The sequence below is a fragment of the Fukomys damarensis genome, unplaced genomic scaffold (genome assembly GCF_012274545.1).
Source record: "Fukomys damarensis isolate Sample0158 unplaced genomic scaffold, DMR_v1.0_HiC HiC_scaffold_6, whole genome shotgun sequence".
Lineage (NCBI taxonomy): Eukaryota > Metazoa > Chordata > Mammalia > Rodentia > Bathyergidae > Fukomys > Fukomys damarensis.
This window is the reverse complement of record NW_022900918.1, coordinates 2,676,111-2,738,160: the sequence shown is the minus strand read 5'-3', so window position 1 is coordinate 2,738,160 and position 62,050 is coordinate 2,676,111. Positions and strand designations below refer to the sequence as shown.

General features: G+C 33.0%; 1 pseudogene; it reads right to left on the bottom strand.

Moving 5' to 3' along the window:
- Positions 1–25,073: 25,073 nt before the first annotated feature.
- LOC104867724 lies at positions 25,074–26,111 on the bottom strand (annotated as a pseudogene).
- Positions 26,112–62,050: the final 35,939 nt, after the last annotated feature.

The window sequence follows — 62,050 nt, the reverse complement described above, 5'->3', positions numbered from 1 at the left end:
TTTTTTTTTTTTTTTTGTACCGGGGATTGAACTCTGATCCTTGCGCTTGCAAGGCAGACCACTGAACCGCTGAGCTAAATCCCCGGCAGCAGTTCATTTTTGATGTACAATAATAATTTCATTCAATACACAACTCATTGATTGTCCTTTTTCATTTTTTATTTTGGTTACTGGGGATGAAACTTGGGACCTTGTGATGGCAAAGCAGATGGCATCACTGAGTGAAATTCATGATCTTATGACCTTTTAAAGATGATACTACTCACTAAAAGTGATGGAATTCTTTAGCAGTTTTGAATATACACAGGAATTTAATCTTACTGAAGCAAAATGAGCACAAAAGAATATGTAGCTGAACATACACAAAGGGATGAAAAATCTATACTTTTTGCTCTTAGTAATTATTTTCATATCCAATTTATTTTTATTTTAGCTGAATACATCATTATTTAATAATCATTAGATTATCTCAGTAACATTAAAGAAGACTAAAATGTCAGTGAATGACAATAAGGTAGAAATTTAAGTTTCCAAGATTTTTCATATGTGAACTCTGACAATAGGAAAGTTCTTTGGTAGAAAATAAAATCATTCAGGGCTGGGCATCTTAAATATCAGTTTTATTTTCAGGCTGTCATAAGGTTTAGCAGAGTTGCTATGAATACCCATGTGAAATTTGAATAAAACAGCCGGAGAATGCTTTGCTACAATTAAAAATTAAAAATCACCTTAGAGATGTCTTTCACTGTCTATAGTTAAATTTCCAAATTCAATAGTTTTCTTCTTTCAAAAGATCTTCAATACACATGTACAAATTTCTAACTAAAGTGTAAAAAGTACTCTACCTATTGCTAGACTACTTCCATTTACATGGATGACATCATTTAATCCTTATAGCAATTTTCAGGTACTATTGTTTCCCTATTTTATGGGTGAAAAAATGTAATTAGAGAAGTTATGAATAATTTTTTCAAATTGTAACAATATGTGCTAGCACCATTTTATTTATACGACTATAGTTTTGACCATGATATCACTTCTTCTTTGCAGTCTTTATATACAAATTTGTGGAGAAAGTCATTAATTCTTTGTTTATTGGCTCTTCCATAACAGTTCATTGGGTTTATTGTTATTCATGAAATTTCAGTTTCATAGCCCTGGGATCTGGCTAATTGATAGGTTGAAGTTGATATGCAATTGTTGTTTAATTTCAATCACTTGAAAGGACTTTTAAAAATCCAAAATTCATAAGAAATCAAATTCTCTAATTCTCCTAAAAATTTAGAACCCCAAGCTTGCATCTAATCTATGCAAGGCACAAATTGGTTGAAGCTCAGTGTATTTGTCTCATTGAAAAAGATACACTACAGTCCAAATCTTTTCATTTATTTGTGTATGAACTAGGAGCAGTTTAGTTTACTATAACACTAGCAATGACTATAATTTAGGATATATTTTAGGAACATGGGGTGAGGTACATACTTTTGAGATATCAGAAAGGTCTGATCTGCCATAGATGAAAGACAAAAGAAGCAACACAATCTTTTGATAGTCTATTAAATCTAGAGCCAATGTCCTTTACTGATAATCCTACACTTTAATAAATTTTGAAAGTTAAATTGTTTCCATAGTCAATTGATACTAAAATTTATTGACAGGGAAAAATTATTGAAAGAAGAAAGATGTATCAAAGTAAAATAAATTTGAATTGCTAAACTCTACTACAATGTTTCCTGTTGTTTTATTCTTTTCCTTGGACAGCTAACAATATGGCACTGTGTTTTTCAGCTCTATCTGTGTTAAGGTATCTCCCATTAGCATGCAGAATAGAGCAGGGAAGTGTTCAGCTATGCATTTCTAAATTTCAAACCATATTAGTACTCAGTAGTCAAGCTTCAGGCAAAGTTTAAAGATCTGTTTAACAAACTAAACAGAATTTGTTCAGGTTCAAAGTTACATAATGAGAACAAAAAGTATGTGTATTTGTCTTGCTTAATATTCTATAAACATTTACTGTCAAAAGATTATTTATTATCTCTGATTGGCCAAAAAAGAATTTATAGATAGATCTGATTATTTGAATATAACTTGTACCCCAAGATCCTAGATTTGAAACTGGATTATGGTTGCTTGATAACTTAGAATGTTGCCTTTGGGAAAGAGAATGTGTGACTTTTATGGTTTTATGTCTCTACAATAGTAGTGTGCTATAGAGTGTGTAAATTCTTTAGAAGTATCTATAAGGAATTATCAAAAATATAATGAATATTTATTTTTTTTAATTACAATGAAACACATATTTCCATTAAACTCATTTAGATCAAATACACTTACCCCATCATTCTTGCCACATTCTGAAGCAGTGCTGGAAGTCCGCATTGAGTTTCATAAGATGTGATTAAAAAATGCATGGTGAATGCCACCATGGCTCAGTGCCACCTACTGGAAAGGCAGACTTTAAAAATACTATGGTATGTTCACATTCATCTTATTTACTGAATCAAGCACCAAGCAATTCCTGACTCTTCCCCAAAGTTAAAAATATCATTAAAGGTTAAAGTTTTAAGTGGATTCAGGACATCAAGGCATTTCTAGAACTGCTTCAGAAAGAAGGAACAATGATGAGATAAATGTATTCATAATGAGGGAGAGTAGATTGAGGGCGATAAATTACCATTGTGTCCTTTACTGTAATACATTTTAAATTAAATACTTATTGCAATTTTCTATCATATCTCATATACTACTTGTTTATGAAAACTGAAAAGATAATGTAATATACTGTAGACCTAAGTATTTCTATGCAATGATTTTAGTGATAAGCATTCATGGCATTTTGTTCAGCAATCATAAACTATATTCTTCTGATTATGATTGTATTTTCCATCTCAGGTCATAGTGAAAAAAACAGGCTTCTTAATTTTCTTCTGTCTATTGATTTATATATTTTGGGAATTAGAAAGTCTGTTTTTCTGAATTTTCTGGTTACTCTCAGTTTTGACATGTCAAGGAAATTGTAACCCAATAGAAATGTAACAACTATGCAAATGAACTAGAACTAAGAAGAAGTGAAGCAGGAAAAAAAGGAGGAAAAAGGAAGGATAAAGTATATAGATATTATTATTTAAACTTCTAGATTCACATACCTAAAACAAATATACCTCTGAAAATATCAATAATTATATAAATAGTATATTTTCAAAGAACACAGGTTAGAGGGAGGTTATGATTTTTATCTGGATGTTCTCCTAAGGCTTCATACATTCATAAATAGAGTTTTGACAGGTGATAGGGTCAAAGGTGACATTCTTCAGTGAATGAGTATACTGAGGAATTAGTAGGTAAAAGTGATGTTGGGAGGTGAAGTCTGATCAGAAGAGGTAATTCCTGGAGGCATGCTTTTGAAGGAAATATCTCTGTCTCTTCTCCCTTAATCTTTCTGTGTTTCCTATCACCGTGTCATGAGACCTTTCTCCTCTGCTTCCCTGCTTTGGTGCCAGCTGTCTATGGATTAAAACTATTACAAACTATGAGGGGGAAAAAAAAACTTTCTGCCTTATAATTGTGGGTGTCAAACATTGTGTCTCAGCAGTAAGAAAGTAACTAAGACACATTTCTGTACCAGGAGTGGGGGTCATTATGTGATGCCACCTGCCTATGTGGTTCAGAATCCTTTAGAACTGGCTCTTTGAAAGGTCTGGAGATGTCTGAAGCAGTCCTGGAATCCTGTAAGCTAAACTTAATGGAAGGTAATGGTCAGTGCTCAAAAGACCAGAACGCTGATAGTAACACAGCTTTAACTTCAGGTTTCAGTTGGGAACAAGGATACCATTGGCATTAGGAATCCAGACCATGTGTGTTATGCATGGGTAGAAAATTTGTCTACATTTTGCTCATGTTTTGAAAGTTTGGAGGAGACTGAGATCGAGGACAGTGGAGGAGACTGAGATCAAGTCAGCAGAGGAGACTTCAAGGTAACCACACATTCAGATTATGACTTGGACACTTTTGGGGGCTTGATCCTTTTGAGTTTGATCCTAAGAAAGCTGTGATAAAGTTGGAGCCTTCAAAGTTGAGGCAAAGAGGAATTTGGTTGCTAAAAATGTTTGTATGAAAAAGAAGTTAAGGGCCAAGGATTTAGCTCAGTGGTTCTGCTGCGTGCCTCATAAGTGCAAGGTCCTGAGTTCAATCCCCAGTACAAAAAAAAAAGTTAAGTTTTTTGGAACAGCACAGTAGAAAAATAAATGACTTACATTATGTGAAGAAACAAGGCTCCACCCTTTTCAGGTGCACAGGTGAAAGATTTTGCATGGAGAAGATATCTCCAGGATGCCACACCCTCAAGTAAATGCAGCCTAAGGAACTTGTTCCTCAGGTTTCAGTTTATAGCACTCAGCCATCCAGGCATCCAGGAACCTTTACAGCCATGTTATAAGAAAGCCTGGCTAACACTGCAGTTGGTGAGAGAACTTGTCATCATCCATCTGGTGCTGGTATTACATGCACACACACTATAGGAGTTGAAGAGTCAGGAAGGTTTTCACCCAAACCTCAGAAGCAGCTCTCAGAGACCAGGCAGTGTGCCCCTCAGAAGGAAGTTCAAGAGATATAAGGGTGAAGTCAAAAGTTCCGTGGATACCCCTAAGATTTGGAAAATCTAGGAACATGGATCATGTGAGGAAAGAAGAAAACAGTGAACAAAGCCATCCTGAGAGAGGTCATGAGGGTTACAAATATTGGCAGAGTCATAGGTTCGGGTCTACCCAAACAGTTTGGGGTTCACATCTTGACACAGCTTGCTCAATATGCTGAGCAAGGAACTACAGGATTTAATGTTTACCCTGCCAGCTTTAGAACTTGCTTTGTTCCCATCCTTTTCTATCCTCCTATTTCTCTCTTTTGGAATGGGATGGTATATCCTGTGCCACTGTGTTTTAGAAATGTTTAACTTTCTTTTTTTATTTTTATAGGAGCTCATAACTAAGAGTTGCCTTAAATCTCATAGCTAAATTTGTACTTGTACTCTTCAGAAATGCTGAAACTATTAAGACTGTTAGGACTGTTATGACATTTAATGATTGCCTAAATACATTTTTCATTTAGAGATTTTAATCTGTTGGTGGCCAGGAACGGAATGTTATTATTTATATCTAGGTATTTCTCCAAACCTCATGCGCTCATAGGTGGGCTTTTGAGAGGTAACTGGGTCATGGAGTCAGGATACTCATCAGTGGCCTAGAAGCATTTATTTCTCTGTATCTCCCCTGATCTTTCTCTGGTTTCAACCATCATGTCATGACCTGTTTATCCAGTGGCATTCTGCCTTGTCTTTAGCCAGCTGACTATGAATTGAAAATTTTAAACCATGAGACAAAAACAAAACAAAACATTCCTCCTTACCATTATGTCTGTTGAGTATTTTAACTCAGAATGAGAATGTGACTAAGACTGGGGAAATAAACTCAATAATACCACAAAACCATACAGTGGATGAGGATTAATAATATATTTCACTTTCAAAATGCAGATAATTGTCCAGGGAACATATATTATCTTTGACTGCTACTTAATAGCATTTTCCACTTAGCCTTACATCAATCAATATAGCTCATTAATTATGACAAGATAATTATATCTGAATTCATGTGGATAGCAAAATTATTGAAAGAAAATACAATGCAAGAATAGAACAATAGAACTTTCTGTTAAAAATAAACTCATAAAACAAACACAAAATGACCAATATGAAATGATCTTATAAATTACAAAAAGAAAGCCATTTGCTATCTACAGTCAAGTAAACATTACAACTGTAAGATGAATGGATACTTTAAACTGTATAGGAAAAAATATTTATGCAGAATATGCATTGCTTATAATGTTATTTTAAAACTATATTTATATTTTATTAAATGATATATAAAATGTCAGATCAGTAAAATAAATAAATTTAAGGACTTTTTTTGGAAAATAATATAAGAATTCATAATACAATGATAGAATTTAAAACTGACTCAGGTGTAGTAGAGAGAACAATCTTGCAAATAAATCACTTGTGATAGAAATGAGTAACTCACAAAATAAGTTTGAATTGTTTTCTGTAATTTATACAGAAATGATAAGAAAATAAAATGCTCAGAAAAATTGCATACACGAAGATCAGAGCCCAGGATAGTCTGAGCAAAAGAACAAGTCACAAAATTTGAAAGATACTTAAGAAACACTGCCCTCAAAACCAACAGCCAACATCACACTGAAAGGTCAAAAACTGAATTCCTTCATGTTGAAATCAGGTACAAGACAAGGATGTCCACTATTCAATATAGTTTTGGAAACATTAGCCACAGCAATTAGAAAGAGAAAGAAATATAAATAATAAAGAAAGGAAAGGAAGAAGCTAAACTCTCATTATTTGCTGATGATATGATGCTCTACATAAAAGACCCAAAAATTATACCAAAAGACTTCTATATTTAACTGACAGAATCAGTAAAGTAGCTGGATACAAGGTAAATGATTAAAAGATCAATAGCCTTCTTTTACACAAATAAAAAACTCACTGAGAGTGAAATTAGGGAAACAATCCCTTTCAAAACAGCATCCAAGAAAATATAGGAATCAATCTAACAAAGAAAACAAAATACCTCTACACTGAGTACTACAACACTCTGAAAAAAAAAGAGACTGAACAGGCTATAAGAAAATGGAAAAGTCATGCTTGTTCCTGGGTAGGAAGAGTCAATATAGTGAAAATGGAGATGCTTCCAAAACTGCTAAACCAATTCAATGCAATCCTATTGAAATCCCAATAGTATATTTCACTTATATAGAAAAAATGCTCAAACGTTCATTTGAAACCAGAAGAAATCTAGAATACCAAAAGCAATTCTAGGCATCAGAAACATGTGAGAGGATATCACAATCCTCAACTTGAAACTATACTACAAAACCAGTGTGATAAAAAAGCATGGTATAGGCAAAGAAATAGATCCAAGGATCGGTGGAATAGACTAGAATATGAAGAAACAACTCCAGACTTATTCAGCTGCTTCATCTTCAACAAAGGAGCCAGCTCTCCTCACTGGAGGAAAGATAGTCTCTTTAATAAGTGGAAAAACTGGATTTTAACTTACCAAAGATTAAAACTAGACCCCTATCTTTCACCATGCTCTAAACTAAAGTCCAAGTAGATACAGATCTAAATACTAAAACAGAAACACTAAACTTGCCAGCAGATAAATTAGGTAGAACTCTTCAAGATACTGGCATAGAAAAGACGTTATGAAAAAATCTTCAGTAGCAAAGGAACTAGCACAAAGAATCAACAATTGGGATCTCATCATTTTTAAAAGCTTCTGTACTGCCAGAAAAATCACCAGCAGAGCTAAGAGACAACGCACAATTTGGGAAAAAAAATTTAACAACTGTCCATCAGACAAAGATCGACTATCTAGAATATATAAAGAACTCAAGAAAATCAGAACCTCCAAAATAAAGAACCAATTCAAAAATGGGCATCCGAAATGAACAGACATTTCTCAGACAAAGAAGTAAAAGCAGCAAATAAACATATGAAAAAATGTTCAACATCAACATCATGGGTCATTCAAGAGATGCAGATGAGAACAACACTGAGATTCCACCTCACTCCACAAAGAATGGCTGCGATCAAGAAATCAACCAATAATAAATGCTGGTGGGGTTGTGGGTAGAAAGGAACCCTTCTCCATCGTTGGTGGGAGTGCAGACTGGTGCAATCACTGTGGAAATCAATATGGAAACACCTCAACCAACTAGGATTAGAAATCCCATTTAACCCAGCTATCTCGCTGTTGTATATCTTTCCAAAAGAACTAAAAGAATCATACTACAGCAATATTTGTTCACCAAAGTTTATATCAGCACAGTTTATAGTAGCTAAAATTTGGAAACAGCCCAATTGCCTATTAACTGGAGACTGAATAAAGAAAATGTGTTTTTTGTAATAAAATAGAGTACCACCCAGCCATAAAGAATGAAAACTACAGACATTTATACTTCAGTGGATTCACATTGAAGCCATAATCTTAAGTGAAATTACAAGACACCCATATGGAAATACTGAATAGTTTCTCTGGTTTGTAAAACTAAAAGTGTAAATAAGGATCAAAATGCATAATTGATACTGTGTAATAGGAAGAAAAGGTCAAAAAGAGTAGAGGAAGTGGGAGGTGTAGAGGAAAGGTAAAATGGAGGAAAAAAATATGTAAAAAGGAAAAACATGGAAACAATGTCTTTGTAAACAGGGAAAGAATGGAGAGATGCAAAGGAAGGCTGGGGAATGGGGAAAAATAAGAACCAAGATAAATCATGTAAAGGTACAAGATCCCAGTGATGATTATCACTGTATTGTATACCTATCTAAAATGTACCAGTAATCTTAATTTAAAAAGAGAAACCTTGCCCTCAGCATTGAAAAACATAATTTTGTGTTTTGTAGAGTCCTCATATTGATTTCCATCGTGGCTGAACAACTTTACTTTCCCACCAACAATGTAGAAGAGTTCCTTTTCCTCACAGTCTGGCCAGCATTTATTACTGATTTCTCTATGAATGTCTTCTTTCTGGATAACATGAAATTTCCATTTTTTTAATTTGCAGTTTTCTAGTGCCAGCGCTGTCAAATATTTTTTCATGTAATTATTGGCCATTTGCACTTCTCAGTAGTGTCTATCCACTTTAGTTGCTCATGTTCTGATTGTGTTTTTTTATTCAGAGGTCTAATTTTTTGTATTTCTTTATATATAATACATGCTTGTTCTCTGCCCAAAGTATTTTTGATAATTTTTTTTCCAGTCTGTGGGCTATATCCTCACTCTGTTGATGGTTTCCTTTGATGTGCAAAAAGGTTTTTTTAATTTTATGTAATCCTACTTGTTCATTCTTGATTGTTTTTCCTCTGTCATTTGGGGCTCTGTTCAGAATGACCTTGCCTATGCCTATGTCTTTGATAGTTTTATCCATTTTACCTTCTACCAGATTAAGTGTTTCTCTTTTAACATTCAGATCTTTGATCCATTTGAGTTTTAGTTCAGTACATAGAGAGATATTTGTATCTAAACCCAATCTTCTTCATTTGAATATAAAATCTTCCCAGAGCCATTTATTAATTAGGCTTTTTCCTCTAATGTATGCTTTTGTTTCCTTTGTCAAAGATCAAACAGCAGATGTGGCTGGGATTGTTTTTGCCTCTTCTTTCCTATTGTGTTAATAAACAGGTCATTTTTTGTGCTGGTACTATGCCGTTTTTATCTCCGTAACTTTGTTGTATAATATCCTATCTGGGATTGTGAAGCCTCTTGCTTTGCTTTTGTTACCCAGAACTATTTCTTTTCGTATTCTGAGTAGCTTCTGATTCCATATGAATTTTTGGATTGTTTTCTCTAGATCTATGCAAAACTTTGTTTTGATTTGCATTACATTATCTATATAGCAGTCTTTGAAGTGTACCCATTTTGAGTACATTAATTCTATCTCTCCAGGAGCATGGGTAACCTTTCCTTTTCATATCATCTCTGATCTCCTTTTAAAGATTTATGTTATTATCTTGTAGCAGTCTTTCACTTTTTTCTTTAGGATAATTTCTAAATATTTAAATTTTCTTGATGCTACTGTGAATGGTATTATTTTCTGATTTCTTTCTCAATGACTTCATTATATTGATGTATCAGAACATTTTTGATTCTGTGTGTTGAAATTATAAACAACAGCAGTAATAGCATTGACAAACACCAAGAAATGAGAAATGGACTATGAAAGAAATCTCAGTCTGCTGAGTTGCTGATATAAGGGAGTACAATAAAAAGAGAAGACTGAGACAGAAAATATTATTGAATATTTTAAAATACAAATAGTAGCATTGGTAGAGATAAAATCCAAATGTATTTTTTCAAATTCTTCTTGAGATGAAAAATAAAAGAATTTGCACATTCTAAATAATCTAAATAAAGCAGTAAAAAATAGGAATATAGTATGGAATTACTGAGGAAAATCCATTCAGTATTTCTTCCTAAGCTTCTGTCAATGAATATTTTTAGAGTCCTATTTTGGACAAATCTAGGGATAGATACTCAGCAAGAAGTACCAACATGTTGGAGGAGCCAGCTATAAATCAAGTAGTCACAGTTAATATGCAAAATTATAGGTATGAAAGTGCAATGATTTAAATATATCTCACAGGAGACGTGAATTTGTTGCTCAAGGAGGGTTTCCCTGATTAAGTGTTATTTGATCTAAGGGAGGAATATAAAAGAATGACAGAGTGTTAAAGGAAGGCTGATTATAGGGGCAAGAACACTGGTATTAGGATGAACATGCCACAACCAAGAAATGATATGTCCACAGTAGAGAAAGGAATTTTCATTGTATAACAAAGCTTATCCCACATGCATGGTCCTTTAAAAAGGTACAAGTGCAAGTCAAAACAAGGACTGTAAAATAAGGAAAAAATGTTACATTGGCCCAGTTTTGAATTTGGTTTAGCAGATTATTAATCTTCTCTGGCATAATAATTTTAATAGAGTTTAGAGAGGGTGTTGAAGAGAGAAGAGAATAGATTTGTCATGCACCATAGTTATCTATTTTTATAAAATAATAGAAATAGTATTACTCGGGGCTGTAATGCATCTTCACTCATCACATAGTCTTGCGCTGCTCCTGTAATGCTGCCTTCATGACCTTTGTACCGGTGACTCACTCTGTGTTAGACATTTCTTCTTTAGCTATTTATTGGGTCACTTTCTATCACAACTATATTTCTAATTAAATTATACATAAGAACTAGTTTTTCCATGATAACAACATTTGAAAAAGCAAATATTCCATTCCCCTTGACACTTACCTCCACTACTGTTTAATTTATTTATTGTCTGTTTCCTATTACTTGATTGTAATGTCTATAAGAGCAGGTTAATTAATGCTCATTTCAATAGTGAACAAGTCCCTAGAGTGTTATAGGTGTCTGGTAAATATCTGATAAATAAATGAGTAGAAATATAACTACAAGGAATGTTTATAATCTTTTAAAATACAGAAATATTAACCTTAGTAATTAATGTGAGGATTTTATAGTAGTAATCTGGCTTTACATTTAGTAAAATAAAAATTTTCTGAACTTTTCCTTGAACATTTCTCATCCCAAAAAATTCAGATTTTTCATATTCTTGACATTAAGGCTTAGCTGAACAGGACTTTACCATGGAAAAATATGAATGTGATGAATTGTACTCCAAAGCTAAAAATGATTTAGGATTTTCTTTTTGTTTTAATGCTACATACACCTTTTTCCACTCCAGTAGTGTGAATAATTGAGAATTGGATATATATTTAATCATTTTTTTCTCATGCTTTGCTGAATTGCACCAAATGGAATGTAGTGCAATTTCCATATATTGATATAAAGTTAATTCTGGAATTAACCACTACATATCTTTAAAAATATTAAAGTGTCTTATATTGTTGTGACTATTTTTTAATAAAAGTTTTACATTAAAATATTCATCTATTCAAAAGCATATATTTTCAGGAATGAAATAAGTCTTCCAATTTTTTAGGAAACAAAATGAAGATTGATTTACTGATACTATTATGACAACTACTTTATTTTTTTATCCTGGAGGAAATTTCCTTCTTAAATATAAGAACTCACTTAACTCAATTAACTTTAGGATCTTAATGTATAACACTTTCTTATTTTTCAAAGGTTCAAATTTTCTTTCTTTTAGTTAATATGAAAAGACAGATTAGACATCCTTAAGTATGTTAGACACAGACTATACTGAATATGTTGCATGTGTCACTCTACATATGTCTACTAAGTATTAATTAAAATTAGTCTTTTAATATGTAATACATAAATTGAATCAAATAATATCTAAATAAGTCTATATTTTCTTAGGACACAATAAATTAAAGTTAATGTTGGCAAATTTTTCAGAAATATATGATTTTTGTTTATGTTTGTTGATACTTAGACCAAGTGTTAGTTTTAAAAGGCAAGTGAGATGAAAATATAATATTTTAATTAGTACTATAGCTCTTTCTGCTTCTTGTTTTATTCACAGATCTTTAGACAAAAAGTTGTTCTAACAAATTGAGCTTCCATTTTCTCTGAAGTATATCATATCTGTAACATAACATAATGTAAATTCACCAATATAACTGTGAAAGGCTACAGGATATTCTTTTGCATATATTATTTATATATTTATAACATCATTTTAAACTAATTTTTCCTATGAAGTTACTTTGTGGAAGAGTAAGGATATTTTAAATAGGCTACATTTATGTGGAAAAACATTGAATTTAAAATAAATCTTAAGGCATTTAATTAGTTTATAACTTCCAAAATTATTTTTAACTTTCTTCTGGAAGTTTTGAGTTTATAATAATGTTTTCTCCACAGAATGGTACATCAATATTTGTCAATAAATATATAATTATTGGATCTATAACGATAGTGTAGCTGATTATCAACTTGTGCTTTTGGTATATTAAATTCCCTCAAACTGACTTTGGAAATTCTTCCAGTATTCAAGATTGAGTTCCTTGCTGTTTGGGTTTGTGCCTATATAGGCTTCATTGTAAACCCGTCTGATGTTCACCCTTTAAACAATGCCTAAAGGAAAAGCATATAAATTTTAAGTAGTAATTATTTAAATTCATGATGAACTGTCTCACAAAGTACATAATGATCACAACTATATGTTAATGTAATTCTACAATGTGACTATGCTGCTAACACCTTAGAAAGTTTCATTTTTTATATATTTAAATAGCATATCACATCTTTGATTCTTTCACTTGTAGATCTGAAATGAAAATATTAAATAAATGTCTCCTAGGTTGCATTTGTTTGTAATCTTCAGAGAAAAGGAGGAAATAGAATATATATGTTGAAATTTAATATAAAGTCTTGACTCACATAATTATGGAGACTGAAAGGTCCCAAGATATGCAGTGAGCAATCTGGAGATTCAGTAAGTCATAAGATCATACCAGTTTGAATTCAAAGGCCTGAAATCCAGTACGGCCAATGGTGTAAATTTTGTAGTCTGATAAGATGAAAATCAGAAAGCAAGAGAAGGCCAATGTCTCAGCTCAAGGAAGCCAGAGAAGGAGAATTTTTGCCACTCAGCTGTCAATTCTACTCAAGACTTCAATGGATTTGGTGAGTCTCAACAATATTGAAGAGAGCTATTTGCTATATCAATCTATGATTCTTGTGTTATTTCAGAAAAAGCTCACAGACACGTTTAGCCAAAATTGTGTGATTTATGTATCTCAATCATAAGAATACATAAAATTGGGGCTGAGGATTTAACTCATTGTTTCAGTCCCTCGTACCCCTCCAAAATTCATTGTGCAACAAAAATACATAAAATTAATTTTAACACAATTTCCTTCACAAACTATAGTTTACAAACTAAGAAGTCTACATTTTCATGGAATTCCAGTAGTTAATTGTGGAACAAAGATATTCAGCATTTTGAAATTGTTTCATTTTTTTTCTAAAGTGATTATTTTTGTAATTAAATTCCCATATTTTGTAATGATAAAACATTAATAGTAAATGACTGTCATTTTAGATTGTTAATGTATGTCATTTGTAAAACACTTACTAAAATTGAAATTTATATTACACTATGTAAACATTATTAAATTTTTGAAAATTCAAAAAACAACTAGAGTTTCTCTTTAGGTTTTGCAATTGCTATACTGTATAGATCTAAATGAATGAAATCTCCATAGAACGATATATGGAGTGAGACATTAAGAATTGAATGAAAATTAGCTCTGAGTAGTTAAAGAACATCATCTAAGGCAGGAACTCAAAATATGAAATTTAGTCCTGGAAATCTCTGGGAACCAAAGCAGGAAAGACAACCGGTTGTTTGCACAAATACATGTAGTTTCTCCTGGACTCATAAATCAATTTGGAAAAAAATAGAGTAATTATGGGAATAAAAATATAAACTGATAGGCCATACTAATTTACACATGACTCAATTAAGCAAGCAATGATCATCTATTACCTTGAAGTCTCAGACTTTTCTCTGACTCTGTAAATATCGTCCAAATATTCTACCAAAGTCTTCAAAGACTATGCAGAAATTTTTTTCATTTATATGGGAGAAAATAGAAAATAATGAAACCTCTTTGTAGAGACTATATTTTAAATTCTATCATATTTTGTACAGGATTTCTTGATCTCTTTCATGTTTATAAACTCTCTAAAATAATCAATAATAAATGAAGAGGTATTAAATATAATAAACATAATGTGCTATTATATTCCATGACTAGCTTTGGTACAGATTTAAGTATATGATGTAAAACTCTAGTTTACTTATCAGACAACTTTGATTTCAGAAAAAAATAGATCTTTATCCAACAATTTGTTATATTTCATTTTAATTAAAACTAATAATGAATCAATTTTGAATAAAGCATTAAGCTCATAAAATATAATTATTTAAGAATTTCTGGGGGCCTGGGATTTAGCTCAGTGGTCCCAATGTCTGCCTCAAAAGCACAAGGCCCCCAGTAACAAAAACAAACAAACAAACAAAAAGAATTTCTGAAATTATAGTGAAATGTTTGTTCAGTTTTCAGATATATTTATAACTGACCTAAGAGTAAACCAGTAGATTTGGCTGAATTTGGCTTTGCAAATTTACTGCAATTTTTAAAAGAAATTTTAAACAACATTTATTAGCAGAAGACAGTGCAAAGAATGGGAAATAATCTACTGGGGAAGACACAAGTATTAGTGCTGCTTAGTCATATTTAAGATCCTAATTATTTTTAAAAGACAGAAAATGCAAAATAAAAAAAACCCACAGATGTTGTTGAAATGAAGAATAGAGAAAATGCTAAGATGAGCAATAAAATAATGAAATAAAATTTGAGAAAAATTCTTATGAAATCTATTAAATTATTTTAAATTTAGCATTACAATGAGAACAAAAAATAGATGTAATATAATCAGAAGTGAGATTGAAAAAAGTTAAGTCTTAAAATCCTTCAGCCATTACAGTGGATTTGGCTGAATGAGGAAGAAAGGCACCAAGCAGTAACACAGGTGGACTAGCAATCCAGTGTGTCACCTATGAGAACCACGCATATGATCTTAAGTGTAGGGCATAGTGCTGCTGGTGATGCTGTGCTCCCAAACAGATGTATCCAATATATAGGTTCTAGAACACTAATTTGTAATAATTTGAGACCCAGGTATATAATTATTTTTCTAAATATCTTATAGCATATTACCAGATTAAAATATAAGTAACTTGGCAATGATCTATGATTCAGCATTAATTAATAATGTTTTAGCATTAATCTTTTTTAAATAGAAAGTGGTATAAATAGATGCAATAAATGAAATAAAGATATACATATGCAAATGCAGCAAAATATATACACATATGTAATATATTTGATCTAATGTAAACCAGCATCTTATCTTTTCAAAACAGATAACTGAAGAAGTTATCAACCTCAATGTGATTTATATAATGTTCAGAAATATTTATTCACTTTTGAACTTACTTTCTCTGTTTATTCTCAAAATTTCAACCTCATTTCATTCTTAGTGATTAGGCTGTTGTACTCCAAATTATGCTGCTGTTTCAATTTGGTCAGTTATTTAGCTATGTCTTCAAATTATTATCTTGAGAACTATTAAGAAAGTTATGGTATTTTTCTTTATTTTACATATTTTGGCCCCAAAAGCTTTAAGAAATATTGACCCAACATGTTTCTCTTAAGATTATTTATATTTTGCAATGAATACCAAATCATTGCTCCTAGATTTGTTAAGAAATTTAGTTTTGTATATATGTACTTTCAAAATACATACTAGTTTGATGATGCCTTTGTGGCTGTGGATTTTCTAGGTAAAACTGCATAGCAATGTCCATTATAAGTCTTAGCAATGTGAAATAGCTGAGTAAAACTTTTTATAAAGAAAAAGTAAAGGTACAAGAGCCCAATGATGAATGTAACTGTACTGTTTACCTAAAATGTACCAATAAACTCAATGAGAAAATAAAAGTAAAAAAGGACTCAGTTTAAGATAGCACTATACAGTGTAGAGCCAATTGTTCAAGTTTAATTGCAGCAGGCAAGCCTTTTTATCAGTTATTTGATCTGATTGGACATTTTGTTCACATTTTTTTCTTCATTTAAAAGGAACAAATTTTCACTTACATTCTCAGCTATGAGGAAAAGAAGGATATTTCATCATACAGGGTTTCATTGGGTGTTGTTGTTTGAAGCTCTGATATACTATACACACATGAATAAAAAATAATAAAAGAGTATCATTCTGGGAAAAAAAAGGACCAAGGGCTAGAGATTTTAAATAGACATAATTTGAATTTAACTTAACATACATTATAAATTATAGAAGTATTATGTTTTGAATAAATACTAAATGTAAAAATCAATTTTAAAGTTTAAAGTATCTGAGCATGAAATAATATGAGCATAGAACTGTGTTTTGAAATCAAGTTCTAGCTTATGTTACAAAGAATAACATTTGATTGTCTGAGGCTACATCTATGAATACAGTTGGTTTAACCTCTAACTGTTCTACTTTAGATTGCTTTTGAAACGAAGCATTTTACTCTCTCACAAGCAAAAAAAAAATATATATATATATATAAATGCTTAAATGTATTTTATTCAACATTTGACCTCCAGAAGGTGATTTTGTTTTCAACTGGTTTAAGGAAAAAATTCACTCTGGGTAATCTTCAGAGTTGCCTTCAAATTCTCAGAAAATAACAGAATGGCTTCAGGCAGCGATGGAAATAGTCATTACGCAAATACAAGCAGTGTGTTGGAATACCCCTATGAGGTATGCATCATGGGTGTTCTCAGAGTTCCCTCTTTTCTTCTATTGCCTTTCCTTTTATGTGGAAAATAAGGCAACAGTCTATGTTAAATGTATCTGCATTTTAAAAATACTTTTCTTGATAAAGGTAATGATAATTGTTCAAGTTGTGAGTGTACTCTCACAATCTCAATTTGTCTCCTAGAAAGATAATGAACAGAGGATTTTATTATTTTTCTATGTGGTTGACTATCATTGTTATTTGAATGAGATATCTCAAAGACACAGTAGTCTCGGCCAGGGATTTGGCTCAGTGGTTCCACTGCCTTCTTGAAAGCACAAGGGCCTGAGTTCAATCCCTGGCACACACACACACACACACACACACACACACACACACACAAGCACACATGCACACAAAGATACAGTAGTCTGAGGAAAGCTTTTATTCTCTACGTGCACAAGAGAGCAAGTGGAGTAATAACATTAATTTAAAATGTTCAATAATTCTAATTTTAATTTTAATTTTTGGTTAATAATTCCACTTCAAATATTCCCTGTGGACTTTTTTTCATTCTAGTATGATATCCTATGGTCCAATTTAATCAATGTATTTCACCTCAGATCTACACACATGTATACATTAATGGTCTATTGAGGTAAATCTTAATAAAACTAGTATTTAATGATATCTATAGTACATATTTTTGGACAATAACATCATGTACTATATTAGTAATATTGATTTAACAAGAATTCTGTAAAGTCTGTTTAGCAACAACTTCCCATCCTTCACAATTGATGTTATCTTTGATACCTGACCTGGTGTGCATTCCGTACCATTTCATTTTAGCCAGAATATCTCTTTATCCTAATGTTTCTGGTTAGTAATTTGTATCTATGAGTTAAAGTGGCTATTTAGCTGCTACAAGTTCCCCATTGGCCATGCAATCTTCAAAAATAAGCCTAATTTATCTTTCACACTGTACAGTGTCATGTACTGAACCTGATAACCACAGCAATCATCCTGAATAGCCTCTCTGGTCTACAATGTTTTAAAATATACCATTGGATAATTGTTCCATAGCATTATTTGCCCACAGGAATCTACCAGTCTGTAGTACACTAGAGCTTTAGTCTTAACAGGAAGGAGAAGAAACACCAACTTCCTAACACTCTCACACACACACACACACACACACACACACAAAGGTATTGTATCTATTAATGTCAAAAATTACTGAGGAAGCCTTGCTGAAATTTTGGCCATGTTCACACTGTAAATTTGAAAGAGACCAATCTGAAAGCATAATTTGATGAAATTTGTAATCTCAGTCTTTGTTCAGTATAATGGGGCAAAATTACATAATTTATCATTTGAATTATGTCCACAATTTGTCTCATGGAAACAAATAGAATATCTGCTCATCTTTAAGCCAACGCTTCATTTCACTAGAAAAAAGAACTGCCAGGAATGAGAACTTAATATTCATCCAAAATAGACTATAAACAAACACATTAAGTAGAATGACAGTTAAGATCTTGATAAAATTGACAGAAGACTGAAATAAAGAGAATGAAAAAGTATGGAATAAAAAATAAATGTCAATTTATAATATATATTAGTTCATTCTTTCTTTTGAGTGTAACAAATTGAATATACTTGGCCAAAATAGTCTTTATTATCAATAACTTTTTAATTAAGGAGCTGTTAAATCATTAGAAAGAAAAAAGAGGTCTATAAGTAACAGTTCTGACAAAAAAAACAGCATGATTTAAACAAGAAAGAAAAAATGTAAATATACCGGAATACTGTAGTAATAACAATGTCTAATTTGGTATTATGGATAGAGAATATAACATTAAAGTAAATGGCTTGCAATTAGGAAAGAGGTATTTACAAGATAATAAAATGTTCTAAACTCCTTTAAAATGATGCTGAATTACTTGGGTTTTGCTACTTTATATATGGCTATAAAATATATACAGTAACAATTAAAATATAATGATAGTGACTTTAACTTTCAAATTATAACCAGTGGGTAAAGGCCAAAAGCTTTTTATGGTAATTAAATAATGAAACAAAGAGGTTGAAAATTTGAAAGCTGTTATTGTATGACTTGGGGCCAACAAGTATGTAGAATGAAATGCTGGATCTTGTCTTGTTCCTCATACACTTTTGTAGGGAAGTTTCTGATTATGCAAGTTGTTTTCCATTACAAATAAATAGAAATCCAGAAACACACATCTAAATGCCTATTATAATTTTTGCTACAGTTTCTTTTTAATGTTTCATTGAAAGGGTCTTAAGCAGCTATGGACATATTACTGATGTAGGCAAGCCTTACACAGGAAAAGAAAAAGCATTCTTGGATTATCAGCAGAGATAAAATATAGTTTTATAGTTAGCAAATAAACTTGTCCTTCTAGGTAAGAAGATTTTAATTGTGGGAAAGAATTTTGGCTAGAAGTCACTCTGACCTCAGCATGTAGGCTATGGCTGTACTCACTTCTCAAAACAAGCCAGTTATGGGGATAAACTCTTTACATCCTGAACAGCTGACAATCTGATTAGGGCATAATTAATGAGGCGGTCACCCACACCAAGAAGGAAGACAGAATTCAAATCCAGGCAATTTATCCACTATTCCACTATTTCCAAGTGTGTGTAGATTAGACATTTTAATTATAATATGTTTGGAATATGCTGAAGGTGACCACAGTGACGAGGGAAGCAGGGAGGGCTATTTAAGAAAGAAGGACAGGGACAAGGAGAAAAAGAAATAAATGGAAAAAAAAAAAAGAAAATGAACTTGACACTACATTTCTTAATTTGCTTTAGACCATTGTTATGGCCCTATGTAGCACTCACACACAAAGCTATCCTGTCAGCCTACCTGAACTGCTACCACATGGGACTTTAGAGATGACGATATGCTAGTGCAGACATCTCTGAAGTTTGCCGGTCCTGGACTCTAATGTGCAAAAGACAAGTCAGTTGTTTCTCTGAGCTTCAAGAAGCCTCAGATTATATCTGATTGTGTCACCCTGTGATGAAAAAAGATCAGAAAATAAAATCCACAATATCTCAACAGAGAAAACAATGGATGTTATTCTGAGGTGAAAATGTTTAAAATTTCAGCAATAAGTATGCTAAAAGATTTTACACAGAATTTTAGGGATTTATACAATATTGTGATAGATACCAAAAGTGTTAGAATTGATTTTATTCATGTATTTATTCACTCATACATGAATCATAAATTTATAACTTGTATCTGATATTCTAGACCTAAGCATTAAAAGTATGATCCCTGATGTCTTGAATCTTATAACCCTGCATTGAAAATATCTATGTGAACCAATATGTGTTGCACAGAGGCTCACTTTACACCACACAGTAAATCTAAGTCCAGGAAATCAGGAATAATACATAAAGTTTTTTATTGTGTAGGTCACTTAATGATGGTGTTTTGCAGTTACACTAAAAAACATGGCAAATATATGCTTTCAAAAACATCATTTTTCTGAGAAAATGAAAAAATGGAAATAAAATATTTGTAAATAGGGAAGGGAGGAGAGGTGAAGGGAGGGCAGGGATAAGGGGAAAAAATGAGAAACAAGGCCTGTCATGTAAAGGTACAAGATCCCAATAATGAATGTAACTATACTGTATACCTAAAATGTACCAATAAACTCAATGAGAAAACAAAATCATTTTTGATTTTCAAATTACCACAAGTAAGCAGACAGACTTGCTTTTAATCACCTATATATTATAAGGTAGAGAAAACAGATATCATTTGACTATTTTTATTAAGAATTCCATTATGGGGCCAGGATTTAGCTCAGAGGTTCAGTGGCCTGCCTTACAAGCACAATGACCCGAATTCAATCCCTAGTAACAACAGCAACAAAAAAAGAATTTCATTATGTTCATGATTATTGGCACAACTGTTTAACCAGTAGTGAGTTTGCTTAAAATTTTATTTCTGACAATTAATGTCTTTAAAAATATTCTCCATTTTAAATTATATTTCAGAGGAACATTAAGATTACAAAAAAAACACAAAATAATATTACAATTCATTATCTCTAGCTTTAAAAATACATGCATATTTTATTTTACATTTCTGTGGAGCTTTTCATTTGACCTGAGTGTAAAGATATTAAGACATCAATACAGTTTCATAAAAATTCCCCCCAAATTTCTCTAATCTAGACTCAGTGCAATAAATCACAATCAAGTATATGAGCTGGGCTTCTTCTTTTAAAAATAGTTTGCTTAAGAAAATAACATTCAACATTTCACTTAATCATTAAAATTATGAATAGACGATTAACTGTTTTATAAAAGATTTGAAAAGGGGGATTAGGGAAAGACTCAAAAATTTCTATTGACCATTTACAAAATTACTACTAAGCATGCAATTAACAATTTTCTAACTAAATCCGTAAAATACATTTATGTATTAAATTGAAATAAAATTAGTGCAAATTATATTTTACTAGATTTGCTTACAAATATAATTTAGGGTGAATTTTGTGAAGATGTTTGGCTTCAAATTTCATAATCCAAAAGAAAGCAGCATTTGAAAACTGAAAGAGAAAAATATGCCTGGATGGCTTCAAAGGAATGCATAATATTTTTCAAGTATAAAAAATTGCAGATATTTTCAGTCATGATAGAATCTTTTTTAATATAATACAACTGAGATTTTAGTTAAATAGTAGCCTTGGTAGGAAAGTGATTCTAGAAAGTAATAGAATCTAGGTCAAACAGTGATTATATAATGGTTATAGAATTAAAAATAAATGTCAGTAACCAAAACCTAAACTTTCAGGAATTGTAATTTACAGCCTAGATTATAGCAACAACATAGTTAAATAACAATTATTAACTATATTCTGAGAAGCATCTAAGTACAATAAATACATTACTAAAATAGGATAGAAACATGTTTAGAAAATACCCAATAGTAGAATATAGATCTCTATACACTATTGATAAAGAAGCTTTGATAAGAATCCTAGAAATAGTAGTCAGTGTCATATAAATCCACAAATCATCAAGGACATTCATGCCAATATTAGACATTTGATCCAACTGCATGAATTTTAGTCCTGTTCCAGCTCTAAATCTGGATCATGGATGGACAATCAACAGAACTATGAATTAGGAACAAACTTCCAGGTGCAAACAATGAATTTGGACAGATTTTATTTGTATTCATTGATTGATGAAGAAAGGAATAACTTTTACAGAAATGATTAACAGAACAAATAAGGGAGTCTGTCATGAAATTTGAGAGGAAGAAATTTCTGGATATGACTCAGCAAAATAAGAAAACTATTTGCCTGAGTCTTGAAATAAATAAGAAAGCAATTTTGCAAGTAAGAACTAACAGAAGCAAGGAAACAAAACTAGATAAGAAGAAGTTTAGGTAAACTGAAAGATGAAATTTACATTGGCAATAAGAAAAAGTAGCAGTTACAATGGAATATTAAATTAGTAAAATGGTAAAAAAAATTGGCACATTGTAACAAAAACCAGAAAAAGATGACTACATCATAATGTATAAAGAAAAGCAGATCGATATTTCAGGCTTTTAATTATAACATAAACTTAGAACATGCCAAGAGGGACAGATTCACAGAGAATAAAAGTATATTTAGTATAAATTGTGAGTGGTGGCACATACCTGCAATAACAGCACTTGGGAGGTTGAGGCAGGAGAATTACCTTGGGTTTGAGGGCAGTATGAACTACATGTTGAGTTTAAGGACAGCTTGAGCTACATGGTGAGACCTTGTCTCACACACCACACACACACACACACACACACACACACACACACACACACACACACACACACACACAGACAGAGTATGCTTGGTGCATGTGTTCATGATTTGAATTTGCTCTGAGTATAGATATCAAAATAGAGATATACAGCACAATAGAATGGAAAAAATGTAATTCATTCTTTAAAAAGTTATTCTGAAAAGGACTAAAGATGTAGGGACAGTGAGAAGAGTAGGGGAAGGGGAATAAAGGAAAGGGAAAAAATGTGAGAAAATGTCAAAATGGAATTAAAGTCTTTGTAGGTGGGGAGGAGAAGAGGGAGTGAAGGGAGGGTGGGGACAAGGGGATAAATGAGAACCAAGACCTGTCATGTAAAGGTACAAGATCCCAGAAATGAATGTAACTATACTGTCTATCTAGAATGTACCAATAAATTCAATAAAAAAGTTATTCTGCCTGTTTTGTTTTATTATTTATTAATTTTTTAAATTAAAAAATAGCCTTAAATATATATATATATCACAATAAAAAATGATTAAAATTCATAATCATTATATGAATACATTTTTAATTTTATTGAGCACCTAATTTTTTAATATGTATTGCATAGCCATGAACCTCATTCTCACATAGAAAAGGAGGCAAGCCTGGCGTGGTGGCACACATCTATAATCCCAGCTCTCGGGAGGCTGAGGCAGCATGATTGCTGTGAGTTTGAGTCCAGCCTGGGCTACACAGTAGTTTCAGGTCAGTCTCAACTACATAGTGAGACCCCGTCTCAAAAAAAAAAAAAAAAGAAGAAGAAGAAGAAGAAAAGAAGAAAAGGAGGCAAGAGGAATGATAGCATTTTCTCATTTTGTTATATCTACAACATGCCTTTAAAATTTTAGGAAAAATATTAGTCTTCTTATAGAATAAGAAGAATGACTAAAAGGCTAGAGTTTACATTACATATACTCTGAAATACTCAGAATTGTGTACCTTAGGAGAATTCTGATTCTCTTAAGTATACAAAAATATCCCAGTACTACTGAACAAAAAAATATCAGATTTCTCTTATTGTGTCTGCATCACCTTTGTATTCCATTCATCATATGCTGTACAATAAGGTTCAAATAACTGTAGTTATTTATAATACACACCAGAATATACACTCTGATATAATTCAAAAATTATTTAATTTCAATGTTAGACCAGTGATACTGCTACATTGTGATGTAAAATAGTACTGCTCATTCCTCAAATGTATGATTCGTTTTAATCTGGTACGTAACATATTTGATTTTCCTCGTGGCATACTTTTGCTCCCATCTATGTTTCCATATACATTCAACTCTTTTTCACAGCAGACAGGTATTTTTATTAAAAAACAAAAAACACCATTTATCACAAAGTCTAATTAAATTCACTATCAACTCAAGCTCTTAAAAATATTTCTGGAAAGAAAGTCAACAGGGTACATGAGAGAAAAGCAGGTAGCTGCTGGTAATTCTTTGGTGGAAATGTTAAGTTGCATAGTTGAACAAGCTGCCTTAATTATTATTGTAATTGTTTTTCAAAATGGGTTCTTGTTTTTCAAAAATAGGTTTCAAATTATATCGAAGAAACCATACAGACACTCCTATAATACAAACATTGAACAATGAAGCCTAAGGATGTAGCAAAAGCTAAATATAGAAATACACACAAATAATTTATGAAACAAGCTTTTCCATCCTAGAGAACTAAAATGGGGAGAACTCAAGCAGGGTAATGTACATAACATGAGGGCAGCAGCAAATGAACAAAGCTAAACATTTCTGCATTGACTAAGCCTGCAAAAGACAACCAGTAATCTATAGATTTTCTTTAACCTTAGCCAGTTTGGTTCTCTTAAGATAAATTTGGTTACCAATCAATATGCTCTGAAATTAGAGTGACTTTCTTCCTCTACACAATTACCACCATTTCTTCCTTTTCACCTTTTTCCTGATTTTTCTCTAATGACATTTTCCTTTGGTTTGACTAGTTGATCTCAACAGGTTTAGAACCTAAAATAAATATCAACTCTTATCGCAATAGCACTTGGGAAACGCAGTTCTAGAAAACGCAGATTTTTGACTCAAGTGACTTGACGAAATTGAACAACCATTCTCAAAGTGACAGAATCTCCCACGTTAACCACTAGGTTAATGGCTCCTTTTGGTTGGACCGCATGATCCAGTGTGACTCTGGAGCACTCCTGGCAAATACTGCAAAGCCATGTGCACACACAACTACCTGCTTAAGCTTTCAATGAATACAAAGCATATTGAAATCATTTCAACAGAATAAATAAAAGTCTTACATTTCTATTGACCTGCATTGCTTATGGCTGGCTTGAAATATGTTCACGGTGTGGCAGACACACAGTTAATTGGTGGCTACCCCAACCTCTTTAGACTTCAGCACTTCCCGCTCTTCAGGCCTCGGCACATTTTTTGGAGCAATAATGGTATTCTTCATTAGCATTGCCACTGTCATGGGACCAGTGCCCCTAGGACTGGAGTGATACAACTGGCTTTCTCCTTGACTTCTTCAAAATCCACATCTCCAACCGTCTTGGGTTGAAAAGTTATAGGTTCTTGTCTTTTATTTATTCCAATATCTATGACTGCTGCTCCTTCCTTGACCATAACTGCTGAGATCAGATTTGGAATATCTACAGCAGATACTATAATACTGGCAAGAATCATGTTTCTTCACTTGTTCTTTAGGAGTGTAGTGATGAGATATTATAGCAGTGGCATCACCTCTAGGAAGTTTGTGTGCCCCATCTGTGTGCAGTAACACTGCAATGGGATTTCAATATTTTTTGATCTTCCAGCCACAACCACATTCTTTCCTAGGGTGGAAAAGGCAGTTCGCTTAACTACTTCCCACACACCCCACGGGGTAGCTGGTAACACGGATACTGATCCAAACACATTCTCTCCACATTACTTACATGAAAGTCATCAAACAGCATTGCAGATCCTTCTCTCATCAGTGTCCTCTGGGTGAGGCAGCTGAACAAGGAGGCCATCTACATTTTCATCATTATTAAGTTTATTAATCAAATTCAATAGCCCTCCCTCTGATTTTGAAGCTGGTTTCACAATAGTCTCCCTGTTGATTCCCACATCTGCAGCTTCCCTGTTTTTATTGAGGACGTACCAGTGCCTTGCAGGATTCTCGCCAATCAGAGCCAAGCTCAGTTGTGGCCGCTTGTTGCTTGCGGCCAGCCAGTCTTCCACCTCTACCACACCTCCTGCTTGATCGCTCCTCTAGTTTCCTTCCAGAAATGACAATGGCTTCGTTTCGAACTGGGAAATGGAAGGGGCCACGAAGAAAGTAAGCAGCTGTGTGTTGGCCTGATAGGAGAGAGGTTGCAGCCCTAGCTCCTGCCACTGCAGGCACCCTGGGCTGCATTTAATTATTTAACACGTAATTTCGTTTGTGGCTATAATATAGGAATTTTATCCTGACACTATTGACATGTTAAACAAGATGAACACGATATTATTTTAACTACCAGACAAATAAGGCATATTCCAACTAATAGAAAATATTAGAAGCAATCTCTGATTTTTTCTGGTGTCATATTCAGTTAAGGAAGTATTTTCTTTACCAAAATTTGAAGGGCAGGTCCACAAGTACACACATATTTTTGAGATATTTATTTTGTGTTGTTATGGTATTAAATATCTTTGTTTTGCCTTCCTTTGGAAGAGTAGATTTGTTGTAAAACCTGTATCAGCATTTTTTGTTTTTGTTTTGCTTTCATTTTACTTTCAAAATTTTTATGTTGTCACTCTATTGTTTTCTTTTTGCCCTTCATATTCTTAAAGATAAATAAAATATATTTTAATATATTTAGTGTTTGTGTGTATTTTTCTATCACTGCTTCATTGTGATGTGCTTGATTGTGATGCAATTTTATTAAAAGTAATTTTCATTTAATTTTATTATTAATTAAAATTTAAAAATATTTAGTTTCCAAACTTTTGGAGAATTTGAAAATTTTATGTTGTTATTTTTCTCTAATTATTTTGTCTATAATATTCATTTTTAAAATGCTGATAGCAAGAATTTTTTTCTATAAAATATGGTTAGTATTTCTTTAAGTTTTGTTATTTTAAATTTAATTCTATTTCTCAGTTGAGAATGCCCATCTGGTTTATGACTGTTTAAAATATAGACCTATACTACAGTTGAACCTGATTACTTGCTGATTACTTAGTTAAATTCACTCTCTTTCATCTTAGGGCATTTTTCTCTTCTCTATTTTTTTTTCTAGACACTAGTTAATGTGTTTTATGATTATTTCATGTCTAGGGAATCCTATTTTATACAGAGTGTATTTGAAAGTATTTTGTACAGATTCTTATTTGAAGATGTTCCTCTGAAGAACTTACAGTTTTATTCAATCGGCCAGTTAGGTTACAAATTGACACTCTTAAACTTGTGAAAAATTGTTTTAGGCTTTGTCTGAATATGATAGCAAAGAATCTGAAACTTTTATGAAATCTCCTTAACTTGATGGGAATTAAACTTCTCTTCCCATTTATAGGAGTCAAGAAAAAGCAAGGAATTTCATGCACATACTGGGCCTCACTAATTTTGGCACTTTTTTCTTGTGTTTACCTACACGATTTCAAATATCTCTGAGAACCCAAAATTTTGCCTCTGTCAACCTAAGCTAAGAGGACTGCAGATTTCTGCATGAGTTCTTTCTTAATTAGAAGTGATGCATTGGGACATGTCTTCAGGAGAAAGGACTTATAAAGGTACATGTTATGCAGTGTACTTTTTGTCTCCCTATAATTCAGATCCCACCTTTCCTGTTAGCTCTGATCAGTCCCTAGAGCCTTCAACATTTTCCCTCAAACTTCATAATACTCCAATATATTATTACCTGTCATGACTGAAATGTATTTTAGAAGCTGCATTCTTGTTGCAATGATGTATTTGCTCTTTAGAATAAATACTCTTAAATCCTAAAATATATACTCTATGGCTATAAAATTTTTCATATCCTTGAAAGATAGTAAAATTAATCAAGAAGATATTCTTTCTCATTATAATAATACATTTCTTAGGAATTTATAATTCATTTTGCATTTACCTTAACAATTAAAGAACTATTTATCTTCTTTCTGTTCATAAAACAAAAGTATGCAAACATTATGAATGAGATATTTCCATAACATGAAAATATTTCCAGCTGCCCCAAATAATATTATAAAAGTTTATTTTAAAAAACTTATAATTTAAATAAAAGAATGATATATTTTTGTTGGTTAAATTTCAGGATGGACACCTTTATGAACAGTTTTTAGCACCATATTTTCTCCTCTGTTGTATGTTTTATTTCACACATACATTTTGTGGAAAAATATAATTTCCCACTCTCAACCCAAGAATCTTCCACCCACATATATGCTATTATTATTTTTTGTTTTGGTATAACTCTACAGAGATTTTACTAAGTGTAAGTCAGTACCTTTATCAAGGTGACAGTAATTGCACATATTCAATGTTTCAAATACATATTATTATTTACAAGAAAAAACTTTGTTACTCATTTTAATCATTATTCTTATTTTTTGTACATACAAGCTTTTAGGTTCTTTTGTGGATTATAAAATCATGTCTACATTCACATTTGATTGACTTCTCTTTTCTTTTATGCATTAGCAATGGATTTAAAGCTAATATTTTATAATTAGTATTATAACATTTCTTGATAACTACTGCTAGTATACTTCAAGTAAGTAAATGAAAATTTGCCATTGTAGCCTTTGATTGCGGAACTGGGACAGCAACTCTCCAGGGGCCTTCCATGCTTTCAGTCTCATGTCAATGATGCACTCCCTCTTATTTTGAGGCACATTTTAACAAATAAATCCAGAAACAAAGATTTTAATTAAATAAAATCATGCATACTATTTTCAAAACATTTTCAAGCCTTAAAATTCCTAGGAAAATGGATACATATTGAAGATATACTCCTAAGTGAAATAAATAAGTCCCACATGTGTAAATACCGAATAGTTTCCCTGGTGTGAATATTCTGCAACAATGCATAAGATTCTAATAAGATTACTGACATTTAGAAATGGGAGGAAAGGAGCTAAAGATGTAGGGAAGGTGTGATACGTAGGGGAAGAACAAAAAGGGAAAAGAAAAAAATGTGAGAGAATGAAAAGATGAAAATAAAGTGTTTGTAGATGGGGAGGGGAGGAGGGGGTGAAGGGAGGGCAGAGGTAAGGGGAAAAAAATGAGAATCAAGACTTGCCATGTAAAGGTACATGATCCCAACAATAAATGTAACTGTACTGTATCCCTAAATGTACCAATAAACTCAATAAAAAAAAAAAAAAATTCCTAGTACAGGAAAATTATTCAAATTAATATGAAATTCATTTCAGACTTTGCAATTGTGAAAATAATTAAAGTAATACATTTTTATTATTTGATATAAGTAAAATAATAGAAATGATAGATAATTGGGTTTAAATGATATTAATCATCATTTTCCATGAATCACAATAATTTCTTTTTAGAAATAAGCAAGAAAAATTTCTCAACAATTTATAACTGTCATTATTTTCATGAGGAAAAATGATGTAACCTTTACAAATGCAGAATGCAGAAGGAGATTGCCCAGATTTAGTATTCTTTCTCTACTTACTCATAGTTGGGTCTCCAGCATTGAGTGCTTTCTTTTAATAATATGAGATTAACAATAGTACTTTCATTGTTTTATTTCTACAAATTTTGAGTCCATAAATACATTCAAATTTTACTGCAGTGGTCAGCAATTTGCCCATTACAGAATTAACTGTTTATTTAAATGTATATATCATTATTAATTTGCCTTATAAGAGATTCTTCCTATAATATTGATTAAATTGAAATTTTAATTATATATAATTATATATAGTGTAAGATGACAATATTATGCAACAAATTCTAATGTGAGGTCATAGTTAACACCGTTCTTGTAAAAAGATTTCTAACACATTGACAAAGAAAAGGTAAATAATATATAAGAAATAAAAGAGCATAAATTTAATTAAAGAGTGAAGAGCAAATCAGAATGGCTGGCAAACATGTTAAAAACAAGTAAAATAAGTGAAATAAAAATTAAACTCATCAGCTCTATTATTCCAGGTTCTGTAGAGTAAAACAGCCAATGGAATGTGGATTTAATTTTGAATGGATTTGTTAGATTGGATTGCACAACTAGCAGCTGGGTAGTCCCACAATAGCCATCTGCACACTGGAAATCTTGAAAAACCAGTAGTTGATCAGTCCAAGAAGCTGGAAGCCTCAAAATAAGAGGGAGTACATCATTGATATGAGACTGCAAGCCTGGAAGGCCCCAGGAGAGTTGCTGTCCAAAGTCTACATTCAAAGGCTACAAAATCTGGAGTGATAGCAGCAAGAAAAGACACATGCATTCAAAAAGAATCATGCACGTGTGTGTGTGTGTGTGTGTGTTTCATCCTTCATTTTTGATCCATCCAGGACTCAGCCTACTGGACAGTGCCACTAATATTCAGGACATTTCTTTGTCCCTCATCTCACAGGCTCAAGTGCCAATTTTTCTCTGGAAACTCCCTCAGGGACACATGTAAATGTGCTTTACCAGTTTACTAAGGGTCCCACAGTCTTGTCAAGTTGACAACCAAGATTAACTATTACACAAACACTTATCACTTTATGCTTGATGTGAGGAGGTAGAAATTGAAGAATTGATAAAAAAATGTTCTTAAGTATTTAGGAAAAGAAATCCTAAATGTTGCTGATGATTCAATAGTGAGAAATTCTCCAGAAGCAAAGACAATTAATTTTATACATGTAAAATTAAACTGTACATACTTTGCAGTGTTTTCTTGTTTTTAATATTTGCTGAATACACTTATCATGTAAAGCTTCTTTTTTGTTTTTAAGAGTAGGAAAAATTTAGAAAGCTTCTCTCTAAGACAGACTGAATGGGGACCAGAAAGTGGGTTGCCTGCCCACTTCACTTTTCAAAGATGTTTTATACAGCCGAGCCATGTGCTGAGGCAGGTGCAAAGTGGGACAAAACTGTAGACTCAGTGGAAAATTATACCATGTAGCAAGTTAGACAAAGCTGCCCTTAAGTAGCCAGTCCTCAAGGAGCAAATATGGAGGACAACCAAGACAAATTCACTAAAGGCCACAATTGTAAAAGGAGAGAAACTGCAATACCCTTGTGTTTCCCTTGGGGATAAATAGCAGTGATTGATGTTCTAAATAGGTGTCAAGCATCTGGATGGTGGGGGCATGATCTTAACACAGACTTTTCAGGAAATATCCCTCACCCCAACTTACTGGAAATCCTTGTATGATTCCTAAAGCCTCCTGCCAACGATAATCATTAACTCTGGAAAGATAATCTAGAGTGTACAAATAATACTGTATGATTGTGGTCACACATCCCACGAGCTTTTTATGTTTAACTGACTTTCTTTAAGGGTAATTTGTGTCTGCTCAAAGCACAAAGCATACAACTAAGCAGAAGTTAATAGCTCTCTGATTCAAAGATATCACAAATAAGAATGTGAGACTTTAGTTAAATTGGAATTCAAAAAAAGTGTGCATATGCAAGACTGAGTTTCAAAAAGTCATGAAGAAAACAAAGAATCTTGAATGTACTGAACATATGTTTCAAATGGTTCCTGTCAGAAGAAAATAAGGTGGTATAACAATAAGGTTGTCCTCCCCACTGTCTCAAAAAACAAAACAAAACAAAAAAGAGATGAAAGGAAGGGTGGAAGAAGAGAAGGAAGGGGATAGAAGAAAAATAGAGATGTGTTATGTACGTTTACCAACTCATAAGGAATGTAATCATATAATGCAAATGTACTAATAAAAAACTGAAAAATTGAAAAGAAACAAAAGAAATACTAGAGCAGGAAAAGTAATGAAGAATAAGGGGAAATATATTTTCTATGTTAAAAATTAGAAAATGAGCTGAACATAAATAAATTTTGCAAAGAAAATGATCGGAAGTTATCAAAATACTATCCAAAAGAAGCAAGAACTATTTACTGAAAATAAATAAGTTAATAAGCTGTTTCAAATATATATCAAATATATCCCAGTACATCTATGTTTTCATAATTTTTTCATTGTGCAAAATTGCACTGTATTTTCTAATTATATTTAATGCAGACATATTATCCTGTGATTTTGTTACTTTTAAATTGTAACTCCAATTTAATGCATTTTAGAAAAATATTTTTGAAAAAATATTTATTTAATAATAAACCAAAGGCAGATAACATTTTTCGCGATTTCAGTATTTTCCTTTTGATAAAATTTTGTCTTAATAGGTTATATATTTTCATTACTTGATCTTATAATTAATCTCAGCTTCAATTACTCAATTTTTCTGTATGTTGGACACTTTGTTATTACTTACTATCTTATTTGGAGTTTCTAAACACGTTTTCAAATTCGGTGACAAAATATGTGAAAAATAGATATACATTAGTTTCTTCTACTCAAGTAGAATAACTCAAATGCTTTAGCAATGATGCTAGAAAATGTTTGGGTATTCTTTTGCTCCAATTTATACCTGAGTGTAAGCTTTTGTTGAAGAAAAGCTATCTTGAAGATAATTCCCAGATATAATGGAGCCGTTTAGAAAAACATAATTGCTAAGTAACATAGAAGTGGCTTCTAAGTGTCCCAAAAGGTATTAAGGAATATTTAAATATTAAGAAGGAGGATAACCTGAAGTCTTCAGAAGCAACAGACAAAATGAGGAAAATTACTGCAAGTGCACACAGAATTCTGTGTATTACCTGATGCTAACTTGAAAGTATATGAGAGTTCAATATTTTAATCATATATTTTGATATTTTAATTTTTGACATTAAAACATGGAATTTATTTTAAAAAATAAGAAACAAGTTAGAATTTTAAGAACAAAAAAAAAGACATTCAAGTATAAAATTAATTTGTGCTCATTTCGTATAGTACACTGGATGTATTGATACAATCCATAATATTCATTTATAAAAATATGAGATGGATTCTTACTATAGAAACAAGATGTCTTTTTTCTTGTTAGAAGATGCATATCTCTTAACGTTTTATATTGTTTGAATATGTAATTACCCAAATTTATTTTATTTTCCTTTATTAACATAAATTTAAATATTCAGTACATGCATCCTGGAAATAAATTTTTTTATGTCTTCCCCATTTTTAGTTTTCTCTTTGATTTCTCTAATAGTTGATTTGGAGGTTTTACCTATTTCTAACATACCACAAATACTATAAATTTATCTTATCATCTGTGTCCCAAAACTTTTAACAGGTTGTATACTACTTAATTTAATTCAGGATATTTTGCAGTATCCAGTTTGAGGTTTCCATTCACCCCAAAATTACTCAGACATCCTCTGAAGATTATTTAAACACATCATTTTAAATATTTTCAAACATTTTCACTGGCTAATTTCTAGGTAAGCTTTATATGTGGTAAGAAAGCATGGTTATTGTATTTTCAAATTCCTTACATTTATTTAGACTTACTTTATAATATATGTTGTATTTTTATATATATTACATTCTGTAATATAGAATACTGAATGCATATAATATATGGAATATAATATATAATTATAGAGCATAATAGATTACATAATATAGATAGAATATGTATTATATAATATATAGCTTATCCTGAAAATTGTTCATGTGCACACTAGAAGAAAAAAAGAGAAAACAAGATATTTCTTATTTGTAGGAAGATTTTTCAACGAGGCTCCAGTAGTTTAATGTTGCTCCAGACTTTTATATCCTTACCAATTCTTAGGTTACTTACTCTAAAAGGAACTGAGGGAGATGGTTTACAATATCCCATTATGTTGTAGATTCGTTTATTACCTTATTGCTTCCACTGTTTTTCTTCATGTATCTCATTCTCTCTTAAAATATACCCACATTTAACATTATCATGTCAGTTTGATGCTCCTCTGATAAGTTAGTGTCTTTAACATGAAATAATAACTTGTCACCAGTAATAGCTCTTGTTCTAAAATACAATTTTATTTTACTTTCTATGGCTCTCAAAATTTATTTTTAACTAGCATTACTCAGAGTCCTTTTGCTAGAGAAAAAAAAATACCAGAAAGAGAAGAAGTTTATTTTTACTCATGCTTTTTTGAGGGCTTGGGGCATGGTGGAGGACTCCAAGGCACAAATTACATGGGGGAAAGGCAGGGGAGAAGAAGGCAGGACAGCTGCTCATCTCATGGTGGTCAGGAAGCAGAAAGAGGAGCTCAGAGTTGGTGAAAAGATTATCCCAACGACCCCCGTCTTCTGAGCAGGCCCACCTCCTGACAGCACTTCCAGCTATAAATACAGCAGCACATGGATCCACTGATAAGGACACCACCAGACCTGATCTAGTTACTATCCAGCACCACCTGCAACCACACACATACGATTTCTGGGGGACATTTTAATTCTAAGCCATAACAATTACTTTTTGTTGGGAATATTTCTTTTCATTCCTACTTTTAAATTCTCTCTGCCTATATATTTAAAGGTATTTTTTCAGATAATGTATTTTTCTTACATTTTTATGCACTGACAATACATGTCTTTCAATGGTACATATAAGACATTTACATTTAGAATGTTGGCTTTTTAAAAGTGTTTTTCCCAAAAGTTAAGAGTCTTCTTAAGATAGTGTGTGGCCACAGAAATAAGCAGGACCTATTTATTAGTTACAAGATCTCAGGGCAGCACCAAATAATTCCCAGGACTCTACAAGTAGAATTTTTCCTAGGTTCCCCTGGGATGTGGACAGCATTTAAGGAGACAGACACCAGGAGGAGCCCACTATCCTGTCTCTTCAATGTAGCCCACTCCGTGTATTAGAGATTAGGGTGAATTTTTATTTTTGCTCTACTTTTCCTTTCCTTTTTTTTCTTCAGCCCAAGTTGGTTCTGCAGAGTTAGTTTTTTCCCTACTCTTTCACCCTTCAGTTTTCAAATAAACATTTGACACTGTTTTTTGGCTTGTCTCATTCAATTGTTGGAGCCAAGAAGGACCTAGAATCTGTTTAATTGGTGACCCATTTCTAAAGGAACAACCTGATAACACTGAGCCTTTTTCTTCTAGTTTTTTCCTGCTTATTTTGTGAGGCTATTTTACTATCTGTTTACATGGCTTTCTTGTATATTTCACAGGCTTAATGTTTGAATGGCTAGTGCATCTAAGGTTTAATTTATTATGATCAACTTCCAAGAAAGACTCCCCATTTGCCTCTGTATTATGAGTAGGAAACACTGCTAATTGAAATCTTATTTTCAGAGCCATGAAACATATCTTCCTACCTTCTTTAATTTGGAGAAGAATATCAGTGCCTTTGTAATCAAGGCATAAAGTCTGCATATAAAATCCAAGAAAAAGTTTGATTTTGTTAGTCTACCATAGTCATTGCTGCATCTACAATACATGAGTGATACTGTATGGTGAAGAATTTGTCCCTGAGAAGTTTAATAGATGACATTTATCTATTCCTCTTGAAATTATTCTGCAACTTGGGCAGTCAGCCAAGTGACAAAAATGTTTTTTAGGAAGCGAGTTATAGCTTGTTTATTGTACATTCTGATGTTTATTCATGGATCCCCAAAGCATAATTACTGTATTTCTATGCCAATACATCAGGGTCCAAAGCCAACACCAAGCAATGGCTGTAGCTGCTAAGAAAATAAGATTTACCTCACTTTCTGATAATGACTGCTAGAGCAAATATTGTGTAGTCTAAGTACTTATTTCATGAATTTATTGTTTTCTTTCTCTTTATCAGTGTAATGCCATAGTTAGGTCAAGTTACTTGAATTCTGAGATTCATTTTAAGTTGTGTTTAATGGGATTTAAATTTTATATTATCAAGACTTCGGTTTCATATCATATTTAAGTATCAAGTATTAGGCATTCAGTTATCAAAGTCACATATTGTTAAATATTGTATAATTATATTTTATCAAACCAATTCCATTTACACTTAGGGTACATAAAATATTGATGATTATGTTTTTGTTGAAGCAAAAATGTTTTTTGTTTTGAATTGTATGAGTATTTTCTATATGCTGTATCATTTGATAGTCAGAAAATTAATTTATTTTAATGGTGCTCACCATTTAAAATGTTAGCTTACAACACAATAATCCAAATGTAAAAGTACAACATATGACAAAAGAAAATGGTTGTTGATATTGGTGAGAATAATAAAGTTACTTAAAATATAAGTATGTAATGCTAAATAGATCTTAATTTGACAAATAATTTTACATGCAGTAGGAAAAAAAGACTATCTTCTTAACAAAATCTATTTCAAAATATTATGATTAAGTGAACTCAAACTGTTTCTTTGAGAAGTAATACAGGTATTACAATTGGGGCTGGGAGAACACTCCCTCCAGCCTCTTTAAATCCTTCCATTGTTCTGAGGGAAGCAAAAATAAAATAACAAAGACTCAGGAAATCTCTAAGGCTCCAAGCCAGAGTACATGTGTATTGTATCTTGTCTCTGATCTTCAGTAACATTTTCTCCACTCAAACCTTATTAAAAGTTCATGAATATGGACTGTACCTTATGTCTGTAATTTAATCAGACTGAACACTGGCAAAGTCCTGCACACTAGAAAGAAGCCTTTGAAGATGAGTCAACACCTTGCCAATCATTCCTGTCAGTCTTACTCAGAGAACCAGTTAGAGGCATCTGGGATGGGTTGGACATCTTTTGAAGACAAAAACTATATTTAAGTGTATGTGTGCCTTTTTACTTTTCTGTCCTGCTGGCACCAATTTTCTAATAGTGCCACATTTTTGTAGGCACAGACCTTCACATCCTTCTGAAATCTTCATAAATTTAGCTGCTTTTTCTGTTAGAATTGGAAGTACACTTGCAACTCTTTGCTCATCACATCGACGATCTCTCTGTCAGATCTAGCATGTAGTATCACAAGGACCAAATTACTTATCCTCCTTATAGCTAAATAAGGTCAAATAACATGCATGATCAAAAAAAATGGACAAAACTAAGATGTTTATTTATTGTGACAGATCTCCCTCTTTTATCCCTGGAATATATAATAAATTGAATCATAAATTGTTAGGTGCATAAATGATCTGATGTACTCTAGGGTAACCTAAATAACTTCCTATGCTTACAGAACAAAAATATTTTCAATATCTATAGGACAAACTTTGGAAAGCAATGGAAAAGTGGATAATTTATCAGTATATAAAAATGCAAAATGCTTAGCTTTGTATCCATATCTAAAACACATTTCAAATTTTTACTCAAATGAGCTCTTTAATCTTTCTAGGAGTTTACTCCTATTTTTCTATTAAACATGAAAGAGCTACGTCTTGGTTCTGATTCCAAGCATGATATGTATCAAAACCTTTTCATATTGATGAAAAGGTATTGATGATTCCGTTTCAGATGACAGAATCATTAGTTTAGTTTAACCAGAAAAAATGTAAATACAGGACATACACTATTGGCACTTACAAAATTAATAAACATACCATGTAAAGAGATGCTTACGTGGCAGGAGGATGTCCTGGAATGATTCTCACCAATACTAAAACATGAACTCTGTGGAAGACTCAGCCACGTTTACCTCCTATTTTCTTTCCAGAATTAGATGCCAGTAGCTCCAATGTGGCAAGGAAGTAGAAACATTAGTGTTCTGTTTCTAAGGCATAATTTAAATTACTATGATTTGAAAAAAAAATATATATATATATAAGTGAAAAAAATTCGCTTTTAGATTTCCAATGTCTGTTCTCCTGTAAACACACTAGAAACAGTGGGATATATGAGAGTAAATCAATCTCTTATATCAGATATTAGTTGAACAACAATTGGCAATTTGCATAGATATTATAAACTTTTATTCACAAGGATGGATAATAAAGACTATAAATCAGTATTTATACTTAGCACAAAAACATTATTGCAGCAAGAGATTACAGAATAGCTAGCTTCATCATATCTCTGATGAACATTTACACTTGATATTAGCCATAAAGGTGGAGAAGAGATTTGGATGAACATCTGACTGAAGTATTATAGGTGACTGCTTCTAATTTCTTCTACTTTTCACTGTTTATTTTCAATCTCTTGTTTTGTGTCTGCAAACTTGCATTCACATGTGTTACTTTATACTTATTGTCCAATTTACATTTTTATGTTTTTTTACATTTGAAATAATAATTTAAACCACGTTTTCCAGAATTAAGCTCCATCATATTAATTTTAGAAATGAAAGTACATGTCAATTTCAGATCAGTGGTATTTAAGACTATTAAAACTAAGTAATTTATTTATATTATTTATTTAAAATGCAGCATACTCTCTATGATTATGAGTATAAATAATATAAGGAGAAAAACAATATATGTCTATGAAATTTTAAAGTAATGGTCACTTCTGAGAAACAATTTCAATTACTTATATCTACCAATACTGGTATTTAAAACATACATTAAAAACAGCATGCCTAAACAAATGCTATAGTAATGGTTTATATTAATTTGAAAAAATATGCGCATGTCAAATATAACAATTGCTAAGAAATTATTAAAACAATAAGATAAATAAAATATATTTTACATATCTTAATATCCATATACACATAAAGCAATGAAGTAAGAAATGTGGCTCTAGCCACTTTTAATCTTAAGGTCTCAGTTATGGCAAGAGTTATCTAACACAAAGATACTTGGAATCATTAATGTTCAATGTCAGGTGCAAAAATATTACAGTGGAGTGTATTAGTGTAAAAACTCTTGAAGAGGTATGATTTCCATTAACAAATAATAAAAATTATTGTTCTTTGATAAAACTCATTTGTTGGGAGGCACAGAATGTCAGTGAAAATGTGGGTCAGGTATTAGGCAAGTTCCACCAAAACAAGGATGGAATCTATGTTGTAACAATGATATCAAGACCTAGCAAAGAATAATTGGTTTGGACCTAATTTATAGTAAGTGTAATAAAAGGGCTAAGTGAATATGTGTCCAGGGAGATTGGAGTACATTAGTACAAACTGCTATACACTAATGATTAATGATTTAAAATGTAATAGGAACAATGAACCAATATCATAATGGAAATAAGGCAGAATTAATGAAAATACCTGTGAATTAAGGAAGAGATGGTGAGTTGGGCCTATTGTTTGGACCAAAGACCTCAAATGAATTTGCAGTAGACTACAAAGTACTTCTTGCAGGTAACTAAGTTCAGCCACTTTCTTCCGCTGTGGTTGTATCTACTTGTATAGATTTCATGGAGGTGCTTATGCACGAGTTAGTAGAAGAAATTCATTATGAGTAGAAGTTTGGATTTTTTTTAACCAGAGAATTCAAGGCAATCTACTTGGGAGGCAATTAGATGTAATATTAGGACTCCACAATGGAACCAGATATAATGTCTAGAAACAAAAATCAATATATATTTTCTGTATCCCAGCAATAAGCTACTAAATACAATGAAAGAGGTTTCATTCACAATAAAAATCAAATTGAAAATGCATCTGCTAACATACCTTAAAGTGACAAAAAGGTAACATAATTACAAGAACATATGCTAAATTACTGAAGGAAAACATTTACATAAGTGTCATTATTAAATGGGACATTTTAATATGTATTTTTAAATGATGTAATAATTATGCAGTTCTTAAAAAATCAGTTTATATAATAACTGAATATTATAATGAAGTTCATAGTTTCCAAAGTCTGTCTGAAAAAAAAAGGTTAAAATGATAACTTTTGGCCTGGGGGTTTAGCTCAGCGGTTTGGTGGCCTGCCTTGCAAGTGCAAGGACCCGAGTTTAATCCCTTGTACCAAAAAAAAAAATTTTTTTTAAATGATAATGTTTGTGATATGTTTATCTAAACATACATCTTAAAAAGTGAAATAAATAGAGGGAAGGGTGAAGGTGGTGAAGGGAGGGCAGGGGTACATGGAAAAATAAGAACCAAGACATATTATGTAAAGGTACAAGATCCCAATGATAAATGTAACTGTATTGTTTGCTTTAAATGTACTAATAAACTTAAAACTTAAGGCCTGCCTTGCAAGTGCAAGGACCCGAGTTTAATCCCTTGTACCAAAAAAAAAAATTTTTTTTAAATGATAATGTTTGTGATATGTTTATCTAAACATACATCTTAAAAAGTGAAATAAATAGAGGGAAGGGTGAAGGTGGTGAAGGGAGGGCAGGGGTACATGGAAAAATAAGAACCAAGACATATTATGTAAAGGTACAAGATCCCAATGATAAATGTAACTGTATTGTTTGCTTTAAATGTACTAATAAACTTAGTGGGGAAAAATTAAAAAATATAAAGATTTTTCTCAATCAAATAAAATTGTGTTGAAAGGCAATTTTCTTTCCAGGAAAGCTTTGAAGGGGTTTTTTTAGACAGTAGAAATATAGCATAGGTTATAAATGTGAGTCTACTTCAAAAGCAAACAAAGATCATTAGAGAAAGAATAAGTAAATTTAAAACAAAATGTAATTTTCATTTTCTTGATCTGATAAAACAATTTGTTCATTATAATAATAACAATGATGCATTTATTTTTTTAACATTTATAGATAGGTAAAATATCAACAATGTTAAAAGGGGCAAGAGAGGAAGGAAAATCAAATGTAGTCATATGTGGCAAACATTTCAAGGAATGAAGATGTATTTAAAGGGAAGTGGATAAAAATATGTGTTGTAGCCATTTAATGGAATATTATTCAGCAATGCAATGAGCTATGAAGAAATGAAAAGACAGGGAGCAACCTTATATGGCTATTGCTGAATGAAACAAGTTAGTTTGGAATGGCTATAATCTGTGTGTGATTGTGATATATATGACAGTTTGGAAATGGCAAAACTACAGAGACAGTGCTGTACGATCAGTGCCTGAAAGTGATTGAGGAGGAGGGAAGCACAGATGAGTAAGTTAAGGACAGAGCATTTTTAGAGCAGTGAAGCTACGCTGTATGATAGTATCATGATGGATAGACCACATTACCCATTTATCAAACACACACAGCTCTACAGCCTAACATAGAAACTCTATGTATTGATATTAGTTCCTAACAATATCTTAACATTTGTTAAGAATTTTTCAACAAATGTGCTATATTAAGGAATATTAATAAAAGGGAAAACAGAATTGAGAGGAGTATATAGAAATAGTATAAGTTTCGTGCAAATACTCTCTAAACCCCTAAATGCATTGCTTTATAAAAAAAAGTATATTAATATTAAAAACAAAACCATAAACAAGTGGTTTATATAAAATAAGAGTTGATCTTTCCCTATGAAGAAAAGAAGCCCACATACAGGCAGTCAAAATGGATAGAATAATTCTATATTGCCTTAAAGTTCTTTTCAAGTACTTAGGCTACTTCTAGAATCTTCCACTAGTACCTGACTATAATAATAATTATGCCCATGTTCTCAAGGACACTCTACTATTTTCCAAACACATATCATAGATTAAAAAAAAAAGGTGGGGGAGAGTAAAATGACAAAATCATTTAATCTTTTCAGTGATTTTTGATGATCTATCATATATTTAAATTTTATAACTTCTGGTTGAAAATTGAGTTGTATTACTATTTGTAAGGTACAGTGAATGTTATATTACTGGAATATTTTGTTCCTTAAAGTAGATAAGAATTCATCCTTGAGTAAGGAGGAGAAAAGTCATTGAATAGGCAGTTGTTTGTCTTTGACACAAAAGTATGTTCAAACATTATGAAAATTAATATGACATTATGACATTTTATTAACTGCTGATTGAAAAAAGAAAAAGTAAGTAAAACCATGAGCATTTAAAACTAGAGTATTCAGAGAAAGTTAACATTTTACAAATATATGAGAAGAAAATATGACCATACTATTATCAGAAATGAAATTATCATATGCAAGTGCATCACTATATGAAGACCTACAAAACAGTGAGCAAAACAATGAAAAATATGAAAACATTAGTTGTTTTCTTCTGATTTCACACAGTGATTAATATTTATGGTCATTAATAATTTTTTCCTCATTGAGTTTATTGGTACATTTTAGGTATACAGCATAGTTACCTTCATTATTGGGATCTTGTACCATTACAAGACAGGTCTTGGTTTTCATTTTTCCCCATATCCCTACCTTCCCATCACCGCACTTCCCCACCCTATTTACAATTTTTTCCATTTTTTTCATTTTTTAATATTTTTTTCTTCCCCTATTTCCTTTCCTCTACCTTTCCCACTTTCCTTACACCTTTAGTCCTTGGCTTCTTATTCCACATTGTCAATTATACCATCAGGATCTTATGTACATTTTTAGTTTTTCATGCCAGAGAAACTATTGGGTATTTACACATGTGTGACTTATTTCACTTAAGAGTATGACCTCAATATGCATCCATTTTCCTATGAATGACTCTAATTTCTCATTCTTTATGGTTGAGTAGTATTCCATTTTATACCAAAACCACATCTTCTTGATCCAGTCTTCAACTGATGGGCAATTGGGCTGTTTCCAAGTTTTAGCTATTATAAACTATGCCACTATCAACATGGGTATCTATATATCACTGTTATTCTTTTAATTCTTTTGGAAACATATACAGCAGAAGGATAGCTAGGTCTAATCCCAGTTCTTTAAGGGATCTCCATGTTGATTTCCATAGTGGTTGCACCAGCCTGCACTCCCGGCAACATTGGAGAAGGGTTCCTTTCTCCCCACAACTCTACCAATATTTGTTGTTGGTTGATTTCTTGATAGGAACCATTCACTCTGGGGTGAGGTGGAAGCTCAGTGTTTTTTTCATCTGCATCTCTTGAACAACCAGTGATGTGGAACATTTTTTCACATTTTTATTTGCTGCTTTTACTTCTTTGTCTGAGAAAAGTCTATTCACTTCAGATGCCCGTTTTTGAATTTGGTCTTATATTTGAGGGGCCTGATTTTTTTGAATTATTTATACATTCTAGATAATAGTCCTTTGTCTGAGGAAAAGCTGGTAAAATTTTTTCCCACATTGAAGGTTGTCTCTTAGCTCTGTTGGTGGTTTCTTTTGCTATGCAGAAGCTTTTCAATAATATGAGATCCTAGTTGTTGATTGTTTCTGCTCGTTCCTGTGCCACTGAGGATTCCTTCATAAAGTCTTTTCCTATGCCAATATCTTCAGGAGATCGACCTAACTTATCTTCCAGCAGATTTAGTGTCTATTTTTTAGTATTTAGATTTTTAATCCACTTGGATGTTAGTTTAGTGCATGATGAAAGATAAGGGTCTAGTTTTAATCTTTGGCAGGTTGAGGTCCAGTTTTTCCAACACCATTTATTAAAGAGGCTATCTTTTCTCCACTAAGGATGGTTGGATCCTTTGTCAAAGATGAGGTAGCTGAGTACATCTGGAGTTATCTCTGTATCCTCCAGTCCATTCCACTGATCCTCAGGTCTCTTCCTTTGCCAGTACCATGCTGTTTTTATCACAGTGTCATTTTAGTATAATTTCAAATTGGGAATTGACAAACCCCTTGCCATGTCTTTGTTACCTAGGATGGCTTTTGCTATTCTAGATCTCTTCTAGTTCCAAATAAATGTTGGATTATTTTCTCTATTTCTGTGAAATATACTTTTGGTATTTCAATCAGAACTGCATTGAATCTATATAGCCATTTTGGTAGTATGGCCATTTTCACAACACTGATTCTTCCAACCACGGAGCAGGGGATATCTTTCCATTTTTTTTTTTTTAATATCCTGTTCGATCTCTTTTTTCAGAGTGCTGTAGGTTTCATTGTAGAGGACTTTTGCTTCTTTCATTAGACTGATTTCTACATACTTAATTTTTTTGATGCTATTGTGAAAGGAATTGTTTCCCTAATTTCTCTCTCCGTGAGCCTATTATTTGTGTACAAGAAGGCTATTGATTTTTGAGTGTTGACCTTGTATCTAGCTATTCTACTGAAAGTATCAATTAAGTCTAGAAGTCTTTTGATGGAAATTTTTGGATCTTCAATATAGAGTATCTTATCTTCAGCAAATAATGACAGTTTAACTTCTTCCTTTCCTATTTGTACTGCTTTTATTTCTTTCTTTCATCTAATTGCTGTGGCTAAAGTTTACAGAACTATGTTGAACAGGAGTGGTGATAGTGGACATCCTTGCCTTGGTCCCGATTTTAGTGTAAAGGTTTTCAGTTTTGGGCCATTTAATATAATGTTGGCTTTTGCTTTTTCATAGATTGCCTTTGTCAAGTAGGGATATACATGATCTATTCCAATTTTTCACAGGTATTTATCATGAATGGCTGTTGAATTTAGTCAAATGCTTTTTCTGCATCTATTGAGATGATCTTATGGTTTTTGTCCTTGACTCTGTTAATATACATTACATGTGTATTACATTTATTAATTTACCTATATTGAACAATCCTTGCATCCCTGGAATAAATTCCACTTGGACAGGGGTTTGATCTTCATGACACTCTGTATTTTTTTTTTTTGCCAGTATTTTATTAAGGAATTTTGCATCTATGTTCATTAAGGAGATTGGCCTGTAGTTCTCTTTTTCAGTTGGTTCTTTCCCTGGTTTAGGAATCAAAGTAACACTTGCTTCCAGAAATGAATTTGGAATTATTGCTTCCCTTTCAATTTCATTGAAAACTTTTAAAGAGTAGTGACAGGAGTTCTCCAAATTTCTTCTAAAATTCAGCACTGAATCCATCAGGACCTGGCTTTTCTTCATTGGTAAACTTTTAATTATATTTTCAATTTCATTGATTGTAATTGGGGTGTTTAGAATTTTTTTTATCTTTGGTAATTCATAAGTATCTAGAAATGTGTCCATTTCTTCTGTGTTTTCCATTTTATTAGAGTGCAGGTTCTCAAAGTAGGAATTGATGAGCCTTCTGATTTCTGTTGGATCAGTTGTGATTTCACCTTTTTCATTCCAAATTGCATGCATCTGAGACTTTTCTTTTTCAGACAAGTTTTGCTAAGGCTTTATTGATTTTATTTATTCTTTAAAAAGCCAACTCTCCAATCCATTGATTTTTTTTTTTTTTTTGGTAACATTTTCTTAGTTTCCATTGCATTGATTTCTGCTCTAATCTTTATAATTTCCTACCACATTTGAACTTTGGATTTTTCTTGCTCTTCTTTTTCTAGGAGTCTAAGATTCATCATTAGGTTGTTTATTTAAACACCCTCTGTTTTCCTAGTGTGGGTATTCACTGCTATGAATTTTTCACATAGAACTGCTTTCATTGTGTCCCATAGATTCCTGTATGTTGTATTGGCATTATCATTTATTTGGAAAAAGTGTCTAATTCCTTCTTTTATTTCCTCTGTAACCCCTTGATTATTCAGGAGAGTGTTCATTTTCCATGTGTTTGTGAAGTTCTTACAATTTCTTATGCTTTTGATCTCCAGCTTAATTGCACTATGATCTGATAATATACATGGGATAACTTTGATTCCTTTGCATTTATTTAAACCTGTTCTATGAACTAGTTGATGATCTATTTTAGAGAAGCAACAATGTGCAGCCAAAAAGAATGTATATTCTGATTCTGTGGGGTGGAACATTCTATAGATGTCTATTAATTCCATATGTTCAAGACCTTAGTTCAGTTCTAGTATTTCTTAGTTTTTTTGTCTAGATGATCTATCTATTTGTGATAGTGGGATATTTAGGTCCCCTGCTATAATTGTATTAGTGCTTTTTTGCTTTTTCATTTTCCTTAATATTTGTTTTATATAGTTGGGGGCATTAATATTTGGTGCATATATATTTATGACTGTCATCTCTTCCTCTTGAATTATTCCCTTTACAAGGATGTAGTGGGCTTCTTTGTCTCTCTTAATCAGTTTTGGTTTGATATTTACTTTGTCTGTACCTAAGATAGCAACCAATGCTTTTTTCTGGGCTCCTATCACATGAAAAATTGATTTGCATCCTTTCACTCTCAGTCAATGGGCTTGTTTTTGCACTAGGTTGTTTCTTGTATAGAACATATTGCTGGATTTTACTTCTTAATCCATTCTGCCAATCTATTTCTCTTGATTGATGAATTGAGGCCATTGGCATTGATGATTATAACTGATATGTACTGACCTATTACTGTCGTTATTGTCCTTCTATTGGTTCCTTTTACTTTTCCCCCTCTCCTTTTAGTTGCTTGCCTTGCCTAATTAATTTGTACTGTTGGGCCTTGTGGTGTTGTTGCATTTATTGTCTTTTTCTAGGATATTGTTTAGAATTGCTTGTAGTTCCGGTTTGTCATAATGAATTTTCTCAAGTGTTCTTTATCATGGAAGTATTTTCTTTCCCCAACGAATTTGAAAGAGAGCTTTGCAGGATACATCAACTTAGGTTGCACATTGTTTTCTTTTAGGATTTGAAATAACTCACTCCAGGCTCTCCTTGACCTGATTGCTTGCGTTGAAAAGTCTGCTGTGATTCTAATGAACTTTCCTTTGCATGTGATTTGTTTCTTTTCTCTTACTGCTTGTAGTATTTTGTTCTTCTGTTGGGTTTCTGGGATCTTGACCTTTATATGTCTATATGTAGATTTTTTTTTTAAATCATGGTTAGTTGGAGTCTTATATGCCTCACTTATCTGTATATCAAATCCCTCCCCTCTGTTTGGGAAGTTTTCTGTCATTAATTCTGTGAAGAGCTTTTTTAAGTCATTTGTATTTTCTTCTGCTACTTCATAGATTACTGCCCATCTTAAGTTATTCCTTTTTGCATCATCTAGGAGTTGTTGGATTGATTTCTCATGATCCCTTATTGATTTTAAGAGAATTCTCTTGTCATGGTCACTGCCAGCAATCCAATCTTCTATAACTGAAATTCTATCTTCACATTCATTTATCCTGCTCTGAGAACTTTCAATAGAGTTTTTTTAATCTCCTGTATATCTCCTTGAGTCTCTTTCATGGATTCTATTTCTTTCCTATGCTGGGCCTTCATGGCTTCTCTCATGGTCCTGAGCTCATCTATTTTTTGTCAGTTTCTGGTCTGGAGTCTCTAAACATGTCTTTCATTGTACTCACCATCTCTGTAGTTATCTGGGAAATTATTTCTGTTTTGAATTTGTCTAGAGCCTGATTTAATCTGTTTTGTTGCTGCCTGTGCTATGAGTTCATTGTGTCCTGCTGGTTGATTGTCAGGCTTTCCCACCTTATTTGCCTCAGAGTTTGCCACTGGTGAACTGGAAGTTTATCTTTGTGTCTTTCCTAAGTGTTTTCTCATTTTTATTTTTGTTGTTGGGTTGTCCTTGGTTTCATTCCTGGGTTATTACTTAAATCTTCCTGGTATAGTTGTACTTTAACTTTTGAGGCTCTAATGACTCACAGACATTCTCCTTTTCATTATGTCAGAAAGGAAGACTCACTAAATCAATCACAACCCTTTAGCCAATCACTACAATCAGAAACACAATAGCGTCAAGAACAGATTAAAAATTGATCATTTGTGGTAGTCATTAAGGTATCACCTTTAAACCATGTGAATTAAATAAAAATCCAGGAGCCACCCAAAACATGTTTATAGTGAATAAACTCTTCAATACCAACTTTACCCTTTAGGATGGGGGCTTAGACAGAGTTAGGACAAGAGGAATCGATAGGTAGAAGAATTGGAAAAGGTTTCAAGTGAAGCCAGGGGACACAGAATGTCCACACAAATTTTAGGAAACTGCTGAAGACAAAAGGGAAAGACAGAGTGCAAGAATAAGGTCAAGAATAAAACAACTTAACAGTAATAAGGGCTCACTTTCCTTTGAAACTAGTGATCCTGGCTTGAAGGAAAAAAGAGAAGAAAAGAAGATAAAGAAAGAGGAAAAAACAAAAGAAGATGAAATCTGAGTTAGGACAGGAACAGGGACAGAAAGGGAGATGAAGAAAACTATGGTGGAGCAAGAGACTAAGTTGGAAAAAAGAAGATAGAAAAAAGAATTTGCATAATGGAATGAGAAAAAGAAAGAAGAAAAGATTTGAAGGGCCTCTTTCAGGCTATATCTCTGCTGTAACAACAGAGAATGTGTGCTGCAATGTGCAGAACTAGATCATTTACTCTCAGCTAGCTGATGGCAGACCGCTTCGATTCAGGCTAAATTCTGGATGCAAGGCACAAATTGAGCTCCCTATCTTCCTGCAAGGTTGAACTCTGCAAGGTTCTACTGGCAGTTCCCTCTAGCCTTTCTCTGAAGATATTCAAAGTTCTGATGGAAGGTGGTGATCCCTCCAACTTACCCACTATGGAAGTCTAATGTGCCTTTATTTCAGTTGTTCACTTCTGCACTATCTTTTGGAGCTCAGAAAAATGGCCTTTATGACCACCTGTATTTATGCGGAGGATTGAGGGAGTGGAGGGTAGGGGTGTAGGGGTGATTGTGGATGTTGTAGAGGCACCCACATGGCTAACTGGTCCTTACCAGTCTGCTTGACATGGGCCGGAGAGAGGATGAGATCTCGGCACAGCTGACCCGGTCCTTCAAGTTCCACTGGATGCAGGTCAGGCCATTAATAGTTTTAAATATGCAAGAAAAACTAAAATTTCCTTAGCTCAAAATTGGGCAAAATAAAACTAGGCATTAGTTGCACATGACTTTGAGTGTCACTGCTATGTGTGATCCCACTGAGTATCTAGGCATCATCTGACTATAAAACTTCATTCAATTCATAAGTTAAAGTATTTTCCTTTTTAAAATGTATTTTACAAAAATATTATTTATATATGTTTACACTATATTATAAATATATTTATATATGGACATATTATATTTTAAGATATATAAAATATTACATTGTTGTTTATTTACTTTACAGAACCTATCTGCCTTGAATAGAAGAAAAATTGTGTTGCATCATTTTAATTTCTTTTCATACAAAATGCAAATCCATTGTTTTGATAGTTAAAAACTTGTGTAACAGAAATCATAAATACTTCTAGTATCAGAGTTGTTAACTTTTTATTAGCATTTTTGATCATTTTATTAATATAATATTATTTTTTAATAGTAAAAATAGGCAATATAATGCTGAGGATGTGGTTCAGTGATAGAGCAGTGGCTTACCATTTCTGTCACCATGGATTCAACCCTAAGGCTGACCAAAATTGAATAAATATTTAACAATATCAATTGTACACTTTGATCCTTATTTACACTTTTAGTTGTTCACAACAGAGAAACTATTTAGTATTTACACATGTGTGTCCTATTTATTTCACTTAAGAATATGGCCTCACTGTGCATGCACTTAGTTATAGGTGTCTCTAGTTTGTTATTCTTGGAATAGTGGGAGTGGGAGGTATAGGAGAAAGGAAAAAAGGGAAAAGAAAAAATATGAGAAATGGAAAAACATGAAAAAAAGGATTTGTAAATAGGGAGGGGTGGAGGGGGGTGAAGGGAGGGCAGGGGAATGGGGAAAATATAAGAGCAAAGATTAATCATGTAAAGGTACAAGATCCTAATGATGAATGTAACTGTACTCTATACCTAAGCTGTGCCAATAAGCTTAATGGGAAAAAAAAGAATAAATAAAGTAAAATAAGGAAATATGTTCTCTGTAATCTGATAATTAGATTCAACAAATATGAAGAAGCAATTTAGACTTAAAAATGGGGAATATTCACATTAGAGAAGAAGTTTATTTGTGGATCTGAGGTTTGTTATTTGTTCAGATCTAATGGGAAATGTCAATCTTCCCTTGTATGTCCCCTCACATACATGTGGCACAATTAGTTTCAAACCACTCCTTCTTGAACTGCAGTCTTTATTTTATTTTCATGACATCTCCCTAATGGTTTCCAACCACCTCAAACAATGATTACATTCTGTCTTGTTGGAACCAAGTTGATGTTATAGCTAAATATAAATGCATTTATACTTGAACATTTTCTGAATACTCAGTTTTTAAAAGGATTTCTAAATGATATATTCTATTGTTTATTTATCTCCTGGTTCATTTTAATTTCTTTCACTATATTTTGAAAAGGATTTGTGTGTGTGTGTGTGTGTGTGTGTGTGTGTGTGTGGAGACATGATAAGGAATGAACATGAAGAATCACACACATTAAACATATGCTCTACTACGGGGATATATCAACTCCCCAAATTACTCCTTTTTTTTTTCCTGGTACTTGGAAAATGTGTCCATGTGAAACAGGTAACAGAAACAGTGAGCTAAATCCCCGGCCCCCAAGTGGCTCATTTCAATAGAGTTCTTTTACAAAGTTTTACCCTTTTATTTTGTGTTGTTAAAAATATATAAGTTTAGAACTACAAAGTTAAAGCTGACCTTGAAGTTGAAATATAGTTTGGTAAATTCATGTCAATAATCTGCTGCAAATTATAATGTTAATGAAAATACACACTAGAAAAATACAAGTTTTTTGATAGCATAAGAACTTGGAAAAGTACTACAAAAGGAGGAAATAAGCAGTCCAGCCCTCGGAATTATATAGATTTTGAAGAAATAAGAAAGTCCAGATTAAGTTGCATCTTCAGAGAATATTCAGCCTAAAGCTGATATAAAGATTTTTAATAAAGATCAGGGGAAATGTCATTTCTTACTACAGGCCATTTGCTCTAGAATTTTAAAGTATGTGTTGAAGCTGATCATTTTTACAAAACTTGGGAAATGACATCAGAATGAAAAGTAATTAAACTTGGGCCTTTATTTAAACATTGAGAAAAAATTAGGATGAGTAATATCCATGGTTTATTTTTATAACATATTTGTGTAAACAGTGGAAATTTGCCTGAAATAGAAATCAACTTGAAGATCTGAAGCTTATAAATGGCTCTATTGAGCCATAGATATTGGCAAATGAGATAGGCAAAACTGAATAAGAAAGCAACCACAGACACCTAATCAGCTTTTAAATTTTCCTTGATGGCATGGACAGCAATACCAAAGTTTATTTAAAATATTTCATTACTTTTTGGAATTTTGTCCTTTATGCACAGTTTTGTTCTGGTGAAGAACAAAATATTACACTCAATTGGCTTAAAATTATGTGGACATTTTATCAAATGTGATAAGGAATAGGTACATCTTAACAGGTTAATTTATAATTCTTCAGAAGTGATTCAATAAGTCATATAATGTTGAAAAGACATGCAAAGTAAATTTAGTTAAAATATTATGTAATCACATTTAAAATTATTTAATTTCCATCTTTTATTTTCTCCAAAATAATTGCTTGGAAAATTAATGGTTGAAATTGCTTTTACCTAAAGTTGACATATTCAGTCCTTCAAAGTCAGTTCTAATTTATAGCTGTTAACAATACTAAAAAACAGAAACAATACAAATGAAAACACACACACAAATCAATTTGACTTTATTATTTGGTGAAATTTGCAGCAAAAATATTTTTAAATTCCAGTTCACATTAAAAGCATTCTTATTATAAATGTTTTTGTTTAAAGATTATAAAATACTGTTTCAGAGAATGCTGACATTTTTGATAATTTGTTAGCCTGAAAATTCCAACAATACTATATGTACTCTAGTTTTTCAGTAGACATTTGAATGAACCAGAAAAAATTGGGCAAGCACTGCTTGTTAAAGTGACTTTCCATCTTTGGGCTCTATGTTAGAAGGAGAATATATAGACACAGAGTTAACACTTCAACATAAATTATGGTGGGATCAAGTATTTCAGTTTTCATAGCAGCCAAACCCTAGAGAGACTGATTTGATCAATGCATAATCATTTCCATTCTGATGAGTCTGCCCAAATAACTAGAATGTTCATTTTGTGGTCCAGTAATTTTGGTTGACTTAATGACATAAGTAGAACAACTATAAATAACTATACAGCATCCAATTAATTTCTTGGTGATAGATTCTCAAAGTCAATTCCAGAGCACCAGATCTTTTAAATTATCCAACATTAATCTGGAAAAATTTATTGCAATAAATATTTCCAGCACAGATCATATTTTCATTGTAGATACATTCATATGTAATCTCCTTAATATTACCATTAGATAAGCTAAGTTATTGATTTCACTTAAGTAGTATCATATGTTATGTTTATTTAGAAAGATTGGTTCATTTTTACATTTGCTGATTAAAAATAGCAAAGGTATGAAATTGCACGTATTGATTTATGCAGAAGATAATATAGAATGAAAGAGACTGCAAAACCTGTGAAATGAATCTTTTAAGCTCAACTTATTTTTGTTAAAAGGATTTAAGTCTGTCCACATTTAAAATTTTCAAACTGGAACAACTTTTAAACTTTTCACATCTTTTAAATTTTTTTAAATTTTCAAAATTGAAAATTTAGATATAATAGTATGTTAAGAGATATTAGCATGATAATACTGCATATTGTGGACTGTAGGATGACCTACATTGATGCTTGAAAAGGAGTGATGAAGTTATTTAAGTCTAACAAAAGACTATAGATGTCTAACTAAAGGTGACACTAGAACACATATAATTGAGGGAAGGGTGTGGAGACTGAGAATACTTTAAATGAAATCCACAAATGACAGATTGAACGCAATGAAATATAAAGATATAAGCAAGATAATACAAGAAACATATTGATTTACATTAAAAAATTGGATAAAGAAGATTATTGAATAAAGGGTCAGTTATAAAAAGAAGCCATATATCAGATTGGCTTAATATTAAAATAAGTGTAATGACATAAAATATTTATTAGGATATAATGTTCTAAATTTCTCATGTTGAAAACCACAAAGTATTATTATGCAGTTCAATGTTCATTTAATCCTTTATATTTTCTACATATATCATTTTACTTTAAATATTGCAATATTTTAAATTAAAATAAATTTTAGTGAAAGACAAACTTTTAAAGCAATTAATTACCACTGATGCAGTGCAACACTGAAAAGACACTCTCTTCATATTTTATCAAAAATCCAGACAGCCCAGAATTCATAGTTCACCAATTTTACTTTGATCTTCTTAGGAAAGAAACAAAAAATAGCTTTCTCTATGTTTTACAGCTTAGAAATCAATATTAATAAATCAATGTCAATATTATATTACAAACTCTATCATTTTACTCAAACATATGACCAAAACACGTGTCCTGCATTGCAATTTGTGGTAGGAAGGGTGAACGTGTGACTCATGTTACATCTTTCATTGTACGGCACTGATTTTTTAAGAGCTATTCCTTAGGATAGCATTTCAATGCTTAGACTCAGCCTCAAGGTTAACTTTTTTACAGCTAAAAAACATTTTTCCAGTTGTACCTAAATTGTTGCAGAGTAAAAATGCATCTTTTCCATTTATAAGGTTTCCAAGATGACATTCACACATTCATCTTTCCACTGAAATGAAAATATTCATCTCTGCAAAGCATGGATTCCATAAATTCAAAAATATGCTGTCTGTCTTCTAAAATTTTGAAGTGCATATTTAATCTTGGCACGAGCAAACATGCCAAGTTGCTGAGGTATAAAGACAGTAGTATTATCTTTATACAGTGGTTGTTTCTTGCATAAAATGTATAGTTTTCCACTTTTGATATATCTTCCTGTCTTATTGAGTGAGGGACAGAGAAAAAAATGTATAATTTGAATAGAAATTTATAGAGAAAACAAAGAAATATGAAAAGTTGACAATAATTTGAGTTGTGAAATACATGAAAATATAAATTTGAAACCTGAAGAAATAGAACAAGAACATGAGCTAAAAATTTGCATCAATATCTTCTATATCTACATCTAGATTTTTATCTTCTATATCTATCATGTCAAATTTATACATCAGTGTCCATTTATCTGTCCATATGTTTTTCTACTTTTTAACCTAGAATGTAACCTTGATAAATAGTTACTAAACAAATGAATAAAAACCGAAATGCAGTGAGAGACATTTTATATCAGGAAAAGTTAAAATTAGGCTCAGGATTTAGCTCAGTGGCACAGCACCTGCCTGGCAAGCACAACAAACAAACAAACAAATAAATAAATGATGGATGTGAGAAGTAGAACTTTAGATAAGTTAAATATTTTATTAGTTTATAAACTAATCAGACTATCAATAGTTGAGACACATTTTAAATACCCATGTGGAATAATTTTACTTCTTAAAGCCTTTTTTTTTTTAAAGCGAGAGATAGCAGGGAGCCAGAGTGACCAATGCCTGTACAACCTACAAAGGCACTGGCCAGTCCCAGGCACTGACTTTGATTGGCAATCATTTGTGGTAAAGGCAATGAGTGGTTTCGAATGAAATTAATGTGAACAAGGCTCATAAAGGACAAGACAAAGCATTCTCAAAATAAGAACAGAATAGACAAAAACACATGGTTGCAATTAGAACATTGTCCTTCTAGCAGGAAGGTTTCAGTTGTGGGAATGGAATCTGGGTGTGAGTTACTCTGACCTTGACATGGAGGCTTTGGCCAGACTCCCTTTTATAAACAAGAAACTGTGGGACTCACTTTATGCAGCTGCTTTGGGAATCATCAGTATTATGGTTCTCTGTATATAACTTCCCTTCTAATAAAATAATCTAAGTCTGGAAAGTTTTATTGTACAATGTTTTCATTGTCATTTGGATCTTAATAGCATCTAATTTCACTGTTTTCTTGCTGGACCAAGGATCATATACTGTTTTGTTGTTGTTTTTATTGGTTTTTAGTTTCCACATATTTCAAACTTCTGTATTTGTGATGTTGAGGAGTTGCTTGGAAAAATGAGTTCATAATTGTATTTCCTTTGTTCCAGTAGTGCTCTGTACATGATATTCATTCTGTGGAATTTTGAGATTTGTTTTGTGGCTTAACATAGTCAGGTTTTATAAATGTATGCGTGATTTAATTGAAAATGTTTTTAAAAAGACCTGAATGCAGGGGTCTATTTGTTCCAATGATATTACACATGTAAATTGTGTGGGTCCACTATTTTACAATTTTAAACTTTTTGTCTGCTCCCTTCATTACTGAGATATGTAAAATCTCTGTCCTTACTAGTCAGTTTATTGACTCTCCTTTGTAACTCATGTGAGACTGTATTGTATGGGTTTGAGATTCTGCTTTTGAGAACATGAGTCCACTGCTCTTTTCTGGTTAATAACTGATTAGCTAAGCGATGGGGACTGGACCCAGGGTCTTCACGCAGACTACATCTCCAGCCCTTTTTACTTTGGAGCAGGGTCTCAATAAGTCACTAAGCTCCCGTTTCTGGGCTTGAACCCAAGTGCTGGGTTACAGGCATGCACCCTCACGCCTGTCTCACAGGGTTTATTGAATCTTCAAATATGGACTCTTTTATCACTAATAGTGACTTTTTACTTTAAATCCCAGTTTTCTAATACTGCATCAGTTTTCTTTTCCTGCATTTGCCTGCTATTTCCTTGTTTAACTCTTTATTTTCAAGGTTTGTGCGTAAATGTTAGGAGAATTTGGTAAATGGGATATATTAGGATCTATCCTCAGGGAGATATTTTCTTTAACCTGGTACTTTTGGTTCACTATTTAATGTCAGTTCTGTTATGTTTGGGTGTGAATTTCCTAACCTCGCATTTTCTATTTCCCACACTTCTCTCTTTCCATTAGGTTGATGCATTCTATTTCTTTCCACTACCCTCCTGCTCGGGAAGTTACACATTTTTCTGGAAGTCTGCTGCCCTCTTCTTTGCACAAAGAATGCCAGCACTGCCCTGCCATTGTCTGAAATGCGGATTTCTCTCTTCAGCCCCCGACCCACCAGGTCCTCACTAGGAATCCTGCTGCTTCATAAACCCTGAAGTTCACTTAGATTTGCTGAGCTATTTACTGATGCTCACCTCTGCATTTGGAATTCCACTTTGCTCTTGTTTTTTTTAAACTAACCTACTTTTTGGAAAGCGCATCCGTCTATGATTCACTAGCATAGTTTGCAACTGTTGTTTTCTGACAGGCAATATTTTTGAGGGGGGCATCTTCCTACTGCCTTTGTAAAGCCCTGAAATGAACTTGGCCCTGCAGCATTTCCAAGTAGCATCCCAGTCACCTGTGGCCCTGGAATTGCTGCAGAGAAACCTGTCCTGAGCAGCTTGCATCTATTTTAGGTCATTTCAATGTTTTTCCTGCTTTGTCTTGAGGATGCTGAGGCTTCCCTCAGATGTGTTTTAGTGTACAGTTATTTCCATTTTAATATTCTTCGAAGTTTATTTGGATTTTGGAATCAAAATTTTCAAACTTCTGATATACTTTAGGAAATTTTCTACCGATTTTTTAATGGTGTGCTTCTTAAAACAATCCCAAGCTCCCCAGTAAGTAGCATGTGTGGTATGTGGAACTGGTTTCACGAACTCTGCCTGAGAGGAAACAGGCTGTGTGCCCTCTTTTGAGAATCCTACCATGTTTCCTGAGCATGATCCTCTCCATCTACAGTGGAAATGGGCACTGATTTGTCCCTGTGCTCAGTCCTGGACCCCATTGGGCCGCAGGGACTCTGGCGGCCTCTGTGCAGCCCAGGGCCAGGTCTGGCCCCTGCCTATGTGCTATCTCATGGTAGGGGCATTTCTCAGTCTCCCTTGGCTCCCACCACCCTGGCGTGTGCACAGTTTCTAGGCCAGTCCTCCAGCCAAGCATCCTCCCCTGGGTTTGTCAGGACTGGCTCTGGCCACCCGTCCAGGACAGGGTGTCAGGATGTGATGCCTTACTGGGTTTGTACCTCTCACCCACGCCCCAGGCCATGTCCTCAAAGCTCTTCAGCTCCAGTGCAGCTGTGTGCTTAGATTTGGGATTCGCAGTTGAGTGTGTGAACCAGAGGACCCCTCAAGCAGCCCCGTCCAGTTACCCTGACATTCGCCCCACTCCCCCGGAAGTTCCTAGTGTGAAGGAGGGTCTCTACCTCCTGCTGTGCTTTCACTTTGCCACACTTGGAAAGAAGGGGCCCTGTTATTGTTACTGTTGTTATTGTTGTTACAAGTTACATACAATGCTGTCATTTTGCAGCAAGTTCTAGTTTGCTCTCTCACCATCAGCTCCTTGATGCTGCTCCCTCTGCTCAATCATGCTTTGTTGTTCTCTGGAATGTTGTGTAGTTTTGGGTTGTGAGTCTGTTTGTCATTGGAATACTTGTCTCCATAGAAATCCTGTCCATCCTTGGTTGTTGGAATGTCTTCCAGAATATTTCTAAAAATAAACAAACAAAATCAACTTATTGAAGGATAACTGACTCACAGAATTCTTGCCCGTGTGCATGTATTCATTTAACATAACATTTGGTATGTTTTGAAATACATATTATGAACCTATCACCACAGTCAAAATAATGAAATGATTTCCTCCATGAAAGTTTCCTCTTTCCTCTTGCAAGCTCACTTCATCTTGTTCCTTCCTCCTTTCCCCTGCTTTCTGTTACTCAAGATTAATTTGAATTTTCAGGAATTTTGTGCACAGAAAATCATTACTCTCTTTTTTAAAAAAATGTTTCATGCAACAAAATTATTTTTGTGCTTATGTAGAGTGAATCAGTAGGTCCTTCCTCTTTACTTTGAAATAGCATCCTCTTGTGTTGATAAGGCCAAAATGTGCTTACGGATGCACCTGTAAACTGACATGTGGGTTGCTTTTAGCTTGGGGCTATTATAAATGAAGTCTCACGTGTAACAGATGTGTTCACATGTCCTCTTCCCCCTGGAATAAGACCTAGGTGTGGACTGACCCCGTGATATGTTTTTGGAAGAAACTGTCAGCTTCCCTTCATTAAGCATTTCCAACACTGATGAACAAAGTGTCATTTATCTATGTTTTTTAACCTTTGCCATGGCATGATTTCCAACGTCAGCTATTCCAAGAGACAATGGTGTTTTGCACACCTTGCAGCACTGTCACTGACATGAGCACAGTGTGTGACACTGATTTTCCACAGGAGCTTTTGTAGCATGGTCTGTAATGGTATATTTGTAAAGCACACCCACTGTGCTTCAGAGGTGGCCCAGCTTTTTCTTTGGATTTGGAAGTAAACTTCTTCGTCTACTTGGGCTGGTGGTGCATTTTTTTTTTTCCTGGATCTCCTTTCACTGAGCAAGGAGGCCTCTAACAGGTGTGGTTATCATTGGAATTCCTGGCCTGGATAGAGGACCTCTTAGCTGTTTGCACGTTCCTCTCCCTGTTTACACCTGGTGATTTCTCAGGCTCCCTTGCTGGCCTGGTCATGAAGGAATAATTTCTATACACATGGAAGGAGTTAAGTCCTCCCTGTGTTTAAAGCAGAAGCCCAAGTTCAGGTTATAGTGTTCGAAGAAATTCCTGGGTCCTTCAGTAATCTAATGAATATGGGAAGCCACAGTATTCAAAATTACCATGCTCGGGGCATTTCTGTGAACACTTGGTTTCACAGTGCTTGGGTATAGGAGAAAGAATATCACCAGTGTATCATGGACTACATAGATGTGGGCCTTGCCTAGGAAGTGAGCAAGGAAAAACTAGGGACTGAATTCCAACCAGTATGGCCGCAGGTGAAAATTGCAATGCAATCAGAATGTGGATTGCACACATCCCTCGCTGAACCTGTGTTTATGACCTTAATGCACAACCATGTTGGCAGATTTGTTTGTGTGTGTGTGTGTGTGTGTGTGTGTGTGCGTGTGTGTGTGTATATATACTTAAACATTATAAATAACATGCTCTACAATTAAAAACATTTCTCACTGGAATAAATATACTTAAATTATAAATAACATGCTCTACAATTAAAAACATTTCTCACTGGAATAACTTTTCAGTGATTTAGTACCAGACAGAAAATTTTTGTTCTGCTGACTTCCTCAAAGCAAACGTGGTGGAAGTTATGCTTGGTACGTTCTTCTTCTCTTCTGTTTTTGATATTTCAATGTGATAAATGTATACTACTAAATTACATCTCAGAATTACTTGTATTTTGGGAAAGAATACCTGTTTGGAAGAACATTTAACTTGGTGTTCCACACATGCTTGGGGGGAACAAATTTTGGTACTGAAGCAACTTTTTCTGACAACTAGTTATTTATTTCAACTCTTGCAACTAACACAAAAAGATTTTTGTGGAGGAACATACTGAATCCAAAAATGGGCCAAATAAAAAATGGTTATAAAAACAGTGGGTTTTATATGTATGGTTGGAACATAAAGAAACCAGAAATTGATCATCTTTCATCTGTGATTCTATGAAGACTGGAAACACCATTTTATGGAAATGACTTTATTTTCACTAGCAAACTTTAGGTATCTGTTACTTAGCTGAGTGACCCCCTAGAAGAGGTGTCTGCATAGCTGTGTGTGCATCTTAATGGTGTGGACAGTTTCTTCCTAAGAGGCTGAGCTGGCTGTGGGGTAGGTTGGAACCAAACCACATGGAGTAGGTCATGGAATAAGAAGAGTTCCATCACCTTCTGTTCGTCATCATCGATGACTTGAAGGAAAAGCAACTCTCTGGCCATAAATGCCTTGGGCTCTGTCATTTCAGTGTCTAATAGCTACTTTGCCCTCTGATTAATGGTGACACAAACATATTGTTAATTAAAGTGTGTGTCATCCTAAGTCCACATGTAAGGTGACCAGTTCCATAGCCTCTCCTTTCTTTTTCCCTGACTCTGGAGGCATGAGTACTTTCCTACAGGCAGTGGTGCCGTGGGGAAAGAAGGCCCCTCTGCACAGCATCTCTGCCATCATAATCACCGACGATCATCAGACCATTGCAATTGGAAGCGAGGAGGGTCAGCTTTGCCTCTGGGACCTGTCACCTGAGATGTAGGTAGGTGAAGTGGACAGCATCACACTTATGCACCACTGGCTGCTTCCGCCTGCATGCATGGCAGAATCAAAGAGAGGCTTGCTCGAGTGGTACATCAGTTTCACCTGTCCCATGCTTGTGTTGAGTGTGTGTCATTGCTCAGATGCCGTGAGGCCTGGGTTCTCTTGTCCTGGTTGGGGAAGGACAGGAGTTGTTGTGCACATGTGTTATGTGTGCCTGGGTGTGACATTTACGACAGGTAGGGTACTGATGCCATATGGAACCTCACAGGCTCCACAGGAGAAGACAGAGGGAAGACATCAGTTGTGAGTGATTCTGATCAGCCACAAAACCCTCTTTGAAGCACTGTGGTAGAGACAGACCATGTGTAGGTTTCACAGATGAGATTTTTCTCTTTAAAGCAGTGTGCACTTCTGCTTCTCTCTGTCTTTTCTTGGCTTGACAGCTCATTTCTTTTTGGCACTGAATAGTATTTCATTGTTGGTGTTTAGGGCCTCAAGTTTACCGGCTTATATCCTGAAGGACATGTTGGTCTTAAAGCCTTTTAATATCCATCTCAACAAACTAGTTGTTTATGTAACATTTAAGAGTTGCACAATAGCAGTTGTAAGGTGGTACTCTAGACTGTGTTTGAAAATCTTCATCATTTTCATAGATCAAAATATATAGCATGTATAACTGCATCTAAAATTACAATAATACTTATTTACTCAATTTTACTGAATTAAAGGATGGGGGACTGTGGAGTCTGGACTGTTATTAAGATACAGAGAAGTCTTGGAGTATAAGAAAGGAGAATTGGAAAAGTAGGTGTACCTCATAAGGGGAAATATAAGTAACCATTACTCTGAGTATGTAACAGATATGTGAGTATTGTGCTTTTCATTTATCTATTGTATTGACTAAGCAGCAGATATTTAACATGCTTTTTCTTTTACTAAATATATGGGACTAAACTAAAAGATGTATTCTACATTGTCTAATGCTTCTACTATAGAAGTATAACTATAATTCATTTTAATTAACTAACATTTATAGTCAAATTACCGATTTTTACAAGCTTTGGAAAAACATAATAGTCTGCACAGTAAAAAAAATGGGGACTCACTTTCACTGTGGTTTTCAGGGAATAATTTTATAAGCTAACATGTGGAAGGGTAAAGAGTCATATATGTGTTGAATAAGAAAAACAAATTTTAGAAAACATAATAGGACAATTTATCCCCTAATGTCAAAACTTAGTTGTATTCCAAGAAAGATACACTTACTAAACACAGTAAATTAGAATGAAAAGCATGAGATGCAGTTTTAGTTTAATACCAAAGCTGGATAACGTGAAAATGTGAAAAGGCTTTACATTTAATCTCTAAGAAAATAGAAAGCCTTTAAATGTTTCAAATAGGGCCACATAATTTAATTTTTTTCTTTTGTAATTAATCTTTTTGATAAAAATATCCATTAAAAGAATGAAAAGCAATTAAAGATACATAAAAGAAAGGTTTACATATGTTCCTGGAATATTACAAATGAGTATGGTAATGGTAGTACTGTGCAAAGTAACAACAAAAACCCATCCAAACTACTCGAGTAATTAATATGGGCTATAAAAATTAAATTTTGCTCTGTGTACAAAATAAAATATCATAGAGCAATGAGAAACTTCAAACAGCATATGGGAAAGAAAGCAGGCATAAATAATTACATTCTGAATGGTGCCATTTGTAAAATTAACCTATACAACTGATGTAATAACAGTAGTTACCTTTAATTGTTGATAACTGCAAAACCATACAAAAGGTGGCAGGGGTGGTGCTGAGATTTTAATGTTTTATTTCAAAATAGTTAGACACTCATGAAAGAGGGCTCCCAGAATTGCTTCAGAAAGTTGGCAAGAATGATGGAATAAGTGTGTCCAAAGACAAGAGGTGTATCTTGACAGGGTCTTATGGCAACGTGTTTTAGTGTAATACCGTTTTAAATATAAACAGTGTATTTCCAATTCTTCCCTTGTAACTTTCGTGTGAAAATTATTTGGATAAAAGTAAGCCTGTACAAATTGTATAGATTTTGAAAGCAGACTTACAATACTCAGACATTACAAAACAAAAATTGTATGTTAATTCAAATGATTTAAGCAATTATTAGACATATGAGTCATGGAGAAGTCTGAAAATGTAAGTTTATGCTTCTGGTAGATCCTTCATCACATCAGTGCAGAATTATTATATAATTTCTGCTTCATTTGCACTAGGACACTACCTAGTCTTGGAGTGTTTCCATTTTGTATTCATTATTATAAGAGATCTCATACACAGAGTATATGAGATTTCTTAAGATTCATAGGTCTCAGTTTTTTAAAAACCTTCATTGATATTAATGTATGTCCCAAAATTCATGTGTTAAAATCCTGTCCCACAAAGAAATGGAATGATACATTTGGGAGACAACCAAAATGTAATTAATGCCCTCTCAAATTCTTCTCAAAGGAATGTATTTATGTAATGTATCTACCATGAAAGGACACAAGGAAAATATGCCTCATTT